Source organism: Dermacentor andersoni, chromosome 6 (assembly GCF_023375885.2).
Source record: "Dermacentor andersoni chromosome 6, qqDerAnde1_hic_scaffold, whole genome shotgun sequence".
Classification (NCBI taxonomy): domain Eukaryota; kingdom Metazoa; phylum Arthropoda; class Arachnida; order Ixodida; family Ixodidae; genus Dermacentor; species Dermacentor andersoni.
This window is the reverse complement of record NC_092819.1, coordinates 148,933,006-149,005,094: the sequence shown is the minus strand read 5'-3', so window position 1 is coordinate 149,005,094 and position 72,089 is coordinate 148,933,006. Positions and strand designations below refer to the sequence as shown.

The 72,089-nt window shown below is 47.9% G+C and overlaps 1 long non-coding RNA gene and 1 pseudogene across 1 annotated transcript; one reads left to right on the top strand and one right to left on the bottom strand.

The window, feature by feature from the left end:
* Nucleotides 1-33,987: 33,987 nt before the first annotated feature.
* Nucleotides 33,988-41,047, top strand: LOC129382771 (uncharacterized). Its single transcript, XR_008610825.1, has 3 exons — nt 33,988-34,222; nt 37,111-37,197; nt 40,948-41,047. It is a non-coding gene; the product is annotated as an uncharacterized lncRNA (long non-coding RNA).
* Nucleotides 41,048-59,255: 18,208 nt separating this feature from the next.
* LOC140219116 (uncharacterized) lies at nt 59,256-63,145 on the bottom strand (annotated as a pseudogene).
* Nucleotides 63,146-72,089: the final 8,944 nt, after the last annotated feature.

The window sequence follows — 72,089 nt, the reverse complement described above, 5'->3', positions numbered from 1 at the left end:
CCTGGCCATTGTGGAATAGCTGGAAACGAACAGGCTGACGCGGAAGCAAAAAAGGCGCACACTGACGGAACCATTATAAGAATTCATTTTTCCCGGTATGACATTAACACCTTGCTCCATTCCACCATTAAAACTTCTACGGCGCGACATTGGGACAACCCCGAACATCGACAAGAACGCCTATATAGACTTGACGCGGGATTACAATTCCGGCTTCCACTTCGGTTGCGGAGAAGGCAGGAAACACTCATTCATCGATTACGGCTGGGTGTGGCATACACCCACCGATACCTTCACAAGATTGGACAAGCACGGGACCCTGAATGTAGCGTCTGTCACACTCTCGAGACAATAGCTCACGTACTTTGCGTGTGCCCTCAATATGCGGCCGAACGAAGAAAACTCAAATCTACTGTTGACAGCTTGGACTCCCGCCCCTTTTCAGAAGAAAAGCTTTTGGGCGCGTGGAGGAGTGTTGACTGTGCCCAACGTGCCATAAAGGCACTTTTGAACTTTTTAACTGAGACTGGTTTAGACGATCGCCTCTAGAAGCTGTGAGACGTGTAGTCAGTGCGAAATGTGTTTGCGCAATAACTTTTTGTGGCAAGATTACTTTTTGTATGCACAAGATTACTCTTACGTGTATTGCGTCTCCAGTGCGCATCCGCATATTGGACAACGTGTATATAGTATCTCATTGTACCATATCATAATCACCCGCCACCTACCTTTCCCTGTATTTCCCACTTCCCCATTCCCCAGTGAGGAGTAGCAGGCTAGAGACACGCTCTCCAGGCCGACCTCTCTTCCTTTCTCTTCATTAAAATCTACTCCTCCTCCTCCCCGGTGGAGGTAAAAATCAAGTCAAATATGTAAGGCTTGTGGTGTTTTCTTTATGAAGGTTTGCGAGGTTCTCTTTTATGTATGACGAAGCGAATAGTTCTCCGTTTGTATAACTAAACAACGCTGCATCGAGACATGGTGAGGCAGAAGGTGCTTGAATTTTACTTTTCTGGGCACCCTAAGCTGCGCTGTAGTACCTCGAGAATACTTTAGGCATTCCAATTGGCGCTGTAAAAAATGTTTTATGGTTTCAATTCGAAGTTGTAGTGAACTGATGGGTTTCGCAAAGAATTAACGCGTGTCTCGCCATACCGACAGTCGGTGCCTACCGTTGCGTGAGGGGTGGGCCATATTGTCGATAAGGGCTACTGAGGGCCACCATGAAACATTTCATCGCTTGCAATCGATTGGCTCTCGATCTTAACCACGAAACGTTCTCTCAGGTGATTGCTACTATGGTATTTGTGAATCAACTATGTGAATACTCTACATGACGCGCCGTAGTGTTAGCAGCCATGAGCAATTCGTTTTTTAGAGGCGTTTCAGAGAGGGGTGAAAATAGCAACAAACTTTTTCATAAGAAATGCGCGCCTAACTCTTTCTTTTACGCATTAATAAATGGCCATATTTTACTAGAACTCACCAGAGTAATAAGAATCATGATGACAGTTTCGCTGGGCAGTGTCTTTCGAACACGGATAACATGCTGACGCCAATTACCAAGATTTTTCTTCCATGTAAAATGCAATGTCTCTAATAGCTAAATACTAACGGAATGTTAAGTGCTTAGCGAAGCATCATACACAACTTCGCGTGTTGAATTTGCAGAAATTGTTTTTACGCAAAATCTATGGACGGACACGGCGCACATATGCATTGTAAAACCAGTAGCCCCCTTACCGCTTCATAGCTTGCGATATCCAAGTCGCAAATTTTTATCGACTCTCCCGCTTTAGGAGAAAGAACTGTTGTTCAGGCATGGCAGCAGAAAGAAGCCGAGATATCCTTCAACAAGTACGGCTCCAGCCACCCATACCCCAAGCATACACGAAGGGAACGAGCATATATGGGAACGAGCCCGCGCGGCAGCCGAGCGAGCCGCAGCGAGCGGCGTCCTGGCCGTGACGTCACTCGCGAGAGGGCGCCACTCCAAATTCTCGCCGCTAATAGGAGAAGAAATTACCTGGTATAGGACACAGTCGTTGGCATTACGACGGACTTTTCAATTAAGATTGTTAGGAAGGTTATTTATAAATATAAAAAATAACAAGGGTCCCTGAACAAAGGCTTGTGGCACACCTGTGTTTACATTTACAGTTGAGCACGAAGTGGATTTAAATGAAACAAATTGAGAGCGAGAGTTAAAGGGACACTAAAGGTTACTATTAAGTCAACGTGGACTGTTGAAATACCATCACAGAAACCTCGAAACGCTTGTTTCGTGCCAAGGAGAGACTTATTTTAAGAGAAAATGCGTTCTGAAGCGTCCGCGTACCTCTAGCGCAGTTCAAATCGCCCGCCCTCCGATCGAGGAGTACTGACATCATGGTCTCATAGTGACGTTGCGCCATCGGTGAGTAGAACAGCGTCCGCAGACGGCGCTACGGCTTTTCTGCGCAAAACGCAAACGCGCAGCCAGAAACAGAGCCAAGACAGAGCCGACAGCAGAGCGAAAGCGGGAGTATGGTGGCTAGCGGAAAGAGAAACGAATTACGTCCCACGGCACACGGAGAGTCCGTTTTCGTTAAACTATAGGCTGCGGCGAGCTCGCAGCGTGGTCGGAGTGGTCTGTGAGAAATGACGAGCCTTTTCGCACTCGCAACAGGGCATAAAAAAAGTGCGAATCGACGCAAAACTCGGCCTCGAAACGTGCTTCGCCACAGCCAGGGCGCAATACGACCCAAGCTGGCACGAACCAGATGTCGTTTTCCGCACTGCCACCAGGCGCCGCTACTATACCTCAAACTCCAGCACAAGACGCCCATAAGCTGGTACTTTATTCTATGACGCAAACTTCGACGCACGTCGCAATGGACCCTGACACCGACAGATTGGCTCGCGATGGTGGGCTCAACTTCAGCGATTTGAGCACTGACGAGCGCGACCTGCTGCTGAGGGCTCGCACTGCCGGCGTCGTTGCGTACTACGACGGCGGCCTCGACACCGGCTCTCCGGAGCGGGAAAGCAACGAGGGCTTCCCACGACATCACATGGACGTGGCATTCTCGCTGCTTGTTCCAAATGAAAGTTTCGCGAGCCAACAGAACCCTCACAGCACGACGCGGTAAAGAAACTACTGAAACTCCAAAGTGTGCGCGGCGCAGAGTCGAGCGCGCAGAGTCGAGCGAAAACGAAACCTTTCGAACACCCTTATTACTGAAGGGTAACGTCAAAATGTTATTTTTTCTTAGAATCGAATAGACGTAGACAAGTAGCATCTTTTTCCGTCTTATAATCGAATGAAATGATATTTTTAATACGAGTAGTTGAGTATTAGTAACACAAATTATGAGGAGTGCTTTCGTCATCGGGCTAGTACCGGAATTTCGCTGGGGGGTCTCAAATCGTGTCATGCATTTACCTCAATTTCTCGGTTACTAAAGCTCTGTTCGAGATTACATTGACGCCTTAGACGTTCTAGAACATTGCTCTACCACTTTAACTTGAGTTTTTGGTAACCTTTAGTGTCCCTTTAAGAAAGCTGGCTATCCAGTCGATCAGTCGAGAATTATATAAAATTACATTTAGTTTACTTAGTAGCTTGTTGTGTATAACTGTATCGAACGCTTTGGAAAAATCTGCAAATAATGCATCAATCTGATTGCCATTATCAAGATTTCTAGTAATGTCCCGTGAAAATTCTGCCAGTTGTGCTGTTGTGCTGAAGCCACCGGCGAAATCCATGTTGTATATTAGAGAGAATTTTATTGGATTCTAGGTCGTGTATGATATGCTCGTGTATGATATGTTCTACTAGCTTTCCGGAATTGGAGGTAGGTGATATAGGTCTTTAGTATTTGACCAAACCTCCATCCGAGGCACCATTAAGTCGCTCGTCCTCCACGACCGGCCGGTGAGTTTGCTTGATTATAGCGACAGAAATATCCTTGACGATTATGCAAGAGTACAGTTTATATCAGTTCTTATGCACGAGTCTCGTGCTAGATTCTAAATATTAGTCGCCTGGTATTAACAACGCTGGAAGTTTTGGCATGACGCTGCACGAAAAGAGCATGAACGAACAAGCTACAGCGAGATTGAAGATGAGACAGTTGTAAACGTTCATCATGGCATCACATGAAAAACAATTGCACTTTCTGAAATTAGACATAAGCCTTCTATAAGTAAACGCCCTCGAGTGCGCCCTCCGCATCCTTGTTTCTACACATATTCTCTCTTTTTCGATGGACATACATATTGTTACGTGTGGAAAAACACAGACGACAGAGGCTATTTACAGGCTATTTACACTGGAGCCAGAGAGCCAGGCCGACACTCGCTCGCGCCAAGGGCGCAGACCCATTTCGTCGTTCTCGCGGCGGCTCGTCTCTTGAGTATCTCGCGATAATATCGTAATACTACACCCCCCCCCCCCCCTCCGGCGGCGGAAGTGCTGTCACAGTGTTGTTAAATATCCAAGGCGCATGGAGAGGTGTAGGGCTTGAGTCGGGTGATGTGGAAAATGTCACTGGTTGTCACAGCGGAGGACGTAGTGGGCGTGGCTAGAACGATTTCATAGGTGACATCGGTCACTTGGTGGAGCACGCGATACGGGCCTGTGTAACAGGAAAGCAGTTTTTCACAAAGGCCAGCTTTACGCGATGGAGACCAAAGCTACACGAGGGTGCCGGGCGCAAAATGGACATCACGGTGACGGAGGTCATAGCGTTGCTTCTGTTGGTCTTGAGACACTTGTAGATGAGCACGCGCAAGTTGGCGAGCATGGTTAGCATGGGCGATTGCATCACGGGCATAATTGCTAGTTGAAGATGTGGTGGACGGAAGCACAGTGTCCAGTGCACGGTAGCATCGGTTCTCGGCCATACAAGAGGTAAAACGGGGAAAAGCCAGCATTTTCGAGACGGGAAGAGTTGTATGCAAAGGTAATGTAAGGTAGAGCCAGGTCCCAGTCAGGTAGTCATCTGAAACGTATTTGGATAGCATGTCTGTAAGGGTGTGGTTCAAACGCTCAGTGAGGCCGTTCGTTTGAGGGTGGTAGGAGGTGGTAAATTTATGTTGTATTGAGCAGGCACACAAGATGTCGTCAACGACTTTGGCCAAAAACGTACGGCCACGGTCTGTTAGCAATTGACGCGGGGCACCATGGATCAAAATGATATGTAGGAGGAAGTCCGCAATATCAGTTGCACAGCTGGTCGGAAGAGCGTGGGTTACGACATAGCGAGTCGCGTAGTCCGCCGCGACTGCAACCCACTTGTTTGCTGATGTAGATTCCGGAAATGGGCCGAGAAGGTCTAAGCCGACACGATGGAAGGGCTCGGCAGGGATGTCGAGCGGCTGCAGGTAACCAGCGTGGAGCTGGGAAGGCTTCTTGCATCGTTGGCAAATTTCACAAGCGGCGACGTAACGTCGTACGGAACGGGCAAGGCCCGGCCAGAAAAAACGGTGACGTACACGGTCATACGTCCCAGATATGCTGAGGTGGCCTGCCGTTGGTGCGTCGTGAAGCTCTTCTAGAACGGTGGAGCGGAACTGTTTAAGTATTACAAGTAGGAACTCGGAGCCATCCGGATGAAGGTTACGACGGTACAGAGTACCGTCGCAGAGGACGAAGAGGCGCAGAGTAGCATCGGCCGGAGAGTGTTCCAAACGGTCAATGAGTGCTCTGATGTAGGCGTCACCACATTGCTCTTCGGCGAAATGAAGCACCTCTAATACAGAGAATACACAAGCAGCACTGGGAATGTTGGAGGAGTCGGAGTCGTCAACAGGGTAACGCGACAAGCTGTCAGCGTTTTGGTGCAGGCGGCCAGACTTGTACACCACGGAATATGAAAATTCTTGTAGCCTCAAAGCCCATCGACCAAGCCGGTCTGTAGGATCATTTAGCGATGAGAGCAAGCAGAGAGCATGATCGTCCGTGACTACGGAAAAAGAGCGACCGTAAAGGTAAGGACGGAACTTCGCAACCGCCCAGACAACAGCAAGGCATTCTCGTTCTGTAATGAAATAGTTGCGCTCCGATGGTGCTAGGAGGCGGCTCGCATAAGCAATAACGCGATCTTGGCCACGCTGACGCTGGGGTAAGACGACACCTACGCCATGATCGCTGGCATCTGTACGCACTTTTGTAGGGGCATCAGGGTCGAAGTGGGCGAGAATGGGTGGTGAGGTGAGAAGAGTGACGAGAAGAGAGAAGGCGGCGGCTTCCGAAGTACCCCACGAGAATTTTACGCCTTTCTTCAGAAGATTAGTGCGTTTTCTAGCAATTGCCGCAATATCTCGAACAAAACGACGAAAGTACGAGCATAGCGCTACAAAACTTCGAACGTCTGCGGCTGTCTTCGGAACCGGAAAGTCTCGGGCAGCGCGAGTTTTGTCGGGATCAGGTTGCACTCCGGAAGCGTCAACGATATGGCCCAGAAGAGTAATTTGGCGATGGCCAAATCGACATTTGGACGAGTTAAGCTTCAGCTTCGCCTTTCGAAATACATTAAGTATAGTTGTTAGACGCACAAGGTGAGTGTCGAACGTTGGTGAGAAGACGATGACGTCGTTGAGGTAGCAGATGCATGTGGACCATTTGAAACCTTGGAGCAAGGAGTCCATCATACGGTCGAAGCTGGCAGGGGCGCTGCATAATCCAAACGGCATTACTTTAAATTGGTATAGGCCATCAGGTGTGACGAACGTGGTTTTTTCTTTGTCCATATCGTTAACAGCAATCTGCCAGTATCTAGAGCGAAGATCAATACAATAGAAATAGCTGGAACCGTGCAGACAGTCAAGGGCGTCGTCCATACGTGGGAGCGGGTAGACGTCTTTCTTAGTAATGTTGCTCAGATGACGGTAGTCTACACAGAAGCGCCACGTGCCGTCCTTCTTCTTAGCCAACACCACAGGCGACGCCCAGCGACTCGAAGAAAGCTCAATGATGTTTTCATCAAGCATTTTGATGTCAACTCACTTTGAATTACTCGGCGTTCGGACGCAGAAACTTGGTACGGTCGTCGGTGAATAGGTGTAGCAGCGCCAGTAAGAATCCGATGTTTGACCGTGAGCGTCTGGCCTAAAGGGCGATCGTCGAAGTCGAAAATATCTCGGTAGGACGATAATACTTGGAAACGATCTTCAGTCTGCGAAGAGTACAAGTCCGTCCCAACCATTTTCTTTATGTTGGGATCGGCGCCTGAGGCTGGCGCGGGGGGCCTGCTGAGCTCGCAAGAACCATCGGTCGATAACGCTGCCACGTGATGATCGCCGAGACAATCAACGTTGGCACGGCAAATACTTTGTGGTAGAATTTGCTTTGCCAATCCGAAGTTAGATAGGCTTGCGAGTGCGGTTTACAGTAATAGTAAATATATTGTGAGGCACAGTAACATCAAACTGTATGGAATGTCGGGCAGAGGAGTGACGAGGTACTCGCCATCAGGAAGTGGTGGGGAAGACAACAGTTCAATATAGGCTATTGACTTTGGCGGCAGGCGAAGAAAGCCGGTGTGGCATAAGCGGCACTGGGGTGCATCAGAAAGTCCTCCGAGAATCGGTAACTCAAGGCGAAGGGTACTGGCAGAGCAGCCAATAAGAGCAGAATGCGCGGGGAGAAAATCGAGGCCGAGAATTAGGTCGTGGGGGCAATGAGTAATCACGGTGAAGAGGACAGGAGTGTGGCGGCCGGCGATGTTCACACGTGCCATACACATGCCGATGATAGGCACAGTACCGCCATCCGCAACGCGGACGGCGCGCGCCGACGCTGGGGTGAGGAGCTTGTTCAGGCGTCGTCAGAATGCAGCACTCATAATAGAAAGATGCGCTCCTGTATCGAAGAGTGCCATGACAGGATAGCCGTCAACGTCAACGTCAAGAAGGTTTTGGTTCGTAGGTAACGTGAGCAGAGGATTTGAGGGCAGGGTCGACAACGCAGCTTCACCTCCCGAAGCTGCAGTGCCTAGTTTTGCGGCTGGATCCGGGAGGCGATAGGCGGCGAAGAGAAGCGACGAGGTTGGGGCGAACGAGACTGATGGCGCCGAGGTGAGGGCGAGCAGCTGTAGCGAATGTTCGGAGTAGGAGCATCAGCGGCAGTGTGTTCATGACGGCTAGCATAGGGAACAGAAGGTCCAAAGGTGCGGGAATAAGCGGCGGCGTATGTCCGAGGAGGTGGTGGCCATCGGTTGCAGCAGTGACGAGCGACGTGGCCGATGCGACAGCAGGGGAAACAGATCGGCCGGTCATCAGGGGTACACCATTCGGACGTGTTGCGGCGAGATGTAGCAGAAAAAGGCTGCCGGCGACGAGGAGGGCCGCTAGAGAACTGGAGAACACTGGGTTGAGAAGTTGAACACACGGAGTTCAGACCAATGTTCTCCAACTCCTGTCTGACGACGGCCTGAATCATCGAAATTGTGGTTGCTGGTGGATCGGAAGGCGTCGCTGAGAAAGCTGGCGAACAGGCGGCCTCGAGTTCGCGGGGAACAATACGGGTTACGTCGTCATAGGTGGTCGTCTGACGCGGTCGACCCTCACATGTCGATGTAGCAGCAGTGTTGCGTAGCCGCGTGATTTGGTGTGAGATACGGTGGCTCTTAGCTTGTTCAAGGCGACGGCATTCTTTTATGATGGCGTCGATAGTCGAGGCGTTGCCGAAAACAAGCGAATTGAAAGCGTCGTCGGCGATGCGTTTTAGCACATGCGCCACTTTATCTGCTTTAGACATAGCATCGTCAGCTTTGCGGCATAGACCGAAGACGTCGAGTATATATGAAACGCATGGCTCTGTAGGTGCCTGAACACGAGACGCAAGAGCCTTTCTCGCGGCAACCTTGCGCCCAATGGGATCGCCGAACAGTTCCCGTAGCTTCTTTTTGAAACTGTCCCAACTGGTTATCTCGTCGTGATGCGTTTGGTGCCACACGCGTGGGGTGCCGCCGAGATAAAAGATGACATTGGCGAGCGTAATCGTTGGGGGCCACCTGTTAATAGCACTGGCGTGTTCATACAGCTTGATCCATTCATCAACGTCCTGTCCCTCCAGACCAGAGAACACATCAGGGTCACGATGTGGGAAAACCGTGATGATTGGAGCAGTCGGACAAACCGAAGCCGTTGCAGAGGCGGGCTCGTCACCGGGAGGCGTGGTGACAAGCTCGATGTACAGACCAATTCGGTGTTCCGTGGCGAGGACGGGTATCGCTGACCTCCACCAGAACGTTACGTGTGGAAAGACACAGACGACAGAGGGTATTTACAGGCTTCTACACTGTAGCCAGAGAGTCAGGCCGACTCTCGCTGGCGCCAGGGCACAGACCCACTTCGTCGTTCTCGCGGCGGCGCGTCTCTTGAGTATCTCGCAATAATATCGTAATAATAATATTATTTGTGCATAATTTTCCTAGTAACATAAGTTGTACGTTTAGCTTCATTATATGTTTTCCTTTGTCTATTTTCGCCATTCATTGTGGCCGTTCGTCTTGATAAATCTAGGAACAGTACCATCTTTCGCACACTGAATTCACTCTTTTATAGCTCGACAAAACAAGTTCACGCGTTTTAAAATAAGGAAATCAGTGAAATAAAAAGAAAATACTTCATTCATGTAGTCGACAATGTTTCTTCTTTTTAACAGTTACAGCTTTGACTTAATACGCGAAGAAACAGTTTGGTCTTGCTTACTCGGTTCCACGGCGATGTCAATATACCGTCTATGCCTGGACCAAATGGTGGCGCAGAGGATCCTGGCGTCTCGAACACTGGAAGAAGCTCAAAGGTACGGCTGGATATTTCACGTGGTATGCTTTGAAAAACGTGAAATGATATTTTATAAAACAAATTGCCCTGTCGTTTGGAATTTCTCTTTAGCCTCTCGTAATCTATAGTGTGCACTTACAGTGCTTGCAACAAGCATTGTCCAATTGATGTTTAACTTTATTTCAATGGGGACTTGCTATAAGTCCAATACATAATAACTATCCTATATAACTTATTATACCAAGACTGTTGAAAAAAGAGAGCATCGCAATTGGCCAATTACAACCAAATGGCCAACGTACAACTATCGCCCTATTGCTATATTATCCGTGTTCAGCAAAATTATGGAGAAATGTTTTGAAAAGCGTCTAAGTATCTAACAAAATTTGACATTCTTTGCACCACGCAGTTTGGCTTTCGTGCAGGTTACTATACTAATCTTGCACTTCTTTCATTCACTGATCGAATTAAGCACCACATTGACGAAGGTAAATATGCAGGAGCAGTGTTTATTGACCTCACCAAAGCGTTTGATTCAACTCTTCATAATATTTTAATTACTAAATTGAACGCAATCAGCATTGTAGGACCGGCGCTGGCTTTTGTTCGCGATTATTTAACTAATAGACAACAGGCTGTTAGCATTACTAATCACCTTTCTAACTTCAAATTAATATATAGGGGAGTTCCTCAGGGGTCTATACTAGGCCCATTACTCTTCACTATCTACATTAATGACTTAACTGCTCATCTTTCGCATTGTGAACCTTATCTCTATGCGGACAACACTACGATTCTAACTGCTGACACCTATATTAATAGCCTTACTTCTAAGCTCAATACCGATTTGGAAAACATTATTCGCTGGTGTCGTCGCAACTCTTTAGAAATTAACGCTAGTAAAACAGTCTTCATGCTATTTCACCCCACTTAAAAGAAAGTAATATATATTCCAACCATAGCTATCGATAGTTACCCCATCAAACCTTCTAGTCATTGTCGTTTTTTGGGGGCTGTCCTCGATTCCAACTTAAAGTACACTACCCATATTTCACATCTAAAGCAAAAAATTGGATATGGTATCCGGATTCTTATAAAAGCACGTCCATACTTTAGACTACCAGCCTTGCTTTCTCTTTATCATGCATTCATTCACAGTCACTTTAATTACGGCATTGCGACTTGAGGCAACACATATAGCTCTCATCTTGTTCCTTTACAATACGTCCAGAACCAGGCCATCCGCATTATTACTTTCCAGTCACCCCGATGTAGTGCATCTGCTCTTTTGCAAGAGCATCGCATTCTCACAATTCATAAACTATTTCAATTAAACATGGCAATCCTTGTCTATAATTCCCTTCACTCAAACATTCCCCAAATAATCTTTAACACTGAACAACTTGCTAATCATAATAATACTCGATTTGCATTAGCTAACAGCTTCTTATTACCTGAAATCAGAACTAATTTTGGCAAATTCACTTGTTCGTTGACAGCGATGTCTTACTGGAACTGTATTCCAACGGACATAAAGCTGTCTCCTAGTATAGGCAGCTTTAAAACGCATTTATTCTCATATTTACTTAACTTGTGAATGCTGTAATGTAATTTAACATGCTCTGTTTGCTTCATTATGGGTAAACCATTATATCTCTTTAACATTTCACATTTCACCATTTCCCCAACATTTCATCATATCTGTCCACTTGTTTCCTTGGGTCAGTTATTGTTAGAACACTGCCTCATTGGCTACATTTCACTTCCCATGTTTTGTTTTCTTTTTAAATCTGTACATGATGTAATTCTGTACAGTGTTATGCCATGTTTTCAGTTGACTTGTTTTCTTGCAATAATGCATGTTAACAATTCTACCTCTTTGCTGTATTTGCATTAACCTGAATTGTTTTGTTACTTTTATTTGTTCATAACGCCGTTTTTTGTACTATCATATGTTTCGGTTCTTTTGCTGTCATGCCTAATTATTTGTAGACAACTTTAAAACTTTGCTGCGTTTGCTGTAACCTAACTTGTTTTGATCTTTCTAATTAGAACAGGAGGTCCCCCTACAGTCTTGCGCTTTGGGACCTCCTTCTGTATATCTTGTTACTGTGATTTTATTTTCTTGAGTGAATAAATAAAATTCTTCTTCTTCTTCTTGCGAGACATGTCCAATTACCGCCGCACAAAGCTTCGTGACTGAAGTTTTGGAAATTTGAAACAGACATTGCAAGCAATGTTTTCTTCTTGTGCTCATTTGTGTAGACAAAGCTTTGAAGCCTAAATGTCGTAAAATGTCCTATATTAGTCTAGTTCACAAATTATGCCATAATTCTACGCCTCATGACGAACTACATTTTCACGATTCCATTGCTCCCATCCGTATTGTGCTCATCGCGTCGACCACCATTATGAGATTTTCATCGAATCCTGTAATGCTCACTCATTTTACGTATCATATTGCTCTGCGCGTCTTTATATAGACTGGAACCACCTTTTCGAAGACAATGCAACTAATAAGGGGAATTAACCCTTTCGTCGGACTTTAGCTAGCACTACCGCTTAGGTAATATGTGGTGACATAGGCCAATTTCATAAAGCCACTGCCATTTCCAACCTCTGGACAACCGAATAGGGAATGTCGGGTTGATTCTTATTGTGAAAGGCTGCGGCCGCATAGAACGTGTCGAGCTTACGGATGCATGCAATTGTCGTCACATACAACCAGGGCATCATGGCACACTGGCTGGCTAGGTTCCTGCGATCGCTGCGGATGCCTCACGGATGTGTAGCCAAAATAAAAGCCCGAAGCACTCTTACATATACTTCTGTGAGTAATGTAATTATTCGTAACATCATCGGTACTGAACGTGAGTGAATTTTCGTATTTGTAATGACGATCTCATGTCTATGACTTAGGGAACGGCAAGGCCAAATTTAGTACAAATGAAAATTTCTTAGCATTTCTAAGCTTCGTGCTTGGTATCATTTATTTTATGTGCGAGAAACGTGCGGTAGCGTTTCTACAACTTAGAAAATATGTTTTAGTAGTACTTTAGAAGACTAGAATGATACTGACAATTTAACAAATCTTCAACGTTCCAGCAAATCGAAGCGCTTAGTGCAACTTCTCCCTTTGAAATACTTCTTATCAGAAGAAATTGCATAATATGCGTTTACGCTGCTGACTAACGCTGCCAATTAATGATATAACCATCTTTTGTTACTTACTGCTTTCCACAGAACAACCTGTGCTGGTGCGGTCCTCATCGTTGTGTTCTATTTTGCCGCTTTTTCTCTCGGAGTGGCGATGACCATCTGGTTTCATGGCTGTGACCCTAGCTTAATGGGAGCCATTTCGGGCGTTGACCAGGTGATGCTGGCAGCTAGCCAGCTTCTCATTTACTCCTTTTTTCTCGTGCCAGCACCAAAGTGTCTGTTCTAAGTAAGATGATTACTGAGACAAATCAGTAGAAAATTTAACAAAAATAACATTTGTAATACGTACATTGATGACTCGTATATAGTTGTAAGAATCGTTGCTTGTTAACACAAGAGAATATCATCCATTTATTTAATGTTGCATATCCTGGATTATGCGACATTGTACACGTGTGTGCTACCTTAAGCTTTCGAAGGCGTGCTGCAAAAGCTTTTTTGCATGCTGCAAAGTTGCTGTACGTATGACAATGCGCATACACAATACAGTGATGGCAGGAAGAATCTGTATGATTATCGGGTTGACAATGCTAGCTTGGTGAAAGGCGAAAAACACTGCTATTTATTATATTTATCTGCACTGCCTTGAAGTTATTTCTGTTGCTGTGACTTCCGATTGGATAAGCAATATGGCAACAAAAATTTCCCTTTCCAGGTCTTGCCATACTACGTTAAAACGTACCTCATCAATGTGCCCGGGCTTTCGGGGCTCTTTCTCGCTGGAGTCGTGAGCGCTGCAACAAGGTAGCACAAATGTTTTAGTAATAAGGAACAGGGACAATGTGATATATACCTTAATACACGACTTTATAGATATTACGCGAGTGCTATCGCAATATTACGCAACAAATTAAAACCACGAATTTTTTTCAGCAGACCACTTTTTGAAACGTAAGGCAATGCCCAGTAGTTTCTCTTCGGTGCTACATGATTAAGACAGAAATTATGGTGGACGACAAGTTCGCGGTGAAAGCAACGACGAAAAATATTGCGTGGATTTAGAGAAGGCTCGATACGCCCAAGTTAACAAAAAAATGAATTATAGTCCCAATACAAGTTAATTCAGTACTTGGCTCCGTGTCAAAACCTTAGCTTTGTGAGAGAGAATATTAAGTCTTACATACACGTTCCGTACACAAAGCCATCAGTGGGATGTCGCTGTGGGTGCCTTCTTAAATCGCAAAATCGCACGGTAGGAATTCGTCCATTACACGAGACGCGATATGGAGGCCGCGAAAAAATAAATGAATAAAGTTGTCTGTATATGACATGCACACAACAAAATAGAAACCCTTGGCGTGGAAGGCCAACGACACCTGAAAGCCTACAGATACCATACCCAAACTACGGAAATTAAGTAGTCCCTCCAATAGCTTGGGACATGTGAAAGGAAATTAGGGTTGATTGTTGTTTCATAAAAAAATAGGAGGACGCTTAAGCTTCGCCTTCAAGAGCGGAACGCGATAGCGTTCCCGTCGACCCGCCAAGGGGTGTAAGACAATGCGCTACGGCGCAGCGATCACTTACAAGGCGCCCCGCACCGGACTTGGCACCCACCAATCACGCGGTGAGCGCCGAGCAACGCAGCGTTCGGCGCGGCAACGAAACGTGCCCTTGAGCAAGCGGAACGAACCAAAGGACTCGGTGTCTCGGAGGGAGAAACTATCTACACGAGCCAAACGCCGTGATCGGCACGGACAGCCGGGCCGCGACGCGCCATGAAGGCAGGCGTGATCATGGGGCAGACGCCTCGATGGGATCGTCCTCTATCTAGCTTGGGAGCACCACGCAGACGCATGACTCCTCACCAGTAGCGCGGCACACATCGCAGGGGACGCTTTCCCAGCAGACGCGCTACGGCGCAGCGATCACGTTAGAGGCGTCCCGCATCGGACGCTGCACCGAGGAATCGCGCTGTGAGCGCAAAGCGGAGCCGCGTCGCCTAAGCACGAGGGTTCGAGAGACGCACGCTGGAAGTTGGAAGGGGTGAGAGCGAGAAAACTTATGAAAGGCAAGGATATTGGGGCATGCTCGCACCGGTCCCCGCACGGCCCCAATGCGCTCAAACGAGACGAAGGGGAGTAGCGGGTGAGTGGCGCGCCACCTGTCGGGGCAGCGCCGTACATTGCGAGGAGGGGGTCTTCTGTGTTTGCCGCAAGATGGCTCTGCGTGTGCGCCAAGCGCAGAAGAAATGTAGCGGAAACGTACTTCGCTACTCGTTTAACTGCGACTTCTGTAATTTACATGCTCATAATTACCGATATATACCGCATTATAACTTTCTACGGCACGTTTCTAAGGCAACACCGCATTCACTAGAGGCGCTTTTGTCGCGCTTTGAACCATCGAACTCATGGCTGAGTGGTAGCGTCTCCGTCTCACACTCCGGAGACCCTGGTTTGATTCCCACCCAGCCCATTTTGCAAGTTGTTTTTATTTATGAATTGCCTTCCGCCATTTTTCGCCCACGGCCAACGCCGCCGACGCCGACGACACCAGCTTTTCTGCGACATAAGCTCCTTAACGCTGTCGCGTTGCAATCGCTAGAACACGAAAGTGAAACTTCTCTGCACAGGAGCTGTCACATGTTTGCTTCGCGAACTCATAGGGGCGCTGCAAGCGTTCGTCAAGAGCGGACGTTCGATGCATGGGCTCCGTTGACAATTTTCGATTGCGGCGGATTACAATATTGGACCACCGTACATTTACCATCCACGGGTTCCCTTCAACGCCTGGCATCGCCTGGTACCACCAGTGAACCTGTGAGTGCCATATTCTCGGCGGTAAAGACTGTCTGGCTTCTCAGCACCACGAGAAGAGCGCTAACCCTAACGGCCGAGTGGTTTGGGTGCATCACCGCAGCGGAGACGCAGGTGCGCCCGCGGATGCGCGGCATGGCGTTCGCGCAACGCTGGGTCTAACGACGTTCGCCGGTGAGTGCTCCCGCTTCACTCATGACTACTGCGAATACTATGAATTCCCTAAGAGGCTACGACCCGACGGAGATGGACTTAAGTCATGTACCAACATCCCAGCAGCAGCTGATGCCCCCGCAGGATCTCCCGAAGGAAGACAACAGCCATGGCTGGAACATATGGTCCCGGCGCAACAACGAAAGAGCGGCGCAAGCTAAATCGACAGCTCCCAAGCAAGAGCCGGAGCAGAAAGAACGCCGAGAGCCTCCCGCACCGAGACTTCCGCGTCTACCGAGTTTAAAGAATTTTCCATACAAGGTCATCATCCGACCTAAAACCACGGTGGATCTGCAATATATGGCTCCACGCTCCTTCGATCTCGAATTAGGGATCCAAGCGGCCCTCGACGCACCGCTACAAGAAAAGCCAACCCTGCGCGTTGTTAGCCAGCAGAACATTATAATGATATGTACTCACTGTGAGGAAGATGCGTTCCGCCTCGCCAAGCTTAATAGCCTGCACCTCGACGGCAAGAGTATAACAGTCACCGCCTACGTTGCCTTGCCAGAGGATGTTTGCAGGGGTGTAATACATAATATCAAGCCTGAAGTGGGTGATGACTCTATCTTCCAAGACGTCTCCTCACCCAGCCATACAATCCTGGGAGCGCGCCGTCTGGGCAAGACTACGTCGGCAGTCATCGTCTTCGCCGGCCAGAAAGTTCCATTCACGGTCAACTACGGGTGGTCAGAGCGCCGCTGCTACATCTACCGGAAAACGAGGGCGGCTTGCATCAACTGTGGAATGCGAGGTCACCGAGCAGACGTCTGCCCGAAACCCAAGGGGGCTGCTTGCCAGAACTGTGGAACGCCGAGTCCAGATGAGACGCACGAGTGCGCGCCCGTTTGCGCGCTGTGCAAGGGTCCGCACAAGACTTATTCAAGGGACTGCAAGGAGAAATTCCACAGACCGCTGAACAAGAACGCTAGTGCCACATCATCAAACGCGGCATCAACAACGGAACTTGAAGAAGGTAGGAGCAGGCCGAGGCAGAAGAAGCAGCGTGAACAGCGATGGCGAGGAGCGTCGTCATCAGTCTCCCACTCTCGTTCCACCTCTCGCGGCCGTTCGAGCTCGAGACACCGGGCAACCGGCTCCAACCAGAACGCCAGTCAAGTGGAGGCGGGTAAAGAACAAGGGAAGGAGAACCTCACGAAGACCACCGGGGCGCTGAAGAAGACGTCCTCGGGTCAGCTCTCAGATTCGAAGGTGAGCTTTGCAGAGTGGCCTCCCCTCCCCTCGCACTCCCCGCAGAATAACACGCAGTTGGCAGCACTCAAAAAAGAGATAGAAAGTCTTAAAAAACAAGTCAGCGCTTTAACAATCCAAAACCAAGAGCTTAGGCGAGCCACTACTAATGGAATAACGCCGGTAACTCAGCCGACTCCTCAAAGCCAAACACAGCAGGTGCCTAGCTCCCAACCTGCCTTAGGCGAGGTCTACCAACAAATTATCCAAGAACTCCGATCCTTCAAGGAGGAGTTTCGAGCCTTTCCAATTTACGTGAACGCCCAATTCCAAGAAATTCGAGAGCAGATTGCAAACAACAGACGATACACGGAGACGGCAATTTCTGCACTTCGGAAGGACATGCGGATAAAAGACATAAGTCCAAATTCGCTCGTACAATGCAAGTGGACGAGCCCTCCGATACGGACTCACCATGCCAGCCAAACCTAGAATAAAGATCTGGCAGTGGAACTGCCGGGGCTACAAGAGAAAGCAGGCGGCTCTTCATCTCCTACTATCTCAGGAATCAGACCCACCGGCAGCTATCCTAATTCAAGAACCCCACCTAATACCTATCAAACTCCAAGACTATGTGACTTATCAGCAAGACCAGTTAACTGCCACGTTAGTGCACAAACTATACACTGCCATACTGCACGACCCTTTCGAGCCGGATATTGCGCACTGCTATATTACTATTCTTCCTCTCCAAAGAGGAGCGACAAGCACGCATGTATTGAATGTTTACAGCCCTCCCAAAGACAGGCACGCAAGATTGGGTTCCCTCATAAAGAAATTTCTGAGCTTAGCGGGCCATGCCCCCTGCGTGATTGGGGGTGACTTCAACGCACCGCACCCTTCATGGGGCTACCCGGCGGCGACACCAAAAGGCAGAAAACTGGAAGAAGCGGTGACGCAAGAAGGGCTATCGATCCTCACCGATCCCACTTACCCTACGAGGCTGGGAAACAGTGTTAGTAGAGATACGTGTCCGGACCTGACGTTGACCAAGAACATAAACAGTGCGATTTGGAAGAATACCGAACAGCACCTGGGAAGCGATCACTTCATCCTCTCTCTGGAGATAAGCACAAACGCGTGCAAACGCAAAATAGGTATCGCAAGAATTACGAACTGGGACAGGTGGAGACAGGCCCGGGCATCTACTGCAAACCCTATTACAAACCTAGAGGAATGGGTTAAGGGTGAGGTGCAAGCTTTGAAAGCCTTTACGAAAGAGGTCTGCACGACAGAAGATTGTCCAGCGGTCGATCCGCACCTTCTACATTTATGGGAAGCAAGACACTCATTGACAAAGAGATGGCGAAGACAGCGGCTTAACCGCAAACTCAGGAAAAAAATAGACGAGATAAACAAAAAGGCAGAATCCTACGCCATATCCTTGGCCAGACAGAACTGGAATACGCTCTGCGATGGTATTCAGGGGAAGCTAGGTGTGTCAAAGACTTGGAAGCTCCTGCGTGTCCTAATCGACCCCAGCAGCAGCAAGTCGGCCACTAAAGACAGGCTCACGAAGATTGTACACACCATCCCGGGTACGGACACAGAGTTGATGGAAAAGCTCAAGACCAGGTATCTGTGCACGGACCCAGTAGTGGAACAACCGGAGTATTCCGGGCTGCCGAATGCGAAGCTGGACATCCCACTCACGAAAGAAGAGATCAAAGCAGAAATTGCGGCCATGAGAAAAAATGCAGCTCCAGGTCCAGATCAAATAACAGCAAAGCTCTTATTTAACCTCAGCGATGACACCATCACCTCGCTGGTGGAATGCTTCAACGAGCAGCATTGGGCTACAGGAACGCTACCAATATCCTGGAAGACGGCCGAGGTTCGCTTTATTCCGAAGCCGAACAAACCCCTTAAACTGGATAATCTTAGACCGATATCGCTGACCTCGTGTTTAGGCAAGCTCATAGAGAGGGTCATCAACACGAGACTCAGTAGATACTTAGAAGAGAACAACCTCCTACCTAACACTCAATTCGGCTTTCGCCCTCACCTATCGACCCAGGACGCCCTCTTGTACCTGTACAAGGATCTCCTCGAGACACCCCCCAAGTCACAGACAAGGGCCATCCTGGCACTTGATTTGAAAGGAGCGTTTGACAACGTTCTGCATAAAAATATTCTTCAAAGCCTCGCTGACACCAACTGTGGCGCCAGAACCTACAACTATGTCAAAAACTTCTTATCAGCAAGGCAAGCCACTATAAACTTCGGTGGAATAAAATCAGATCCCATCACTCTAGGCCCGAGAGGAACTCCGCAAGGGGCGGTACTGTCACCCCTTTTGTTCAATTTGGCTATGAAAGATCTCCCAGGCCTTCTCTCCGAAATCCCGGGTATCAAACACACATTGTATGCGGATGATATCACTGTCTGGTGCAACTCGGGGAGTGACGCCGAGATCGAGGAGCGTCTTCAAGCAGCAGCGGACACGGTGGACCAGTACGCCAGGGAAAGAGGCCTCCAGTGTGCGCCGGAAAAGTCCGAGTTGCTCATCCTGAAGAACCCGAGGACACCCCTGGCACAGAACATCACGGTTTATATAGACAACCACTCAGTACCGAAACCCACTGAGATCAAGATCCTAGGGCTGTATATCCCGCAGGGGCGACAGAATACCACCACTATGAAGAAGCTTACAACATCCACCGAGCAAATCCTCCGGATGATGCATCGTATCAGAAATAAGCACCATGGCATGAAGGAAAGGGACGCCATCCGCTTAGTGCAGGCTTTCGTGATTTCTCGGATAATGTACGGGACGGCATTCCTTAACCTCTCCAAGTCGGAAATTGAAAAGTTGGAGACACTGATCCGGAAGGCCTACAAGACGGCACTGGGCCTACCAAACTCCACGCCAACGGCAAAGCTCATGGCTCTAGGAGTACATAATACCCTCAAAGAGATGTGGGAAGCACAATACCTCTCACAACTCAATAGGCTCGCACTCACAAAACCAGGTAGAGATCTGCTAGAAAAGATCCATATTAATCTGCCCTATACGATAGACCAAAGGGAAGAAGTACCACGTGATGTGAGGAGACGCATCAACGTGTACCCCATTCCGCGGAACATGCATCCCGCATATAACATCGAAAGGAGAAAAGCAAGAGGGGAAGCCCTGCAGAAGAAATGGGACGAGCAACCTAACACCCTCTATGTGGACGCCGCAGGGCCAAAGAATGGAGTGATGACTATTGTGGTCTCAACGCCTTCAGGATTGATGGTGAATTGCGCCTCGATCAAAACATCCAACCCCACTCACGCAGAGGAAGCAGCTATTGCATTAGCTATAGCATCTAACCCCAACGCCGATGTGCTCACTGACTCCCAGAACGCCTGTCGCAACTTCAATAACGGATTAATTCACCGGTCAGGGTTGTCATTGCTGACTAAGCATCCACCCAGCCAAGCCTCAGTCATCTGGTTTCCCGGTCACCTGGAACTACCAGGAGGAAACGAAGCCGCTCACAGGCATGCCCGAGCTCTTCTATACCGGGCGTCTCCCCCTGATGACCGTGAAGAATGCTGGGACCTAACTGCTTTAGCAGTGTATGCTGACAACCTCGCACCATACAGAACAGCCAGGAAGGAGTACCCAACACCACATAAATCCCTCAATAAGTTGGAAGAGAACACTCTTAGGAGACTGCAAACTAATACATACCCAACGCCAGCTAAGTTACACCAGTGGTACCCTACACTATACTCCCCGCAATGCCCACACTGTGGACAGGTAGCTAACCTCTACCACATGGTGTGGGCTTGCCAATTTAATCCCATAGTTGACCCCATTCCAAATCCCTCAAAAGAGCAGTGGGAGGCTATTCTGCTCAGCGATGATCCTGACCGTCAGCACTGGCTGGTGGGGAGGGCCAGCGCAGCAGCAATAACCAGTGGGCTACCGGAATAGGCGGCCCACCCACGAGTTCTACGAATATCCTGAAAATAAAGATGTTTTCAATCAATCAATCAATCAATCGCGAACTCATAGTTCTCTGCAGCGAAGTGCGCACGATTTGAGGGCCGGCGATCGTGTTTCGGTTTCGCTTGGCGTGCGGCGTCCTCTTGGCGAGCAGCGCCTAGCTGGCGAATCGCTTCGGCGCCGGTACAGCATTTTGGTCCGACGCCGTAGTGTCTTGGGCAGCCAGTTGAGTTGCGACGCGCTTAACCTCAAAAATGCGAGCGGCAGAGTTCGCAGCAGCCGCCGCGAACGCGCGAACGCGTTCTGCGTCACGCTGGCGTGTCTCTCGCCGGACCAAAGCGAGATGATTCGCCTGTCGACGATGTTGTCTTCCTGCGCCGCTTAGCGCAGCAATTTCTTAGTTACTGTAATCGCAAGCGAAGCAGTAGGCGGCGTTCAAGCACTGCTGGTGAGTGTTAAAGCTGCACTCCGTAGACGACGAGGCACCACATGCCACACACCGAAGCGAAAGACAAACCATGTGCGCAAATTGCCAACACCAGGCTATACCGCCTTGGAGCCTCCGTTGCGCTTTGTAGTAGAGGGACTTTAGCGCTGTGACTACAGAAGCGCTCCCTGTCGGCGCTCGTTAATGTCATGATGCAGTACATCGTTTCACCGCTCCAATCTCCATCTCACTTGTAGCGCCGCCGAATGTACAATGCGTACACAAGTAACATCCTTGTGCAGCGGTATATAGTTCCGGGCGTAACTGGCTCATTACTGCATATACACTAGAGAGCGTGATTTTTGATCGCTACATGATATGGTACAGCGATACATGACATGCTAGGGCGTTTGCGCATGCGCGTCATATACTGACAACTACAGTGGCAGTTACCGCCGGTAATCGTAATAGCCCCCATAACCGTGATCAACTATATATAGCAACGTGACAGCGCTTATACATTGCCTACCACCCGCTTCAATCCGAATTCGCGCTTTTTACTGCCTCTCCGTCCTGTCGGCAAGAAACAAGCGGCGAAATTCGTCATAGCTACGTCTCATCTCAAGCTGAGGTCAAGTCATTAGGTATGTTTTGTCGTAAACATTGAGATGGGCTGTATGATTTCACGCTTCTAGAACTACAGACACGCCACCGAGCCATAAAACTCGTTTGATTTCTATTTGGCAGATGGCACTACAGAATTAGCAGAGGTGATGTGTTGACGATGTGGAACGCTATAAGAGGCTAATCTTTCACTGCATCATTCATTTAGTACCCCGCTCTTGCGTGGTACGTGATAACGGTAGCGAGAAAACGCCAAGTAGACGCCGAGCAGACGCTGTGGTGCAGGATAACATTTGTAAGGGCATTCGCCCATACTGCTTGCTAAGGGAGCTGCAAGGTAATTGCAGGGAAAGCGCACATATAAAGCGAAGCCCTGCTGTGGCATGCATGTAAACGCAGCTTATGGCTACGACGTCAAAACATGTTTTGCGTCAATCCACCAACCATGGCGCATGTAACAGGATGGCAAGCAGGCGCTGAGCAGACGACGCGGTGCGGATGAGCAAATCTCGAGGGGCATTCAGCATTCCTATTGAAAAAGAATTCGTGTAGCTTCTACAGTGTTGCAACCAGCCAGCTATATTACTCCTTGGCGCCAACGTCACATCCATTAGGGACGTCAGGCGTGGGCCCCGGTATAAAGCACTTTCGTGGTAATAAGTGTGAGATCTTAAGGTACATGCAATGAACGCTAGGACATGACAGTGAAAAGCCAGTCAAATTCGCTTATGAACGAAAATAAGGCAAAGCGTCGCTCGTTTGGCGGTCAAGACAAAGTAAAGCTCAAAGAGCGGTGCTGAGATAATCGCAGAGTGAGGTAGAAAAGATTTATGCGGCGAAAAGCACACGTTGTTCTGAGGTAGACATATTCGCATGTTAACGAACGGATCAAGGCTAAATGACAGGTGCAGAAAGTTTGAAGGTACGCTGGAAAAACTTCTTTGCATGTTGCAAAGTTGCTGTACCTACGACAATGCTCTTATACAACACAGGGATAGGAGAAACGATATAATGCATCAAGAAGAGGCTATCCCCTGTCATGTTTCGTAGGTTCGGAAACAAGGATGCGTTTATGTTAATTTATTCAAATAATTTAGCTTTTAGTGCAAGGAATGCGGTCGTCGCACTAGTCATTTGTGTTATATGTTTATAAACTACGTTTAGTGAGATGTGTTACAAATTGTTCTGATGATTCTTTTAGAAAATTAAAAAAATCGCTTAGAATTGATTTCATATTGCAATATGTAATTCAATCGATACTCTCACAACTCGTAATAAAAAAAAATGCTATGTTAGAACAGTTCGTAAGGGCAGGATTCAGCAATTCATGATCTTGTACATGTTATTAGAGAAGGACACTGGCCAGTGAAAAAAAAGCTCTTACAAACAAAAAGATTTGTAAATTTGGCACCTGTCTTGTTTTTTTTCAGCACAGTGTCGTCTACAGTGAACTCCCAAGCTGCTATTCTTTACGTAGATGTGATTGTCCGTCGGTACAAGAACGCCGAAAAACATGTGCAATGGATTACTCGCAGCACAGGTAAAACGCAGGATGTTAGTAGTGAAGATTTTTGCTACCATTGAAACATTGCTCGCTTGAATTCAAAGTTTGAGAAAGGAAGAACAGAGCCTTCTCGTCTAAATGCGTGCATCTTGAGTAATTGATAACATGTCAGTAGTAAAAAAGCACGTTTATCCGACGTATAGTACAAATTCACGTAGCTGAATTTGGTCAAACAATGTGCGCGCTGGCAGTGAGAAAAATTATGTCATGACGCAGTAACTTGACGCGAAAATTAGGAGTAAGTTTAATGACACGGTAACAAAGCGAATGATTTCACAGGACACATTCAGGGCATTGCAGCATTGCTATTGCATTGCTACTGCATTGCGACTGCATTGCAATTGAAAGAAAGTGTGCAAAATCCAACAGGTCTGATTAACGGCCTGTCTTGTACGGAAATATATATATATATATATATATATATATATATATATATATATATATATATATGTATATATATATTGAAAACGGGATTTATTGAAGATCGTCTGAGTAGCTCTGTATGACCAGTCCTAGCTCTGGGCATCATCAGCTCGAGCTAGGGTCTCGCGCCGAAGCGATGGAAGTTCGCAGAGAGCTACATGCATATTCCGCACTACAATTTGCCCCGCTGCGAAGATGAGCCATCCTGGCGACCTAAGGTGATGACACGATGAGGGGGTCGTGTTACGGCTTCAGGTGGCTGACTTGAACACTCTCGCGGACATGGTGGCGCTTATCCAAAGATGGCGACACCAGTTCGACAACGTAGTTCAGAGGCGACGTTCACTCGCCAATCCGGTACGGATTCCGATATTTAGGAGCAAGCTTTGGGCTAAGGCCTGGAGAGTGGAAGGGCAGCCAAAGCCAGGCGTGACAATCCACAGGGAAGGGCTGTGCAGGCTGATAGTTGTGGCGGCGATCTTTTTGGATGCCTTAGGCATCCGACGTGAATGAGCGAGCCGGTTGACGGCATTCTTCAGCATGGCAAGCAGTTTCGGAAAGAGGTATGAATTCAGAAGCATCCGGATGATACGGTAGTACGGTGTCGAGGGTAGAGGATGGTTCACGTCCGTAAAGAAGAAAAAAAAATGGTGAGAAGCCTGCCGTAGCCTGAGCGGCGGTTTTACACGCGTACGTCACAAAAGGTAGGACGTCGCCCCAGTTGGAATGATCAAACGCAACATACATTGTGAGCATGTTACGAAGAGTGCAGTTCAATTGCTCCGTTAGACTATTAGTCTGTTGGTGATACGCCGTAGTGGTGCGGTAAATAGTGCGGCACGCGGCGAGTAGCTCATCAACAACTTCGGACAAGAAGACACGGCATCGCTCGCTGAGCAGTTCTCGCGGTGCGTCGTGCCATAAGATGAAATACCCTAAGATGAACACGGCGACGCCGAGAGCAGCAGCCGAAGCAAGTGCAGCAGTTTCGGCGTATCTTGTTACGTGGTCTACGGTCCCAATTATCCTACGATTTCCGCTAGCAGAGCACGAAACCGGCCCATAAATGTCGATGACAACCCGGTCAAAAGGACGTGCAGGACACGGTAAATGTTGCAGAGGGCCTGTTGTGTGAGGAGATGTCTAACGTCGCTGAGAGGTTTCACACGACCAAATGTATTTGCGGACCTAACAATACATGCCGCGGCAGTAGTACGACTGGCGGAGCCGTCGTAGGTTTTCAGGACGCCCGCACGAGCTTGTTGTGGGTCGGCGTGGAAATACGTGCATAAGTCGGAACGCAAATGTTGAGCTATGACTAGCAGCAATTTGCGACCAACTGGCTGATAGTTTCGGCGGTGCAACATGGCGCCCCATAGCACGAAATAGGTGGCTCGAGGGGATGTAGCCGTTGAAGAAATGAAAGTGTGCAACATGCAACAGGTCTGATTACTGATTAACAGCCTGTCGTATTTGGGATTTTTAAACACACACACACACACACACACACACACACACACACACACACGCACACGCACACACGCACACACGCACGCGCGCACGGACGCGCGCGCGCACACACACACACACACACACACACACACACACACACACACACACACACACACACACACACACGCACACACACACACACACACACACACACACACACACACACACACACACACACACACACACACACACACACACACACACACACACACACACACGCACGCACGCACGCACGCGCACACACTCACTCACTCATATATGTAGCTCTACACAAGTAGTTCTACATGTATGACCAGTCCTAGCTCTGGGCATCAGCAGCTCGACCTCGGGTCTCGCGCCGAAGCGATGGAAGTGCGCACAGCGCTACATGCATATTCCCCACTACAATATATGCATTTGTGACACCTGAGGCTGGAAATGCTGGAGGAAGGGACGACAGATAGCACGCGTGCTTTAGAATAAATGTAGCGCGTCTCAGCCATGGCAAATCTCTTACTTCTGACATTACAGACTCAGACAATACCAACCTCATTAACCTGTCATGACAACGCCGAAGCCTCTGCTCACCGTGCGGCAGCGCAAAGATCTGCCAGAAGACGTTCCCGTTGTTCCGTCCTGATGATATTAATTCGTTCGGCAATCCCAAAGCTGCCATTAACTGTTGTGACTTCGGCGTGAGGGCGAGAGACATATTCTTGGAGCACGCAAAGAGGAGATGAAAAGCCTTATACAATATGTACAGAAATAGCATAATCAGCGTACAAGTGCCGCTAAGAGCGCAGCAGACAAACGGGGCGGGTGGCGGCGACTCTCTCTTCTAACCGGTTCTAACCGGTCGGTTCTGCCTTAAGTACCCTCGCCTTCCTGTTGACAGCAGGACGAGGTGGGACGCGTGCTCAAATCACCCGTGTTGCATCCCTTCTCGTCACAGGAGAAGATTTGAAGCTTGGTGACCATTCACCGTTTCACTTTGAGTACAGAACTTTTGAGTCATTAGTGCTGAGTCCGTCACCCGTCTTGCATATAGGGCTGGGCACCAGCAGAGTGCGGGAAAGCCCAAGTAACCACGATGAATGCTCGCCGAAATATGTGTGGCACAACAGTCCCAAAACGACCATGCGCACTCTTTGACTGCTCCCCACGAGGTATAGCGCCCGCCTAGACGGCGACGGGGCTCGACACCGACAGTGATGCGCAAACAAAGACGCTAACTTGGAGGCGACAACCGCCCCTCCCTCCGTGGAAGCGGTAACGACCTCGACGGCCACTCTAGCGACCCTCACAGGCTGACTGTCACAGATATCAAGGAAGCAGTGTCGACGACTTCGTGGAAAGAACGTGAACGCCAGTTTATAGATTGCCTAGTCTTTTCTTCGTAGGCATGTTCAAAGGCTAGATATCGGAGGCGGAGTCCAGTAAGGTGGTACGAGCATTGGTGAGATTTTGCGAAGAGTTCGCCCATTATGACTTAATGAGACGCGGTCACCAGGTTCCCTTATCTAGTTATCAAGGGAAAACGACTGTTTTGAAACCGGGTACACTTGGAGCTTATCTGTGTGCTCAGACATGTAGTAAGCTCAGACATTTAAAGTGCTCCTGCATGGAGTGTGCTCCCATATGCAGAGCCAGTTGTGCAAATATGTAAAATCAACCCGTTTCTCATTTCCTTCAACCTCCCGAATTCATCTCCTCACCAATAGGCAACTCTCGGCGATAGATATGGACGACAGCGTGGTTCCGCTTAGCCAGCTTAGTGTGACACCCCGGTATAGCGCAGGCTAGCTAACATGCTTTAGGCGCCCCGACGGCGTAGGCAAGCAACCTTCTGTAAGACGCCGCAGCCCGGACCATGAACTGAGACCTAGATCACAACACCATCGATAAGTGGCTCCGTCTTTTCGAGATGAAGGCGGCCGAAGCAACATGGACCCAGTGCAATCAGGTCAGTCGCTTCAACCAGTACATCGAAGGGAAAGCGTTCAGGTGGTACCCAACAACGGCAACAACGAGCCGGCAACAATGAATCATGTGACTACACCAAGCGCGGCATACTGGACCGCTTTGCGACAGCCCATGGAGTTGGCTTTCGGCTATTCATTCACTACCGGCTGAAAGGAGGCCAGACCATAAAAGAGTAATGTGACGAGAGTAGACGGTTCGGTGCCTTGGCCGACTCTATATAGTGCCACATCATGTCTGGGTTGTCGGACAGTGTTCCTCCCGATGTGGAACTAGTGCTTGCCGGACTATTTTTCACTTCACCATCAGAGTGGCTGGCCGCTGCCCAGAAGGTCGAAAGTTCCATAAAACGAATGAGATGACTTTCTGTTACTGGAACTATAAGTACAATGCCAAGGGATCCACATATCTTCAGTTGACCGCAGCACTCAACCTTGGCATCTAGCCCGCGTGCTTCGCGAAACGAATATAAACACTGCTGTGCTGCTGCTTTCCCCCGACAGTTTCATTGGCACAGTAGACATCCGCGCCGGGGCAACTTATGCGCTCTTGAGACAACGTCGTCAAATGGGGACGAGCGTTCCATAGTTTCACTAACGCACTTTAAAGCTCTCATGGACGGCAGATCAGTCATCGCATCTCTCAGTACAGGAGCTACAATTATTCGTATCAGTGAGGCTGTGTGCAGACAACTATTATTTCAGTTGATTTGAGACTACAAAATCACAGTTGAATAAGTTATATCGACTATTAGAACTTTGGGTCACGTAATGATGCATTTACAAATTGGAACCAAAGAAACTTGATGTGCACGTGTTGCACTTCATGAGAACGCAGTTGAACCTTGGCCCTAAACTGCGCCTCTTACTTCAATCGTTCTGCAAACTTGTGAATTAAGAGAGTTGCACAAGGGCGTGAGATGTTAAACGTACCAGTTCAGAACCACCAGGAAAGCACCAAAATTAGCAAACAACATGAAATAGAAGAATTAGGACGGGCGCAATGTGCTATGCTCGAATGCGTTCTGCGTAAATATGAAGGTACCTTCTCCAAATAGAAGGCTGATATTGAGTGCATTTCTACTGAACAACAAATGATTGCACTTACCAATGCTGTTCCACTCTATCGAGCGCCATACAGACGTCCGCATGTAGACAAAGGCTAACAATTTGATGCCATTGCTAACAAAGGTGTTGTGGGCCATTCGTTGTCCCCGTATCCCGCCCCGGTCATTCTAGCAAAAACGAACGTGAGGGACGTGTTTTTTTATGTGTTGACCATTCGCGAGCTGAACTCAGTAACGGTGCCTGATTACTAACTGATTCCATGTATTGTTGATGTCCATGACCACTAGGGAAATGCAAAAATTTTTACTAGGCTGAATGCAACATCCGGATGCTGACGTGACCGAATGCATCCTGATGACATTAAGAAAGCCGCATTTGTCCCTACTAACGGCTGTTATGAATGACTGGTGATGACAATCGGGTTAAAGGACGCTTCTGCTACATTTTAAAGAGCTATGAAGTCAGCAATAGCGAAGCATCAGCCTACTAATGAAGTCCAATACTTTGACTACGTTGTATTATACTCATCGACATGTGACGACCATCTGCGACACCTCGAAGGACTGCTGAATGTTTTAAAGGCCCATAATATGAAATTCAAAAGCGAACGTTGCCAGTTTGCAAAGTCCGGCATCGAGCATTGGAGTCACAAATTTCAAGGAACTGTGACACCTGAGGAAAGCAACGTTGTTGCATACTCGATTTCCCAGTAAGCAAACCAGAGAAAGCTCTCGAGTGCTTTCTCAGCACCATAAATACTTACCGCCAAGACAATCCTTATTTGAGTAATCGCTCGTACTTCTACAAAATTTACCCGCAAAAACACAACATGGCCAGGACTCAAGTATGCGAACAAAGCTTTCGGGAACTTACGAAGCGCATAACTGAAGAACGAATGCTTCACATATATGACGCTTCAAGACCGTGCATTATATGGGATGATCATTTGCTGAAGCAGCCAGAAGACTAATGAAATGAGCGTTTCTGTGGTCTATTATTCCCGTAATATACTAAAGCACGAGATACGCCTTAGTTGCGATCGTAGAAGCACTCGATAAATTGCATTGTTATCTTCATGGGAAACCGTTCACTCTTGCAACGGATGATTCTGCGCTTCAGTGGCTGAAGAATGTAAATAATCTTCAAGGTCGTGTCCTGAGGTGGTTGTTCAAGTTGTCAATGTACGAGGTGCACCTCAAACACCAGAAGGGCATAAGCAACGTTGAAGCTGATGCACTCCTAGGGCTCCTCTATTTGAGCTGTTCTCATCCACCGAACTTCAGGACTGTTACAACCAGCGCCCCAAAGGAACGTACCTGTTATAAAATGACATGGTCTTCCTCAAAAATAAATGATTAGGGAAACATGCGTGCCCTATAAATGGCGCCCAACAACTCCTACGAACGCTCTTCAACATTTCGGGCATGTCGGCTTGAAGAGTACATGGTCGTTCCGGTCTCCATGATACTGTTGGCCTAATACAATAACCGACGTTTCCAGCTACACTCGACATTGTTACATATGCCAGAAATGAAAGAAGACAAATGAAAAAAAAGTATGCATCACTTGATTCACTCTCTCCACCTGAAGAGCCTTTGAACTCCTTGCCATGAATAGTGTTGGTTGATATTTTTTGGATATACTTCACATAAATATTTCTTCCCGTGGTTATTGACCATGCCTCGCTATGCATGGGCGTTTGCTCACAAAAATTAAAACTGCAACGTGTATATTTTGTTCTTAAAAAGCACTTTTGTTGCCATGAAACCACGAAGGTTCCTTTCAGATTGCAAAACAGTGTTCACAGCAGGAAAATCGAAACAGTTGCCATAATCCCATCATCCACAATGGAATGGTATTGCCGAGCGGACAAATGAAACCATAGTCACCAGACTTATGTGCAAGATTAATAATGAACCATTGAAACCTTGGACTAAGCTGCTCTCTAGGTTCATCAATGAATACAACAGAACTGCCCACGAAGTTATTAGTTACACTGTTTCCTACCCGGTGTACGGAATTTCATCTTATCCGGCCACTTGAAGCAACGAGGTGAAACGGTTGAAAAATCAAGGGAGACTGCGGTTAAGAACTTGTTCACCTGCCACAGTAAGAACAAAGTTACTCATGATAGCAACTTCCTGCTGTATGATTTCGAAGTCCGTGACACAGTACTTTATAAGACACCAAGGCGTTCCAACAGCGGCAAGTTCAGTTGAAGCCATGGAAGGATCTTACAAGACTCTACGCAAGGTCTTACCCGTGAACTATGAGAGGAAGCGCTCAGTGTCACCCTAGGCAGAGACTGTGATATTGTTCATGTCAGCTAATCGCAGCGTTATTTTGCACGTCCCTGGCTGAGATTTTCTCAAGAGAAGAGGTAAACACGCGATCATTGAATGCAATGGCTCGAGAAGCGGACAACGAAGTGCGCGTGTTTCAGAAAAAAGAAAAAGAAGTACGGCGCCTCAGCCACGGCAGGTTTCTTGCATCCTGCATTATATATATGTGAAGAACTGATGCCGACCAAAACGTCGAAATGAAATGTTTGTTTTTTCTCTTCTACGTGCGCCGGCATTTCTTTCAATTTAAGAAGGAAGCCCTAAACCGTTTTTTATCGCAGACGAGAAATGCATTTGAAAATAAATATACTATTTCAGAAATGTTTTGCCTCAAAGAGTTCTTCACGCGTTCGGCAGAAGCGGAATTACTCGTAACCAAACACACCGTTAGCGCTGCTTCCGCTCGTTCTTCAATGATGTGCACTGCGAAAGGCTACGGTAGAGTGGGTTTTGCGCACAACTCTCCGCCTACTGAACTTCACCGCGGCGCGCAGTTCAAATCTGATTTTGGGTGGTCACGTAGGCGCCAGTATTTCGGATTGCGGCACCTACTACGCGCCAGACGCGGTTGTCCTCAGCGAGCCGCTGTGCGTTGAACCAGTGAACTCGTCGCGGCCGTCCGCGGTGGCCGCGGTACCTAAGCTACGTGGCGCACGTAGAAGGTACACGGAACTGTAGCGTTTGCTTTCTGCACGACAGAACAAAAAGAGTGAACGGTCGCGCTCATATGCATCCTGTACGGCTGTGCTACGAGCTGCGGACTGGATTTTTCCTGCACCAGCCTGACCGACGTATAGCAGCCAATTCGGACTTGTGCATTCTGAAGTTCACTACGAAGCCAAGACGTGTAACCAGTAGCGGCCAGGAGTGAGCAGGTGCTCGCAAGCGTGAGTGTAGTCTGACCTTAAGTTTCGTGTAGTTCGGAGCTAGTTTAATGGTCAAAATTATTTAAATTAGCGAGACCCGACACCTACGACGCCCATAAGCAGGGTGGTCAAAGTTTAATTTAGGCGCGGGTTGCCGCAGCCGAGCGGGAGCAGTACCTAATTATTATGAAAAGTGGAAAGCAGATTTTTGCTTATTTTGAGCCTGTTTATTAAACTGTGTTAATAAATACACACAGTAACAGTAGGAACAAGCACATTGACCCTAACGCCTTTCTTGATTGATGTCAGCTATATGCCAATAGCAGCCGCGTGTGGGAATCCGCTGTATTACGAAACGAAGCATCCATAAAAGAGTGAGGAGCAGGTGAAGAGGGCGTTTGAGAAAAAGGTGACTTTCCGGTCCGCTTGCGAAATTCATACGCCGAGCGCTACAGAATTTGGCTGGCATATTCACAGTAGCGTATGCTATGCGAAGAGTGTGCGTCAGCAAAGCCCGAGAGGAGGTGAGGAGGTTCCAGTCCCTTTTAAACATGGGATCCGAAGTACTGCGTTGATATATATATATATATATATAGCAGCAGAAAAGAGGTTATCCTCTTTTCTGCCCTACCTTATATTGGCCGTCATACCAAATTATCGTCATTTCTCTCCATTTCTTAATGTTAAATTCCAAATTCGAGCCGTATGTTTGTACACTGTCGAGTTACTTTTCACTTTTATTGCCCCCCTTACTCAATGCCCTGTCAAGGTGCCTGCAAGGTATTTTCAATAAATAAATAAATAAATAAATAAATAAATAAATAAATAAATAAATAAATAAATAAACAATACTTAGTGGGAAATTTTACATCTGTATGCAATAAATTCGTCTGTAAGAAATTATGTTAACTTGAAACAGGGTTTAGTGATCGAATGTTTTATATGTAAAGGGAGTCTTATGAAGGTCTGGGTAGTCTTGCGGCAGCTAGATTGGTGTGTACACATATGCACACTGATTCTCGCTTGTGCAAGGCTCCACCCAGACCAAGTGCACGAGCGAGAAAAATGATAAGATCCAGAACAGCGAATCCTGCAGCCGAACGGGACTGTAAAGTTCTTTTGTATTTTCAGCACTGGCATTGGGGATTTTGATGACAGTGTGCAGTATGCTCTGTGCACACATGGGCTCTATGACAAAGGTAAGGAAGGGGTGGTGCACTCTTGTATATTTAAGACTGCGGAATGGTGGTCAATAAAGATATCGCATAATAGATAGCGTTCATGGGGTACACAGGCGTGTTGATCATGACCTAAGGTACACTGTGCTCAAAGAAAACACGGGACAAAAATGTCATGGGATGTCGCCATCATTGTTTAAGAAAAGCTGAATGCCTGTTGAAATATTTCGTAGTAATTAGATGACGACGAGGAACGTGCGGTTCACTGATTAAAAGACTGAACCAGGTCGTGTCTGTTCCATGTTTTCTGGCAACCAGCTAAAGAGGACGTCTAATCGGATTTCAAATTTTGCTTCTTTATCGCAATAAATTTCTTTAGAACGCGGCCTTATTTAATATTTTTTTTTCTAACAATGTCTTCTCTTTGAAAATTGTCTGCTTGCAGAACAATGCCGGTGCTCTACCATCGGTTCTGATTTACAAGGTACGATTTTTCTTTAAAAAGTATTGTCTATCCTTATGTATGCTGTGCAAGTAGTCCACGTCAGCTGACCTTTTCCTCTTATTGCCCATTATATGGGCACTCTATGAAACGTTTGCGATCAGCTTCGCCATCGGGGTCCCCGTGAAGTTCCGTATAAAGTGCAATTGCGATAACATCGCGGCCGCACGGCGTGTAATTTAGGTGCGAGCGAAAGCTTGCGAGGGTGAGCCGAGAAGGATGGTGGCTTGATGCGGCGGTGTCTTCTCGCGCTCGCGAAGGTGGAAGGCGCGAAGGTGGAAGGTGGAAGGGTAGAGTGAGCGCCGATTTCTCACGCTCTCAAGGACAGCGACATGAGCACGCGCTAGTAAGTGGGCGGTTTAGCGCGCATCTTCTACTCCAGCTGCGGCGGCTGTGTGCGGCAGCGCGCGTCCTAGCTTTGAGGCAATCTGTGCTTGGTTCGAAGGCTAGCCAACCGGAGATGGCTGATGGCTTCATGTGCACTGTGTTCTCGCGCGCCTACTTCGCTGAAGCGAGAGGCTGCACGAAGGGGAGACGTTCGCCGCTGCTGGCGCTTTTCATCACGCTAGCGTTCTGACGGTGAGAGTACGCCATCATCGATTGAGGTATATGTTCGTGTTTGCCTTTGCGCGCGTGACAACATGCTCGTTAATTTAGTTGGTAAGCGAGCGTTTACAGCAGGTTATGAAGCTGATGAAATGACTAACCTTACTTCGTATAGGTGTCTAATAATTTGCTATTGCAATCAATGCTTCGCCCGGTCGGGTGAAATTGTGACTTTCTTTATACATGCAGCAAGTTGTCTGTTTTCTTTTATTTCCGCTGCTAAAGTACAGTTCGTTGCTCGGGATGCTGAACATGGTCGTTGTGTTCTTATGACGAGGTAGAGTAAAAAGGACTGCTCGACAAAACCGGTGCACGAGATGATTAGCTAGCCTTCACGAAGTGCTGATCAAGAATTTTTACTGGCCCTATGCGTGAATAAACAATAGGCTCGCGCTTGCACTTCAATGTTTATCCTGAACCCCCACTGTAGACTTTGTTTAACAACCGTTTAACCAACCATGTTCAGTGGTTTGGTTGATTGAATTTTAACCCAAAAGTGTTTTAATCCGTGCTCCACAGAAAATCGGTGCGGTTCACGTGCGTTCCGCAGTCATCATCACGCAAATTACCTGGCATGTTTACGAGATGGCGGCACTCTGCCGTTTTGTTTCGGAGAATGGTACGACACAGAGGTGGGAGGGAGGGATTGCCCGCGAAATGGGGGGTATCGCTAGGAGCGATTGAAAAGGAAAGGAAAACGGTGTTCCCACCGGTCACGCGCTTTTTTGTCGCACGCCCAGAGATGCCGCTCGCCGAACGCGCGCTTGCTTACCTTTGAAAAACTGCTTAGGTGCGTGCGCGCGCAATGCCGCCACAGCTTTAAGAAGAACACCGCAGTTTCGCCACATACGCGTTCACTGCCACGTCGGTTGTGCTTACGGCGACTAGAAGCCTCCTGGGTTCTGTTTACGCTGCGCTGCAGTACATGGCTCGCGTGCTTGCTGTCGCTGCGACTGCTTTGACCTTCGAGCGAAACTGTGAATAACAGAAGAATGTGCGTACTTGGGAACTTGTGTTTACGAACATAAGAATGTGCCTACTTACGAACTTGTATTTACGAATAACATAAGAATGCGCCTACTTACAAACTTGTATTTACGGCTAAGAAACCTGCCACGTATCCTTAGAATACACGTTTCACTTTTGCGTTAGGCCCGATTCCTTTGAAAAAAAATTAACCAACTAAAAAAAAAAGTCACAGGCCTGCTGCACACGCAGCACATTCGCAGCGTAAGCTAGAGGATCAGCTCCATAGGAGCTCCATTTTCGGCACCACGCACTGGAGGGTTTTCGCGGCGAAGTATCTTCGCATCGTTTTCACGAGAACGATCTGCAATGTCCGCCCGGCGTCGACGGCGAGCTGCGGTTTGTCCTGCTCTATGCACAGCGGTCTGCTGAGCCCGAGATTGCCCGGTTGCAGCTGCGCGCGTAGCTCCATGATTCGCTTCTTCAGGTTCGTGTCTTGCGAGGAGGCGCCACAACGTGCACCGAAGAGTGAACACAGATACCCAGACTACGTGGTGCACATGTCACGTCCTTCGACCCGTGGCGCAGTACGCTGCTGTGGATGATGTGATGACAATGGTGCCATCCCCTTCGAAACGGCATGGGGAGAAATAGTCACTTAGCCTATTATATCCAAGGTCAGCTAGATGCTGCAGGCAGCGGCTATGTGCAACGCTACAGGTCGCGACACCTTGTGGAATATAACGGAACGCAATGCAAAATTTGTACGCATCGACCCTACGCGGGGCGCATGTCAAATGGCACAATACGACGGTAATGGTGATGCTGCTAATTTAATGGCAGTCCCGTTGAAACGAGACGGTGAAAAACGGTCACCTAGCCTACTTTAAATAATCTGGTATGTCTTACATCTTTTTCTTTACATCAATATTTGTAGATATCCATTATCTTCTTTTCCTTCCTCAAGACTTTTCTATCTACCTCGTACCGCTAACTGTGCAACTGCTACATCAAGAGCCTCCTGGTGTAATAATATGCAACTGCGCTGCAAAGGGCGAACGTATAGTCACGGTGCGGCGCGAATATCATATTGCAAGGCAAGTGGCACGATACGATGCTAATGATGATGATGATTTATTGGCATCCGCTTTGAAACGTGGCGCTGACATAGTCACCTAGCCAGGTTGATTTGTGTACAATCTTGTATACGTTTCCCTAAACTTCTCTTTCTTCCTCAAACATCCTTTAACGGCCTTGTACCGCTACATGTGCATCTGCTACATGGCGTTCTACCTGGTGTAACAATAATGTGCAAGCGCAGCGCGAAACGTGCATGTATCGAGGCTACGCAGCGCTATGTCCTATGTCAACTCGCGCTCTTGGACGTGTTTGTAGGGCATGTTTTTCCGCTGTATGCGAGCGATTGCTGACGTGGCTCAGTGGTTGAGGTGGTAGAGTAGCTGCCTCTCACGTAGCGGATCCCAGGTTCGATCCCGGCGGCAACTGGGTCCCTTTTTTCTCATTCCCGGCGATAGCTGTTACGGACACCGGCGGCGGGGACGGTCACCATCGTCACCCCAAATATCTGTTGGAATGAGCCCAAAGCAGTTTACGCTGTAGAAAAGAAACGTGTTACGTATCTCAAGAGTGGTGACCATGGCGTACAGTGTGGCGTTTCATGGCGCCATGCCTTAATTTGACACATTCCGGTTGCATAACCTTCTGGCTGTGAATTTGCATTTTTCACCAATTCCTTCGTTAGCGCTGTCAGATTTCATTGCATTTCATAGCCTCGTGACCTGTTATATTTCTCGACGCGCTTTGAGGGCATTCCTGTACATTATTAGTTACACTTTTATACGAGGACAGGGTGATAAACGTTATGTAAATGATGATATTATTTTTCTTACTTTCTTTGCAGTCCCTTACTATGGTGTACAATGGCATGACTGCACCTTTTGTCGGTTTATGCCTATTGGGCGTCCTATTCCCGTTCGTTCGTGCAAAGGTACGTGCAATAGAAGCATGATCTGCGCAAATAATCATTCAGTTCAGTTTGTTTAGGGTGATGAATGACATATTGAGGAGTACCTGTAGTGAGACTAAATTGAACAGAAATATTGTGAAACAGCTAAGCTCAGAGTGCCCATGGTATTACTACGATGGAGATTCACGAATAAGTCGTAGGAAATACAGGATAGCGCTGCCTTTAGAGTGAATGCATAATGCGATCAGGCGTTACGAGAACAGAACCGTTTGGATCATGTTTGTTCGTTTGTAGCGCTTTGGCATGCAGATTCAACGACGCGACTTCCGCGATCTTAAAACTATTCGTAATTTCGAAAGGGCATCCATTACCACATAATTAAATTCTCATTAAGAATTCTTGGACATTGCATTTGTAGGATCAGATACAATGATCCACAAAAGAGAATCAGAAAGTCGTAAGTTATTCAGAGCCTCTTGGAGTTAACCAGTAATGTACACTGTCTATAATGTCTCGCCCTGTCATTTTATAAACATAAGCCTACATATTGACAACCTGCATGTAGTGACGGTGAAGAACAGAGTAGCAAAACTGTGAGTGACGAATCTAACTTTTCCATTGCGCGAACCTGTGCCCACAAACGCAAGTGACACTCGAATCAGAACAACAGCGGCGAGCACAGTCGGCGATCCTCGTAATCTGAGCTGCGGGTCAAGTGTGTCGGCTTTTATGCATGACCAGTCGAAGGTTACAAATGAATCCCGGGTGCCCCCTTTTCTTCCAGAAAGTATTACATAATTTGTGTCGCGCATAGTCAGATTACACACGGTTCGGTGACAACAGACAACGGATGAAACCAGCGAAAACAATAAAGAAAGTTCAGATGCGGAAAGGCGCGTATTGCGCCGGGCGATAACGTTTAACAATTGAGAGCCGGTAAAAAGCGCTCACCAGAGACAGATAAAATGTACACCTGTCAGAATGCTTAAACCGCGTATGTCAGGTCAGGTATTGGGGAAGTTTCAAGCTATACTCTAAAATACATCTTAGCTAGGGACATTCTGCCCTTTTGCAACACCTGACACTATAGAGGCAGCAAATCCTGGTGTTTGCACATCGTTAGCTTACGTAACCTTATTGCGGCACTCCGGGCGTCTAAAATAGCATTTCAAGGTTGTTGTGGTACAGTGAAGCCTCGCCTTATTTTCGCGAAAAACTCTTGCAGCTTGTGTTTAGGTGCTCCAATTTTACTTTTTTGCTATACAAAGGAGCAACTCGAACTCTAATTTTAAACAGCTACGATAAACGAGTGCTTTGCAGCATACACAGCCGCACATCTGTTAAAGAGGCTTCTAGCTGACTACGAGTGTGTTTCGACTTGAAAATTAGATTTAAACTATTGATTTTATTTTATTTCCCGCGCTAACTTGTGTCTTCAGAGTTGTGGCGGCTCGAGCAGTATCACCTCTAATAATTATGAGCTTTCTCATGTATTCAATACTTTAACTAATGTCTACCTTGCGAAATTCCGTGGGAATGTCGCACGTTTGCTACGAAAGTACATATTAAATATATATCCTGGTTCGTGGTAGAATAATATAACAGACCCAAATATACCGATTGATAGTTGCAACAGCACGCTCTACATAAGACAGATCTGCCCGCTTTGTAGTGATAATTCGTTAAAATATGCTCGAAAGCCCTGTTGAGCTTGCTTAACTGTAGCCAAATAAACATCGAAATCAAGTGCATTCATTTTGTTGTCAGAAATTAAACGTGAAATTGTGCGTATGCATAGGGTGCCGGGGTGGCAACAACCGCTATGGTTGTGTATCAACTGTTACACATCGCAAGCATATTACGGAGTGGAAGAAACCTTCCCAGAATGGAGACGTCCCTGGACTACTGTTTCCATAACGGCAGTGGCATTTCTTCGCCATTAAACACTACCTCCGATATTCCACAGGAAGAGTAAGTTTATTTTTGGGTTAATTAGTTTTTATTAAATAAAGAATCATTCGAGCTCGATTCATCGCATACAACATCGCGAACGCTTCACCGTGAGCAGTCCGCAGGAATTATAGGGGGAAAGCCAAACGAGCTTTATTTCATTGGAGGGAAGAAATGCAGCAGGCTTCAGCGATTCCTCCGCCTTTGAAGTCGTTTACTGTGACAGCTGTTGACTCGTAGCGGTAAACGCCATCTTCGTAAGAACATCTTTGCGATGCACTCGAAGTTGTTCGGATCCGATAAACTACTGCTTGTAGTGGCCTCCGTAAAGACGCTCGGGTGTTTCCGCTCTCAGAGACTGCGCGGTGCACAAAACCTCGCACAAATGACTAAGCACGAAAGTTGCGGAATAGAACAGTGCGTAGTTAGCGACTCCCAGCTGCACAATGCTGTAAGGTCACTCCGGAGTGCTACTTTTTCTTTTCAGCCGGTTTTTCAAGCGAAGCTTTATTTGCCTACCATCCCATGGTTTGGCATTCGTCATTTGGTCAGTCGGTCGATCGAATCGTTGGGTTGTCACCGAGTGGATTCAAGCTTACTTAAAAAAAGGGGAAAAAAGCACGTTCGATGGCCTGATTGGAACCAGCGGAGCAGTCAGAAGCTGAAACCAATTAGGTCACAGGCGCTTTCTTTCTTTTTCTTTCGTGGTATTTATTACAAAAATAAAACACAAGTGCGTAAGTTATTTACATAGCGTCCAAAACAGCCATTGCCGCGCGTACTAGCACACATATAACAATTCACAGTACATGCAATTATTGCTTTAAATAAATATCTAAAAGGGAGGCAACAGGACACATTCGTCGACAATCGGTACCAGTCCTGTCGGAAGTCTCTTTGCTCAAAGATGTCTTTCATTTGTGAAGTCATCTGAATGAAATGTGACTGCGAAGACACCATCGATTCGGCACGTATGCACGATTGATTCTCTCTTGCCAACGCCAACTAGCTCGGTGAGATGGTCGCCACAGGTTGATGATGATGAAGAGTTCTTACTACCGGTCCGCGTGTTGAGTATGCTGATGATTTCCATACTACGGCATATACTAACTACGGGGGATTGCCCAAGAATCGGCTGGTGCATGTTGTTCCACCAACTCGTGCTGTGATATGAACGCTGCGTTTTGATAATGATTATGATTTCCATACTATGGCACATACTCGCAACGAGGGATTGGCCAAAAGGTAGGTGGTGCACATCGTGCTTTGCCAACCAGCTCGTTGATATGATGGCCGTGCGTTGATGATCATTATAATTTTCATACTACGACACATGCCGACAATGGGCGAGCCACTTGCCACTGCGACTGAGGAACGAAGTGGGCGAAATAATGGCCTTGCATTAACCGCTTCGAGAAAGCTTTCGATTCGCATAGATTTCAGCGTGTGCGTTGGATGTGCATGACATTTTTCTGCATCTCTTTCTATTTTTGCTAAATTACGCTCCGGGTACTTATCTGCAGAAATGCACACTTTTCGCAAAATACACTGCAAAACAATTTTAGTTATGGCCTCCCACGTGAAGAGAGAGAGAGAACTCATAAGGGAAAGGCAGGGGAAGTGAAAGCGTGCTAAATTCTTGCCAGGTGGATATATTCATTTAACTTCCAGTCCACGCTGGCCTAAATCTTTTCGTAAATAGAACAAAATTGTTTCGGTGTAGAAGATATTGCCCATACAATGGGACGCTGATAAGGATATTCTGTATTTTTAGGCTTACTGTACGCGTACGAGAAACTCATTTTTCCTATTTCTTTGCAGGCCAAACGACTCGTTTATCCTCTTCCGTGTGTCCTCTCTTTGGAGCAGCTTCTTTACTATTTTCGGTACAGTTTTGCTGGGAGTAATCGTGAGCGCTGTGGCAGGCAAGTATATTATTGCGATAGCAATTATATGGACACTCCTGGCGCATTTCCGCCTTGGTCGCCGCCGTGATGTTCCATATAAATACCAAATGCGATAATATCGTGGTCGCGTGCCGAGAGAGATTCTAGGTTTGGGAGTGGTGAAAGGTTCAGTGATAAGCTGCGCAGTAACTGTCTGTCAGTGGAAGACACCTCAACAGCGCAGCACGGCGGAGAGGGCATATAAAGGTGGGAACGAGCAGCAGCAGAAGCACCAGTAGAAGGAGTGCAGTGGATGCGTAAATGGAGATTAGAGGCGATTGACAAGGCAGGCGTCATCAACGTAGGTCAGCAGAGCACGAAGAAACACCCTGTGAGTGGACTTGCAGCCCAAGGGGTGCATGATGTGTTCGACCGCCGAGCGAGGGAAATTTTGCTCGCGGTAGACCTTTGCGATAGTCGCTCTTGCGAAAGAGGAAGCTGGGCATTCACAAAACAACAGATGTAGCCTTTCCATTGCGCCGCAGTCTCTGCAGACGGGGGAGGGTGCCGGCGCCGGCTGCGGATGGCATGGCATCGCGGGTTCTATATTAAAGGCGATATGTGATGGATACTCAGCGCGCAGAGTGCTGATAGCTTCGTGTTCGCTGTGTTCTGGCCGCTTAGCTCGCGTTGAAGCGAGAGACAGTACGAAGGTGTAGGCGCTCGCTGCTGCTGCTGCGCTTCCTCATGGCAGCGTTTTAACAGCTAGTGTACGCGGTCATCAGCGAGACGTGTTCATGTCGGATTGTGCGTGTATGACACCGCGCTTGTTTAGTGTCCGAATGTTTACAAGTTTAGGCAGCCGATAAAGCTACTACCCTTACTTTGTATAACTGTCTAATAATTTACTATCGCAATTGATGCTTCGCTTTCGGGCGGAACTGCGACATTTAGAGAACCACAGTTTCTTATTAGCGACCCCATAGTGTTTGCAGGTGAATATCCTACCACTTGCCTTATGTACGTAATCAAGGTTGTCTTCAATTTTCAGACTTTAGTTTGCAGTTAAGTGACTTTATATATGACGGAGGGCAACAAAAATGCGTCGCAATTCGGAATAAAGAATTAGTGTCCATTATTGGATTTAAATGTATTTTGAGTGATTTCATGATTCCTCCACGCCAGAACGTGGTCAGACTGTTTTGTTATATAGAGCAGACTTTCTCCTGTATGTCAAAGCAGCCTTTAATATTTTCCAGCTACTTTATGAGTTTGTGTTCACAATATTACATGGTTTTCAGAACCACAAGGCGAGTGGAAGGCAGCATACAGAAATTTGAACAGTGCGCATTCAGCTTCTGCATTTTGTCAATATTCCACCTAGGAGCGGCTCTATAGATACATAAATAAATATCATGACACAGCTTAATACACGCAGTCAATATATTGGCAGGGGCTTAGCTCGGATATGCCAGGATATACGTAGCGAAAGTTAAGGCGTAGCATGGTTATCCTTGGTTAATCTTGATTGCAAAACCAGGTTAGTCTGATTGTCTAGCTATGCTGCGGCGCTTAGCCAGTCATTCGGCGCGCTGTTCGTCTGTTTCCTGGGCGATTTGTTTCCTCTGCATCTCGTTCCGATGTCGATTCCAGGCCTCCTCCTGCTTATCAGAATTGTCGCCGTCCATACTGCCGCCTCAACTGTGGTTGCAGCGCACGCGAGCTCTCCTTTTCAATCCTCCGACAGGTTATCAGGCATGCGACGCAGCTGGCGAAGCGAGTGGAGGCGAGCGCAACGACGAGGAATGCGGTGTGACGTCATACCAAACGGCGGCAGCTGAAAGGCGCGGCGCTGCGCAGCGGCGGAACACCTGTGGCTCGGTGCTACTGGTGGCGCATGCGCTGTAGTGACTAGGGAGCGAGAGATAGAGAGAGAAATGTACGCGGCGAGGCGCGCGTTGTGGCGTCTTGTGCCTCCTTGGAGCACCACCACGGCGAAATCGCAACTTTGCGGCCAGTAAAGCTTTCGCTCTAAAAAACATCAATAGTATGGCGTGCTCCCATAATTTGGAGCCATTATGTAGTTTTCTTAAGAAAACAGGGAATAAACATCGGCACTTTGTCAATCACAAGTGACGATGCAGCGAGCAAAAACGGAGTGAAGCGACCGTTTAAAACGTAAAGTACGAAGGAAGAATTCAAGAAGTTCGAAGGAGACCTTGGATGCGGTAGTAGTGAAAAGGACGATCTTGCATAGTTCCGAAGGCTCGCTGGGATTCATGCGTTGCACGGGCACGGGCGCGAACATGCAAAAATATAAAGCGCATAGAACAAATTTGGAGGGCGCTTCAACTACGCCTTTAAGGGTGGAGTGCGATCGCATCTAAAGATTACTGACTGACTGCTTCCACGCTTCCCCGCAGCCGAAGATTGCATAACCGTAATGTTTACAGGAAACGCTGGCGGCGAACGCTATGCACGAAGGTGAGTTTGCTTTACGGTAGAAACGCGGCCTCTTGCTTGGGTCGATGCCGGAGGTAGTGCACAGCCGCGCTAAAGAAATGAAATCATTTTCAGTTTCTTTTATTGTTTCCCATTTTTGAGTTTCAGTGTTAGAAGACTTAACATAAGATGCATGGGCTGTCGTGGTTTCGTTTCATGACATTTGTTTATGGGCTGTCATTGTCGAAATTCCGAGGAATAATTTGGTCAAGCAATTAAGAAAAAGTATGAGTAACTTTAGTGATAGAATGGTGTGACAGTATAACTTGCATATGCCATATACCACATACCATATATAAAGGCGTGGCATATACACATACTTAAACATGTACGGGAATTTTCGCTCACGGGGCCGTTAAAGCTGTCACGTTAAAATATTACATCCTGTATTCGCTAGCATTGATTGGCGCTCACGTGTTGGCGTTACGCGTGTACCCGGTGCGTCACGGTGTTCACAAAAAGGAAGTCTACAAATCTTGTTGAGTGGATGTCATTTGCAACGATGCGCAGTCATTTAGAATGAGTAGTACAGCCCACATGGTAAACTCACCAGCCATATCTAATCTAGGACCTGCGCAACACTGCAAAACTGCGCTTTGTCGTTGGCGATTGGAAATGGCACTTATGTGGGACCAGTATGATGCCGAAATTATTGCTTCAATTCCGACAGTCAAGCAGGATCGTCGCGCTTCTATGCCTCCCGCACAAAATAATTTAGTGCGGTCACACTGCTTCGCTTTCACGTTCTCATTTTTGCGGCATGTTGTCTTTACAACCACCAAACCTTCCCGCATGCATTTACCTAATACAATGATATTGGGCTGCTGAATCGGGCGATTCTTCATATCGCTCCGCGATATTCAATGTGAAGCAGTCGCGGCGACGAGCAACAATGTATTTTTGGCGCTCCCTTCAAATGAAATTTTCGGTAAGCAGAACCCAAGAGGGACGCAGCCTTGAAGCTGATTATTTGATGCAGGAATAATTGGAATTTTCTCCGACTGATTCTTCTTTTAATTTTGGCAGGCGAATTCAAAACCAGAGAAGACCTATCTCCGTTGTGCTGGGATTATGCGGTGAGATTTTGGGAAAAGTCAACATTGTTATCGCGTCAGAAATCGGCAAAGGTAAGAATGTTGGAAGAACGTCATCCATCAGGGTAAATCTAAGACTTCTCCATTTTTCTTCTTTTTTTACAGGAAAGTAAGGCAGCATATTTGGGCACTGCTACACTGAACTTCGAAATAGATGACGCAGCGTTGCTTTCGCAAAATGAACAGACATCTGCATAAGTAAAAGCGAAAAATAAAATGTGGCACTCACAAAAGCGGCACAAAGGGCAACGAACAAAGGGAAGCAACCCAACACATCAGCAGGCTGTGCCGCAAATGCACTGCGTATGTGCCGTTCTTCGAGAAACCTCCCGCGGCCGCGGCGGACGCATTTTTATGGGCGTGAAATACACAAAAAAATGCCCCGGTTTTGCGCACTGGGGGCACGTTAAAGATGGACCAGGCTTACAAATCACACAGTTAATCCGCAATCCCCAACTATGGCGTGCCTCATAATCAAATTGTGGTTTAGGCACGTAAAACCCTAGAGCTCAATAAACCTGCCGCCAACTTGGGTAATTCAGTATGTGCCAGCGCGTGTGCTGCAAGGGTGAGCCACGCTTCTATTTTCGGAAACCAGGTGGAGCTTCTCGGCAGTGCCACCAGATGGCGCTGCGGGCCCGGATAGAAGCACGACCGAGGAGCGCGGTTGCCGCATGACGCCTTTCTAAGCCTTCGCGCGCACCGGCACGCCATGAATTTCGGAGGCCACGCGCAGGCTCCGCGTCGGCGGCGCAAGCAGGCGTCGGGTGTTCTTAAGGAAGCGTTACAATACAATACTCGCTACAATACACGCCTCAAGCATTACTCGTCTCGACGGTGGCAATACGTTGTGCCATTATATTGATTCAAAGCTAATGCATCACCTACGGCAGTCATCGTGAGACGAGTATTGCTGCAATTTTTTATGCAAATGAACTACAAATTTATAGCCGAAAACTTATTTCTGAACTCTTCTAAAATGTTTAAATTATGCAGTTGCAGCAGGCAAGTGGAAATAATATCGCTGTGCAAATTATGCTAACAACGCAGCATACTAAGCCATATTCGCAGAAACGATGTCAGCAGTTATATAGGTTGTTCTACATAGAAAATAAAAGTTAGGACAATTACAAATTGCCATGATTGACATGAAACCTGATTCGAATTAAAACAATGGGTGAGCGACCGACATTACAGGATGTAGTAGTGTAAAGTAGTGTACCACTACGCAGGTGGACTAATATAATTATGTAGAATACATTTTTCTTCTCTGCCGTGATGTACTCAGGTTGAACCACGACGTTCACCCGTCACTTTCAGCGAAGAACGCCGATACCCCGGCAGTTCTTTCCTGCGTGCAAAAACGCACCCAAACACGTGATTACTTGGACTCTGCAATGCTACTCTGGCCAATGTTTCTCTACCTGTGGTCGGTACATCAATAATTTGCGTTCATAGACGAGTGGCGCAACGCCACGACCATCTTGTTGTGATCTATGCTAGGAGTCGGCTTATGCTAATATTTACCGGTCATGCTTTGTTTGATGCTGCATCATCTGTTTTTTTCACGGTTATAGATAAATATTTCATTCACAGGGCACCTAAATCGGCAGCATCACTATGCTCAATTTACGAGCACTGGCCATCCACACCTTGTCGCTGAATTCATGAGAAGCCTTCGCTGCGCTTATAATTCGCATGCTAATGAGAATTTAATTTGTTGTGAGTGAAATCAAAATACGCCGTCACGTGAGCAGTTCCACGTTTCTCTGCCGCATACCCCATCGCGGTTTTACAGCAGTGGTTTCTCACATGTCTGTCTGTCTGTCTGTCTGTCTGTCTGTCTGTCTGTCTGTCTGTCTGTCTGTCTGTCTGTCTGTCTGTCTGTCTGTCTGTCTGTCTGTCTGTCTGTCTGTCTGTCTGTCTGTCGGTCCGTCCGTCCGTCCGTCCGTCCGTCCGTCTTTCTGTCTGTCTGTCTGTCTGTCTGTCTGTCTGTCTGTCTGTCTGTCTGTCTGTCTGTCTGTCTGTCTGTCTGTCTGTCTGTCTGTCTGTCTGTCTGTCTGTCTGTCTGTCTGTCTGTCCGTCCGTCCGTCCGTCCGTCCGTCCGTCCGTCCGTCCGTCCGTCCGTCTGTCTGTCTGTCTGTCTGTCTGTCTGTCTGTCTGTCTGTCTGTCTGTCTGTCTGTCTGTCTGTCTGTCTGTCTGTCTGTCTGTCTGTCTGTCTGTCTGTCTGTCTGTCTGTCTGTCTGTCTGTCTGTCTGTCTGTCTAACTAACCAACCAATTCGCCGCTTACCTGCGTCACTGGATAGGCCATGGTGGAATTGTTAAATTAGCGCATTGGTCTCCTGTGCCGAGATAATAGTGTTTGAAACCAACCATCGGATCAACTAGAGTCACTGAGTATGTGCCAATGCGTAGCTGTGCATACGCGTCGCTTTTCAGCAAGGCTCTTTCACGCCTACTTGGGTCACTGTAGATGCGAGACTGGGTTTATCTCGCGAAACCAGCCGTTCACAGAGAACGCGACAATGGTTCTGGTGCTCTCGTTAGAGCCATGTCCAACTTCGATGATTCATGGCAAATAGTTTAACACTGCCAGGACGGGTTTCGGCAATTTGCAAGCGGACGTCCGTGTGGGAGACGGGGTCCTTGACCTTTACTTTTATCTTTGTTCGAGCTCAGTGATATGCGTGTGTTTTGTGCCAAGCCAACACCCAGCTCCTTATAGGAACATGGTTGCATCCGGATTGGCCGAAACCTTCATATGAGCTCTCTCCCTCTCCCTCTCGCTATATGTATGTTGTAGGAATGGCGCGGTCCCCCAGTCCACGTAAGCAGGCCCCAGTTCTTACCGGCCGCGCCCAAGAGCGCCCCGCCGAGCCTCGGACCGCCGCTCGCGCCCACGAGTCGCTTTGTGCTCCTCTTTTTTCGGCTGCTAGCTCCGATGCCCGAGTTGCCGATGCCGGAGATGTCCGTTTAATCTGACGTTCGTCGATTGTCCCGTTTCACCGATATATTGTTTCTTGCAGAAGGAACATGCAAGCAAATAAATCACATCCGAACTTGTACAAGTCAAGCTAGATTTGAATTCGTGTGTATAACTCTTTGCGGAGCTTTAAATTTTAATGTCACTTTGAAGGTGCCTGTAGGTTTTGCACCAGGGGCGACAACATGCTTTTCTTACGGAGGAATGATGTTGGCTGACTGTTGCGCGTACTAACATGCCTTTAATGTTCTTGTATCGACGACAGGTTGCCCTTGGCACATCCAGGAACGGTTTTCTCAGACGCTCGTTACTTGATAATATTGGTTGGTATTTTCGTAGAATGTTGTTCATGTTTGGAAGTGCAATAGAATATTTTGCTGTAAAGGCTGGCGATCTGTGACACTCTCGTGTAGGCTGTTTCTTCACTGATTCCGACCGTCTCTCCAATCCTGACGCGATATTGTATAAGCTCTATCTAGAGCAACTTCTGAAGAGTTTCTTTCTGCTAGTGTTGTTTTCATTTTGGGTGGTGGATATAATCGTGGTCTTCTCTGCAGATTCTTCGTATTCGTTTCGCTTGTCCGACAAACATTCCTTGCTCGCAGTGTCGCGGGTGATGACCGTTGTAGTCTAAATATTGCTGGCCACCCGTAGGCTTCCGGCAAAGTGTCGTTCACAGTTTTTCGTTTTCTATGTACACCGTCGTGTCGAGGAAGTTTATCTAATTAGGAGACCGGTGAGCAGTAAATTTAATACTCGGACGTTAGCGATTGAAATCACTAATTAAGTCGTCGGTTAACCGCTTGTGTCATGTTCCCATAATATAGATATGTCGTCAATGTAACGAAGATAGGTGTGGGGTTTCAAAGCGTGAGATTTTAACAGATCTGCTTCAAGCTGTCCCTTGAATATGTTCGCATACGCGGGAGGGAATGGTGTTCCCATGCTAGTGGCAAAAGTTTGCAGGCAGTCAATAAAATCGAATTCGAAATAGTTAGCGTGGAACTAAGATAAGGGCGGCAGGTAAACTTCAGGAGTGGGCGCTTGGGGATTGATTGCGAGGGATTTACAAACGGCTTCGATTCCTTCACTCATGGGTATGTAGTGTAAAGGGTAGAAACATCCAAAGTAACTAGAATAGCACAGTCAGAAAGAATTTAGTTGGGGATGATGCCTGATGATGCCTGATGATGATCATTATGACCAAGCTGCAAAATCTGCAGGCACCTTCAGAGTGACATTAAAATTAAAAGCACCGCAAATAGTTATACACACGAAGTCAAATCTTGCTTCATGTACAAGTTCGGATGTGATTTATATGCTTTAATGTTCCTTCGACATGAAACAAAATATCGGTGAAACGGGACAATCAATGAACGTCAGAATAAACAGACATCGCACGGACACAGCTAAAAAGCTTCCCAAAGCCGTCGCAGAGCATTTCAACCAACCAGGTCATAATAACTTAAATTCTACATCTTACAGTCAAACTTCCGTTCTGAATGAGAAAGAAAATAGAGAGAATCATACCTTTTCCATAAGTTCCACACATTGCAACCAATAGGCGTAAACGTTACAAAGGGAACTTTAGAACCTATTCGCTATGCTAAATTTCAAGCTAGAGGCAAGAACAATTAGTTTGGTTGCTTAGTGGTCTTTTTCCTCTCTCTTTCCGTTTTTTTCCTTTTATTTATTTATTTATTTATTTATTCCATTTCAGTATTTCTATGTTTTTTTCACGAGCACCAGTTTCTGCCACTCCTTCTATTATCTATTTCAGAGACACGATAGCCTACGACCACCAGCGAAACAAGTGTTGAGGGCTGCTGTGCACGCCGTCGAAACGCCGGCTGACAAACGGCCGTTGACACGTGATTGACAGAAGGGCGTGTCCCTGGCCTTGTGCACAGCACTTCTTTATTCTCAATTCATCGCTCTGGCCGATAACACTGCTTCATTCGTTGCCGCACCCACCCGCCTTACACCCTCTCCCCCGTTAGAAGAACCCCATCTATATATATTGGGGCGGACGAGGAAAGCATATGTCAAAACGTCTGCTCCTGCTTTCACCTTGTTCTCGTTTTCCTCATCGGCTTGAATTACATTACTCCAGGTATATTTCGACAGTTATTTGCAATGGGATGACGACGTCAATAATATTCAAGTAAAACTAAGTCGGATAACTGGAATATTGAGCCGTATCCGGTACCTTGTCCCCAACTCAGTGAGGTTATTGATGTACAAATCACTCTTTAGTTCTTATCTTAAGAACTGCTATTTGGTTTGAGGAACAACTACAGAAAGAAACTTAACGAAATTACTGAGAATACAGAAGAAAATACTGAGGCTGATAGACAACGCTATAATTGTAGCACCTAGCGAGCCACAATTTGAAAAAAATATAGGATAATCAAAGTGAATGACCTATATCAATGCAGACTACTAAGAGAGTACTGTCTTTGGCTATGGTGTTAGGCTGCTGAGCACGAGGTCGCGGGATCGAATCCCGGCCACGGCGGCCTCATTTCGATGGGGGCGAAATGCGAAAACACCCGTGTACTTAGATGTAGGTGCACGTTAAAGAACCCCAGGTGGTCGAAATTTCCGGAGTCTCCCACTACGGCGTGCCTCATAATCAGAAAGTGGTTTTGGCACGTAAAAAAAAAAAGAGTACTGTCTTAGCTGCAAGTGCTCAAACTTTTTGTTCATGGAGATGGCGAATCTTTGCTTAAAGGTAAAGGCCTACGAAACAATAAATACAGAAATGGGGAAGGTTCCTTACTTTCGTACTAACTATGGCTTTCAGAGGCTTCGATGAACTCTTCCGCGAGTTCTAAATAATTACGCAAGCAAAGGTATAGATGTGTCTCATTTAAGTGTCGCAGAATCAGCGGATCTTATTTTGTATAAACTATGTAGCAGTTTAGTTAAGTGCAGCAGATTGCTGCCGTTTTCTTCGTTGTATAAGCTATGTGTAAACTATGTTTTCAGTTTTTCTTTATGTCTTGATCTTCAACTAAAACAATGTGTCACTTTAAAAAAAAGGAAGAAGTGCTGTGATTTTTTGACCTCCTTCAGCTGCTGCCATTGTTCACAAAGGGGGAGGAGGATCCCTCAAGCCCTCATTTGAACAGCTTTTCCCTCAGCTTCCTGTTACAGTGTACTATGACGAAGCAAATCAATCAATCAATCAATCAATCAATCAATCAATCAATCAATCAATCAATCAATCAATCGATCGATTTCCATCTCCCGCCTTCCCCTTGTTTTCCCTGGATTTCGCTCCACCTAGCATTTCCTCCACCACAATCATGTGGTTTACCACCGCTATTGTTGAAATCAGCTGTCGATTTCTAGTACATAGTAGATTTATAATCCGCGAAGATGGACACCAGCCAATTAATACGTCAAAACAAGCGGAACAAAGGTGCTTTGCGTGTTTTACGCATTGCTGTCGCCATGTGCGATGGCGATGCGCCGTTGATGCATAATGCACAGCACAGGAGGAATTGGCCATATCCATGAAAATGCTCTTTAGATTTGAGTTGACGGTATTTTGCATTGTTACAGTGTTAACATATATGAGTACGAAACAGGCTTTTATTCATCAGAGACCTTTACTACTAATGTGCCTCGATAGAGAGTGAGCGATACAGCTGAGGTTTATTGACCATTTGTCGACTACATATCGAATACTGAATTTCGTATTATTTTGATTCAATGAAACCGGCCACATTTGTAAAATTTGTGCGATTTGTGAGATCCTGTGCTACTTTACACAAGCTTTACAGCGTGGCAAGCTGGGGCAGTAGACGACACATCTGTCTCAGTTGCCATCTTAACACGCACCTTTTGTACCTTGCACTTTTATCTTTCGGCAAGCCTCAACATTTTCAATGCAACAATTAGGATATCGTGCATTTTTGGATAGAACATCCATAGTCATCGTTGCTTCAGTCATTCCTCCGTCGTCATACCTTCGTTCTTATGCGTGGGATGCGCGTGTTCGAGCACCATAAATTCATGCCGAGTAAGGCGTTTCCAGTTGAATGTGTGTCCGGCTTCTTCGTCTGCTTTATGTGCACATGTGCATACTCACTAAAGAAAACCGTGCTTTCAACGCCAATGAAAGCTTCACTTACACAGATTCTCAGAGCGTGTGAAATACTCAGAATGTTTTCTTTATAAATGTAGCTCTTAATGTCCCGCAAGCACTTGTCAGCCTAAGTCAGTGCGTAGAGGAAGCACGATGTTAGACTAATATGCAACTATATGAACAAACGCCGTTTTCTTGTCTGGACATGTAGAAAAGCATGCGCTGACCAGCTAGAGGGTCGGTCAACAAAGTAGCGCCTTCTACCTAGTATAAAAGCGGCATAAGGAAGTGGTTCGCTGTGCAGTGAAGCTGCATTGATAGCATGGTAATGTTCACAATGCCATATGAAATGCAGTGGAATGCCAATATAGTGCCTAATTTAGAACCTAGAAAAATGTACTCAACGATGAGAATTTGAAAGAAGGAGGATTGCCGGTCAACATTAAGACATTTTCAAGCCAGCTCTGTTCACTCCTGCAGCGAGCTCTGCAATTGAACTATAGTTGTAACTATATTGTATCGAAATAGCTTGACATATACACGTAAATGCCGATCGAGTATCGTATTGCAAGAAATTATTGTTTGTCTTGTGCCTGTATCTCAAATACTTGCTGGATCAGTATCTTGTATGTGTATCACTCTGCAAATTATAGGTCACTTTGCTATGCACTGTATGGCAAGCTATATCTATATCACAGTGGCAGTCCTTTATAAAAGCGGAAAGAGAATTTTAGCCGCGCTGGGTACAGCACTCCGTGGAGTGCAGCTGGGCAGTGAAAGTGAGCGGGCCGGGGGGCCTAGTCACCTACTATTTCTGGCTTTCTTCCTCTCCATTCAAGCTTTCACCTTCCGAAGTGCTTCTAGTGCCACTGACCCTAGTGTAAATAATACGTCGGCAACGATAGCTTTACGCGAGCAGATAAGTAGAATATGAAAGGTCATTACAACTTTAAGAACATGTGTATACACCATCCCTCACAAAAACTGTCGCTACCAGCGTTGTTGCTGCTGTACACCTGTCCGGTGATCCCCCAGCTATCACAAAAACAATGCCTGCTTCCATGCCGATTCGCCAAGACCAACGTCTGAAAGACGCTCCAAAATATCCGTTCACTCCTTTTAGAAAGGGATAAACGGTTGTGTATCGTCGATAATGTCCGGCGGATATGACTGTTTCAAGCAGTTCTAGAATCCTGCCCTAAAGAGGTTAGAAAAATACTCTCTTGAAAGGGGATTCTGTAAGACCATCACAAGCTATGAAACATACTGGTGCGGGAAGAAAGCAGGCCCACGAGTGTAAAATAACGTATATCTACAAATGGTGGATATGGCGTTCAGGCAACTGCCAGACTTCGTCTTTCTCTAGTCCCATTGAACTTCTTCCTTTACTTCACCGTAACATCACCCTCCCGGCGGGGTAGCTCCGTCCCGGTGAAATTTATACCACCGCTACTAGATACTTTTCAGTTGTAAAACTCCGCCTAGGAGCGGCGCGAGAACGTGACCCTCTGCCGTCTCCACTCGCGAGGTGGTGCTGCCGCCACGGTTGGCCCGGTTGGCTGCGGAAGCTTCCCAAGGCAGCAGCGCGCTGCCGACTCAATGCCAGGTTCTTTTTTTCTTTTGCTGGTCTCCGTGGCGCTAAATATTCGAAGATATCCTTTTTTAGAGAGGAAGATGACGCCGAGTAGGTCGGACGCGCTCCGATCGGCTCCTGCTTTTTCTCGATCTCTTGGAGGTTTATGAAGTGGTGGCCCGTGAACTTTGCGTGCATTATTTCAGTGAAGTTCTACCGAACACGTGGATACCAGTTTTTTGGAGGTGGGTGGGGTTTCTGAACATTTATCGCCGATCTTGTGCCGACCACGCCGGACTGAGTGCTAACCCTAACGCTAAACGCAACGGCGCCGATCTCGACGAGACGCTGGGCTGCTGCCGCTGGCCTGCGTTAGCCTGTAGGCGCTAGTTCACCGCTTTTTGTGCGATGGAGAGTGAAGACGATGGGGACGATTTAGCCCCCGAAGGTTTTGGGAAAGATTCTGGCTGGATAACGGTCGCCAAACGGCGCGTTTACAAGAACGCTTCCGGGCGTCTTGGCGCAAACTCGTCCGCGGCCCACCCTGACGGCCAGGATGCGCTGCCGGACCGAAACAGATATAAAGAAGCTAAAAGCAAGATTATCCGGGGCAGCAAGATGCCACCACTACCAAAGGACGAAATGAAGATTGTGGTCAGACCCAGAGGCGGACTGAGTATTACCAAGGCAGGCCCAACAGTGGTCGCAGAAGCCATATGGGCTGCAACGGGTATCAGTACGACGGAAAGAGAATGGGACACTATGTGCCCCAATCCGATGCAAAATGTGATGGTGATCAGCACATCTAGTCACGAACACGCGGTTCGTTACGCCGCTGTGGAGAACATTACAGTCGCCGGGAAGCAGCATGAGGTGAGCGCGTATGTTGCTGCGCCGCACGCCACTTGCAAGGGGGTAATTCGGCGTATCGCAATCGAGGACGGAACTGAGGTCATTGACAGCAAGATCGTCAACCGGAGAAATCCACTCGCGCTCGGTGCAAAAAGAATCAAGAATACTGGAACTGTGGTGGTGTTATTCGAGGGATATAAGGTCCCAAATTACGTTGCGTATGGGGGCACTCTGATCAGGTGCACGCTTTACCACAAACAGATGGATGTTTGTTACACCTGCGGACGCCTTGGACACCGCTCCGATGTCTGCCCGTCACCAGAGGAAGTGGTATGCAGGGGTTGTGGAGCAACCAATCCCGATGAACAACGCAGCTGCGATCCAAAATGCAAGTTATGCGGCGAGGCCCACCTCACCGCGGCTAAGGAATGCAAGAAACGCTTCCAGACGCCGTACGAAGTTCGACGCAGAAGAGGAGAACGCGCTCGCAACGCTGAGCGGAAGGAAAGAAGCAAGCCATCACCACCCTTCAAGGATGAGCAACACTTTCCAGCTATCTCCGTTGAAAGGCACCCACGCTCTCAAGAATCGGACTCATCGGCCCCATCCGGCACCCGAGGCCGTTCCCAATCCAGAGGGCGATCCAGATCGCGGGGGCGCTCCATATCCCGGGGGCGCTCCAGATCCAGAGGACGGACAGCGTCTAGAGGGATGAGAATACGCATCAATTCCGGAAGCCGCATTAGGCCCGACAGCCGCACCAGGTCCAGTTCCAGAACCAGAGGGCACCAGACAAGACCGGTTCCTGGATCGTCGAGACCAACCACCTGGGCTGACATTATCCGTGGAGGACAAGCAGAGGTGAGGTCGGGGGCATCCTCAGAGCATGCGACAGAAAACGCGCGCAAAATAGCACAACTTGAACGCGAGAATGCGAATATGAGGGAGGTTATTAAAAAGCTTACGTCCGAAATCGCGGAGATCAAACACGCGAGAGGAACGCGTCCTCCGCCTGCGTCCGCTCCGTTGGAAACACCCCAACCTATGGAGGTTCCTACAGCGGAGAGCGAACAAGATGAGGCGAGACCCTCTAAAAAACGAGCAGTGGCTTGTGAGCAGGATAGTCTTCCGGGACGCGCAAGGTCAGAAATTCGCGAAATGTTTTCAGCGCTAAGTGACAGCGTAAGGCAACTGGCGGAGAAGGTCTCCTAGATACAAAGCGAGATGGCCTTTCAAGCTGAAAGTATGAACAAACGTGTGTCCAAAATAGAATCGTTCCTAGAGAACGTAATGTTGCCAACCCCTGGTCCTAGCGTCAATGTCGTACCACATACTACCATTGGGTCCCCTATAACTGGGGACAATTCATCCGCAGAATATGGGGACAAAAGTAGACAGCAACAAGATGGCGGGCTCAAATGAATCTTTTCGCATTTGGCAATGGAACTGCAGGGGCTTTCTTAGGAAGAAAGCGCCTCTGCAGTAGTACATTCGCAGCAATTCCGAAAAACCACATGTAATCCTTATTCAAGAAACCCTATCTGCTGAAGTCAATTTTTCGGGATATCAGTCGATTCTTGGTCAAACTGGGAGGAGAGGTGTATGCACCCTTGTAAATCGTAAGCTCACATATATCACTCACGACCTGGGGATGGCCACCTGTAAGGCAGAGCATGTGATGATATAAATCATACCAGGCCGATTGAGACGCCAGAGTGTTTTCATTCTTAACGTGTATAGTAGCCCCAATGACCTTCGCCAGCGTTTCAAAGCGCTTCTAAGGAAGGCAATCAACCTCGCCGGGACTAGTCCTTTGGTGATAGCCGGGGACTTCAATGCCCCGCACTACGCGTGGGGCTACATGTACAACACGGTCAAGGGAAAGGAGTTATGGCAGAATGCTACAGACTTGGACCCAACGCTCGTCACTGATAAGTCTTTTCCGACCAGAATGGGAACATCTTCGTGCAGGGACTCGACTCCGGATTTAACGTTCGTCAAGAATTTGTCAAAGGCGCAATGGACTAACACTGCTGTTGATCTTGGCAGCGATCATTATATCCTCGCTACACACTTTCCAACAGCACCTAAGAGGCCGAAGGAGTTCTTCTTCACGGATTGGGACAAGTTCCGCAAGATAAGGAATGAGCGCCAACCTCCAACCACCAAACTGAGCCTTGAACAGTGGATGGACCAGATCAGGGAAGATATCAAGAGTAACACTCACAAAATATGCACGGACCTTCCCGTGGAAAAGATGGATAGTCGCCTAGCCCATCTACTAGAGGCTAAGCAGTCACTCCTCAATCGATGGAAGGGCCAACGGCTAAATCGCAGACTACGCAAAAAGATTGCTGAACTCAATAGAACCACAGAGGAGTACTGCCACACCCTCTCAAAGCAACAATGGGACGAGGTGTGCAACTCAGTTGATGGTCAAATGCGGAATGGTCGAAACTGGAATCTTTTAAAGCATCTTCTGGACGACACCAACACAAGGTCCAACCAGCAGCATGTGATGGCAAAGCTTCTGCATACAGCCACACGAACCAAGACCACGGAGGAAGTCCTGCAGAGCCTGGTGGAGAAGTACCTCCCCGTTGGTCCCCGGCAAGGGACATCGGTCGCCTACGCAGACTACCTTGGGCCACCCAACTCCGAGCTGGATGCAGACATCAGCACGGAAGAGGTTAGGAGGGCGCTGCATGAGCTTAATAGCAAGTCTGCTCCTGGTCCCGACGGCATCACAAACAGGACCCTCCGTAACCTGGACGATCACTCGATAGAATACCTGACAGAAGTCATCAACGAGACATGGAAGGAAGGCAAGGTCCCGGAAGCATGGAAGCGGGCACTTACAGTACTGATCCCCAAACCTGGCAAATCATCAAGCCTGGACAACTTACGACCAATATCGCTCACATCCTGCGTAGGCAAGGTCGCGGAACATGTCATACTCAACAGGCTCACGAGGTTCATCGAACACAAGGAACTCTACCCCCACACGATGATTGGCTTCAGGGCAGGTCTGTCCACACAGGACGCCATGAAGCTCATCAAGAGTCAGATAATCGACAATGACACGCGGGACACTCGGGCCATCCTTGGACTAGATTTGGAGAAGGCTTTCGATAAGATAGCCCATCAATTTATACTGCAATCGATATCCGAGCTTGGTCTGGGCGTAAGATCCTATGATTACGTCAGGTCATTTTTGCACCGAAGAAGAGCGACTCTCCGCGCAGGAGACATGATCGCGGAAGAGGTGGAGCTTGGAACAAGGGGCACTCCACAGGGCTCGGTGATCTCACCCACTTTGTTTAACCTGACCATGATCGGCCTTTCCAGAACACTCACGAGTCGAGGGCATCAGGCATACCATCTATGCGGATGACATTACAATTTGGTGTGTTGGAGGAAGTGACGGACAGGTTGAGAGTGCGTTACAGGAGGCCATCGAGGTCACGGAGGGCTATCTTCGACCCACGGGATTAAACTGTTCGGCTAAGAAGTCAGAGCTTTTACTCTACCGCCCCTTAAGAAGAGGTCGTAAGCCCATGGGCTGGAGACCACTGTCTGACAGCACCATTTGTCTTCGCACGGGCAAGGGAGACAATATTCCTAGGGTCGACGCAATAAGAATACTCGGCATGGTGGTCGAATCTACTGGCTCTAACGCGCAAACAATAATCAAGCTCACGACCAAGACGGACAACGCAGTACGTCTCACCCGAAGGGTGGCTAACCGCCATCATGGCCTTAAAGAGGACAATCTGCTACGGTTGATTAACGCCTTTGTGCTTTGCCACTTTGCCTACGTGGCGGCTATGCACAGATGGCAAAGAGCAGAGAGGAACAAACTCAACACGTTGCTCAGGAAAATAACTAAGCGAGCCCTGGGTATACCGATCTTCACCAGCACCAATCGCCTCCTCCAGCTAGGTGTGCATAACACTCTGGAGGAGATTGCAGAGGCTCAGGAAAGAGCGCAACTTGCCAGACTCTCCACGACCGCCGCCGGTAGGAGGATATTACAAGAGCTCGGCTACCCACCATCTGCAGAAGCACCAAGAAAATGCCAGTTACCACGGGACATACGAGATTTGATCTCCGTATCGCCGATACCAAGAAATGTACACCCTGAATATAACAAGGGTAGAAGGAAAGCAAGAGCTTCAACCATACTCAAACAGATCCAGACAGAGGGGCGTAGAGCCTGCTTTGTTGATGCGGCCGCATATCGGAAGGGGTGCTCCTTTTCTGCAGTAGTGGTGGATTCCAAACAGCGACTCACGAACTGTGCATCTGTACGAACCGGAGATCCGGCGATAGCCGAGCAGGTGGCCATTGCCTTGGCGATGCTTGATGACAGCAGCGACGTCATCTACAGTGACTCACGGTCGGCCATTAGGGCATTTCAGTGTGGAGTGATCCCAGAACAGGCTTTTGGGCTGCTTCGTAAGGCAGGTCCGGATAGAATCAAGTATCACTCGCTTACTTGGTTCCCAGCCCACGTTGGGCACATGGCGGGTGTCCCCACGAACCTCAATGAGACGGCCCACGCTGCCGCGCGCGCACTGACTGATCGCGCTGGCGCTGTAACGGCCGAAGAGAGAGTTATGCATGGTAGGGACGCGCCGGCCACTTATAATGAACTTCTTAAACACTTCTATCTCTCGCGGCGACAATACCCTCCTCCTCACCCCAAGCTCACTAGGCCTCAGGCACTGACATTCAGACTGTTGCAGACAGAAACCTATCCCAACCTGTTCACGTTACATGCGATATATCCGGAGATTTACACTGATGACGCGTGCCCTGCTTGCGGGGATAGATCAACACTTTCGCACATGCTCTGGGGATGTATCTCTATAGCAAACCCTGACCTCAGCTCAGCTAGGTGGGAGGCGGCCCTCCGCAACCCACTCCTGGCTGAGCAACGTTGGGCTGTCCAGCAGGCCCACGATGCGGCTGGCAGGCTAGGCCTGTCGGTCCCGACGTGGGAGCGGCCCGCGACTTGCTAATACGCGTTCTGCAGGACTGTAAAATAAAAGTTACTCAATCAATCAATCAATCAATCAATCAATCAATCAATCAATCAATCAATCAATCAATCAATCAATCAATCAATCAATCAATCAATCAATCAATCAATCAATCAATCCTTTTTAAATTGTGCACTCTGTAAAAAGCAGCTAATAGGTGAATGAAGAAGTCAGTGAGGCTTTTCGTTTGTGGCATGTTTTATGTGCACATGAAAAAAAAAAAAGAAGGAGCGGTACAACGCCGGATTGATGAATCTAAGCGTGCTGCATCGATATTCACAAAAGACGCGCTTTCTTGGTTGCTACAGATACCTTGTGGCTGCTTTCTAGTTGACAGTTTATATCCCTGGAGTAAAAGTGCATCCGCATAACAATGAAGAAATTCAGTACTTCGCACGTGAACGCGAACATATGCTCTGTACAACCAAGAAGAGGGAGGCAGCACCCCTCTAGGTCATCTAAAACTTTCCAAAATATCTCTCCGCAAAGGCCTGCCTCATCCAGGGAAGCTGACACACTTTTGTTAGCAGTCTTCATAAAGCCCAGTATCTTTGGTGTCGGGTGCTTTAAGGAACCTTGCTTGAAACTTCTGTACTCAGTTAAGTAACTGTCGCAACCAACTGCTGGGATTTCAGAGCTTATGTCCGCTATACATAGATCACATGGTGCGCCCTTTCTGACCTTATTATATGACATATCCACACAGATAATAAACAACATTGTCCTCTATGTTTCCTCGAGCATAGGTGTGCTCATTGCAAGCACATTCTGGTGAACTGCTTGGCTCCAGGCAACTTATCAACGTCGCCTCAATGGCACTGCGAAGACTACTTTGCTTTGACTTGCAGGCTTCTCTGGTCTGCTTGAATGTGTCGTTGACGCCGACGAGCACAGGGCTTGGCACACCTTCCACACTCCCACGTAGCGCTGCTTTAACAGGTGTATACAGGCTTAGAAGGCGGAATATCTGCGTGAAGTTGATTATAGTTGGATGGGACTCATCTCCACCGAAGGAACGCACCAGTCCAAAGTGTCGCTGAAAAAAACAGAGTGAGTGAATTTTCTAGCAAATAGGGCAATGTGAATGCAGTCACAACAAATGTGAACAGTGTGCCTTACCTCCAGTGGATCTTGATTTAACTTGGCTGTCAAAACATAGAGCGCACCCTGACGCAGCAGATCATCAACAATATCTAAAGTGGACATCAGAGTTACTCGCAGCGACTCTGTCGTTTGTTGTGATGCAAAAAGCTTCAGATTTTTTTGGATTGCATTCTGCTCTGTCAAGTTTAGCAGTTCCAAAAAGTCTTTGATGACCTGAAATGAATAGCGTAACAACTTTATAGCCCTTAGGAAATGCACACAAAGTTCAAAGGCTGTGGTCTGGTACACTATTTCGTCGTAGAATGCTCGCAAGTTTTTAATAACACAAAGAAAAAAGAGAAGTAAAAACAAAGTGATAGTTAGGAAGGGTGCTGCACCCTCCCTAGCTATCACTCTGCCTATTTCTCGTGGTTTTCCTTGTTTCATTGCTGTTCACTGGCATTGTATGACGGAATAATGTAATAACTCGCCCAACAAACCACCCACATGACGCATTACCTGTATTTCCTTCGAGTGGCGCCTGACTCCTCTGGCTGGCAGCTTTGTGTTCAGTGCATCAAACAAGTCATTCAGCATCATGGTAAAAGTCTCTGTGCCTTCCGAGTCTTCCATGCCTGCTGCCTTGGCTTCTCGGTACACTCTAATACCAATGGCCGTTCCACGGCTAAACAGCTGTTAAGAAATAACATCTCAGTTAGTCTTATGAAAGGAAGCAATGGTATTTATCGACCCATTTATATGAAAAATGCATGTTCTAAGTGGTAAAGACCTGTGTAGCTAGTCGGACGCTCTGCTTACGAAGATTGTCAGGGGCAACATGGGCTTTTGTCAGCTTTGGGACTACTCGCACGTATTTATCCTTTTCTGCTTCATAGAGTGCACTGTAATGTTTAAAGTTGATTTGATGATGACCGGCCTGAAAGAAAACAAACAAAACGTTAAAACTCAAAACAATGACTACGGTGTTGTTTCTTACCATTCCATAGTTGTGCTTTTGTAGATGATTCCTGATGCACTTCATGATATGGGGAACATCACAGACGAAGTATATCTTTTGGGAGAGATCCCAAGGGTTCTCAATATAGTGACGTGCGGAATGTAACTTTCCAGACAGCTTAAAATGACTCCACATTGACTTATTGTTGCCGGCCCCGTCACTGATTACAGCAAGCACCGAGGCATTGTTCTTGCGCAGCTCAAGGATGGCGCTCAATACAAGCTCCGAAAGGATATCCTTCCAGGTGCTGCTCCTCTTGTTGCGAAGCTTGCTATCGGCTGCACCCAGCCCTCGAAGAGCGGCACGAACATGAGAACTAGTGCATGATCTGCGAGTTGACTTGGGTTTTCGGCTTTCAGGTCACCGTAGTCAACAAAACCATCCATTGTGCAGGAAGCTTTTTTAAATGCAACAGCCTGCTTCAGTTTGATTTCATCAAGCAGTAACACACCATACTGTTTAAGCTGATCCTTGTCGTGGAAGTGTAGCCTAATATTCCTCAAGGCAACTTCATTGAAGCCGAACCTGCAAGGGATGCCACTGATTATTTGTTGCAAGCGTGCCTTGGAAGGAAGCGGCAACAGTTCCATGTCCGAAATTAGGGTGTATGCTTTTGGACTTGATATCCGTAACAAAAGGCAGGTCATTAGCCACTCGTTGTCATACCGCCGCCCTCGATGCCATCAAAGCTGTCTTAAACAAGAGCTGCTGCTTTGCTGGGAGAACGTGGAGAGCACTGTCGATCTTCGCTTCAGTGATATTGCGAAGGGAGTTCTTCACGACCGCAAGCCCATGTTTCAGTTTTTCTCTTCTAAGTGTTGCCCGTATTGCTTTGCGACGCAATAGTTTCAAACAGATGCTTCTTTGCCTTGGTTTTCGGTGCTGGCGCTTTTTCATACGGTCCATGAAGAGCTTACTTAGCATCTTACATTCTGGGCAGGTGGTGTTTAAGCTTATGACAGTACATGTCTTCCGTCTCCACGTCTCGCCGCCTTTCGTGGCAACCGTTGATGACTCGATTTCTGGATACAGCTTGGCGGGGATACCTTCGCACGGTTTCATTTGGTCTGTGTAGCTGAGCAGATATTTCAAGTCACGAAGTGAAATCCTTTGGACGGACGCGTTTGTGGCATAGATGGTTGACGGTACAAGTAGGCCGTTCGCCCTAACAGTTAGCTCAAGCTCGCTTGATATTGTTACGGCTTTTTCAATGCGAGGAATAGCGTTTTCCAGTACAAGTTTGAACAGCACAACCGTATCATCGACTGCTTCCGTCGACCAGCCTTCCACGCGTTCGCCCGCTTTAGCGGTGGTCGAAAGCTCGTCGAAGAGCGATGCAGGGCTTTCGATGGCAACCGCGTCGTCCGTGGAGCGCACTCGTTCACTATGGTCAGAATCATTGGGCACTGCGTTTTTTTCGCCTCCATTTTGTTTCTTGCGGCGCTTAACTTCACGAGCTGGTCTCACAGTGGGTAGCTTGCGCTTCTTTGAGGGCTTTGATAAATATTTCGGGCAATTTGGAAAGAGACATGGTACAGCGTCTTCCTTTAACGCCCACTTATCACGTGGTATGGCGACCACTTCACCATTTATGTTGTGCACGAAATCTTTAACGATGTCTTCTGGCTGGAAGTGTACGTCACACACCACACAAGAGCTGGAAAGTTCTTTGTAGAGCCTCGGAATCGCACGCTGCCATTCGCGAAGGCGGGATGAGTCTTCGGCGGCCTGAAAAAATGTTTCTTCTCGTTTGAAGATTGCACTGAGTCGTACCCACTCCTGCAGCCTGTCACAAAACACCGAGGCATGCTTGCTCACAAGGCGAGCAGCATATTCCTGGAACACAAATAAGAAACACGCGCAAAACGTGGCACGCTGCTGCACTCGTCGGTGTCTCTGTCCGCTCGCACAAACGTTCGCACCACCCGCCTTCGGGCCGACAGTGTCGCGCGCGCCGCCCCGCGGGCGCGACAGAAAGGGGTCAGGTGCCGCGGCGGAGTTTGGCAACTGAAAAGAATCTAGTAACGTTGAGTTATACAGCCTCACTTAGTGGGGGGACATAGGGCTTGAGCCTGGTGACGTGAACAACATCGCTGGTTACGTTGGGAGGCACTGAAGGCTGACCGACTGGGGCGATCTCGTATGTCACGTCGGACAGTTGGCGTAAGATCTGGTACGGACCAGAAAAACGGGAAAGTAGTTTTTCCGACAAGCCGACGCGACGTGAAGGCGTCCAGAGAAGGACAAGGGAACCAGGTGAAAAATGGTGGTCTCGGTGCTGAAGGTCGTAGCGTCGCTTTTGAGAAGCTTGCGAGACTTTGAGGCGATGACGGGCGACATCTCGGGCCTGGGCGGCTAAGTCAATAACATTGCGAGCGTAACCAGTGCTGGGTGATTGTACTGCGGAAGGTAGCAACGTGTTAAAAGGCAAGGTGGGGTCGCGGCCATACAAAAGGAAAAATGGTGAAAATCCGGCAGTGTCGTGACGGGACGAGTTGTATGCGAAAGTGATGTATGGTAAAGCGACGTCCCAGTCGCGGTGATCGTCGGAAACGTACATGGCGCGCATTTCAGTGAGTGTGCGTTTGAGTCGCTCGGTGAGGCCGTTCGTTTGAGGGTGGTGCGCGGTAGCAATCTGGTGTTCTGTAGAACAGGAGCGGAGCAGATCATCGACGACCTTCGATAGAAAGTAGCGGCCGCGATCGGTCAGCAACTGGCGAGGGGCGCCGTGGTGCAGGATGACGTCTTTTAGTAAGAAATCGGCGACATCTGTAGAGCATCTGGTTGGCAGCGCTCGTGTGATGGCATATCTCGTGGCATAATTGGTTGCTACAGCAATCCATTTGTTTCCTTTGATGGAAATTGGAAACGGGCCAAGGAGGTCGAGGCCCACACGAAAGAAGGGCTCTGTAGGTATATCAATTGGTTGGAGCAAACCAGCGGGCGGCATAGCAGGCGTCTTCCGGCGCTGACACAGGTCGCAAGAAGCGACATAACGGCGCACAGAGCGATAAATTCCGGGCCAGAAGAAGCGGCGCCGCAGGTGGTCGTAAGTATATAGCCCAGATGTCCAGCAGTAGGAGCGTCATGAAGTTGCTGGAGCATGGCGAGACGAAGGTGCTTGGGGACGACTAGGAGGAGCTCCGGGCCGTCAGGACGAACGCTGCGACGGTATAAAGTTCCATCGCGCAAGGTGAACATCCGAAGGGACGGGTCATTGGGCGAGGAGCTTAGGCGTTCCGTAAGTGTTCGAAGAACAGGATCCTTGCGCTACTTGTCGCCAATATGGAGGAAGCCGGAGGGGGATAGAACACTGATGTCCGAGTCTGCATCGGTATCGTCCGGTTGATCCACGGGATTGCGGGACAGGCAGTCAGCGTCTTTATGCGGGCACCCTGACTTATATATAACAGAATATGTATATTCATGTAGGCGCAATGCCCAACGTGCGAGTCGTCCAGTTGGGTCCTTGAAAGAGGAGAGCCAGCAGAGGGCGTGATGATCGGTTACAACGCAGAAGCTCCGACCTGAAAGGTACGGTCGAAATTTCGCGACCGCCCATACGAGCGCGAGACATTCTCTCTCAGTAATGGAGTTATTTCGCTCGGGCGTGGAAAGAAGGCGGCTAGCGTAAGCGATGACACGGTCTTGGCCTCGTTGACGCTGAGCGAGGACAGCGCCGATGCCATGACCACACGCGTCAGTTCGTACTTCAGTGAGCGCAGAAGGGTCAAAGTGTGAGAGAATCGGGGAAGTTGTAAGCCGCTCAATCAGGGTAGAGAAGGCTTTCTCCTGTAGTGGTCCCCAAGAGAAAGAGGCATCTTTCTTAAGAAGGTCAGTGAGAGGGTGAGCGATGTCGGCAACATTTTTCACAAATCGCCGGAAATAAGAGCATAAGCCCAGAAAACTAAGGACATCGTTCGTTGAACAAGGTACAGGAACATTTCGCACGGCGTGAACTTTCTGTGTATCAGGTTGGACCCCGGCGGTGTTTACGAGATGGCCAAGCATGTTAATTTCACGGCGACCGAAATGGCAGTTGGAGGAGTTTAGCTGAAGGCCAGCCCTGCGATACACGGAGAGTGTGGTTGTGAGGCGCCGCAGGTGGCTCTCAAAGTTCGGCGAAAACACAATCACATCGTCGAGGTAACACAGGCATGTAGACCACTTGAAGCCGCGCAAGAGAGAGTCCATCATGCGCTCGAATGTAGCTGGCGCATTGCATAATCCAAAGGGCATGACTTTCAATTGGTACAGACCGTCCGGTGTGACGAAGGCGGTTTTCTCGCGGTCCATCTCATCGACGCTAATCTGCCAATAGCCGGAGCGGAGGTCAATTGATGAAAAGTATTGGGATCCGTGAAGGCAGTCAAGAGCGTCATCAATGCGAGGCAGGGGATAAACATCCTTCTTTGTTATCTTGTTGAGGTGACGGTAGTCAACGCAGAAGCGCCACGAGTTGTCTTTTTTCTTTACTAAGACAACCGGTGATGCCCACGGGCTACTGGAAGGTTCAATCATGTCCTTGTCCATCATCCTGTCTACCTCTTTCGGTATGATGGCGCTTTCTGTTGCGGAGACACGATATGGCCGCCTATGAATGGGGCTGGCGTCACCGGTATTGATGCGATGCATGACAACAGATGTCTGGCCAAGTGGACGGTCGTCCAAATCAAAGATGTCCCGATAAGATGACAGGAGGTGACGAAGAGCTGTTGTTTGCTCGGAAGGAAGGTCGGGGGCGATCATCTTAGAAACATCGTCCGCAGGCGTCGAGTACGAAGGAGTGGGTGACAAAGGTCCGTTCGTTCTGAGGAAGGATTCAGAGGTCAAAAAAGAAATCTCAAATTATTCCAAAGGAGTGATATGCGCTATGGCGATACCGTGTGGCAGCACATGTGACGAAAATCCAAAATTGAGGATGGGCACGCCAGCGCAGTTTTCGCGGATGCGGATTAAGGTGCTCGGTAGGGCAATATTACGCGACAAAACCACGTCAGTAAGCGGCGACACGACGAACTCGCCATCAGGTACAGGAGGACAGGGCGTCAGGAGGACATTTGTAGCCGCCTGTGGAGACAGCCTTGCAAATTCAGCAGAACATAAGCGGTGTGAAGCACAAGTGGTTGCGTCGGCAGGAAGCGGCAGATCCAACTGTACAACAACTGCGGAGCAGTCAATTTGGGCAGAGTGTTTCGAAAGGAAGTCGAGGCCGAGAATTAGGTCGTGTGGACAGTGTTCAAGGACGATAAATAGAACAACGGTATAATGGCCCCCAATGGTAACAGATGCTGTGCACATTCCGAGGACAGGTGACGTACTCCCATCGGCGACTCGCACAGTGCACGGTACGGCGGGGGTCAGAACCTTTTTGAGCCTTCGGCGGAGAGCAGCGCTCATAAGTGAAAGCTGCGCTCCTGTATCGTCGAGAGATCTAACAGGAACGCCATCAACTTCAACGTCCAGTAGGTTTCCACATGTAGGCAGGGTCAACAGAGGATTTGTGGGCCGGGTTGGAGTTGCAGCTTCACCTCCGGGAGCTGCACCGCCTAGTTTCCCGAAGCGAAGCGACCGGTTGCAGAAGGGGACGAAGAGCGATGAACGAGAGGCGAACGGGACCTACGACCTTGCGGAGATGGGGAGCGGCTGGATCTTGGTGAAGCACTGGCGGCGTTGATGTTCCTAGTCGGCGTATAGGGCGAGAAAGTACGAATGTCTGGTACTTGGCGGTAGTGACTCGGAGATGACCACCGAGGAAGCGACGATTAGTGGTTGCGGCAATGACGGGCGATGTGGCTAATACCGGAACAATTAAAACAGATGGGTTTATCATCCACTGTGCGCCATTCAGCTGGGTTGCGACGGAGTGGTGGAAAGCTTTGCGTCTGGGAGCGAGCGGTCGGAGAAATTTGGTAGGTGTTTGTATGGCGGGCCGAGCAGAGAGATGGAATGCCCAAACTTGCTATTTCCTCCCGAACGACCGCTTGTATAAGGAAGATAGCGGGTACGCTTTCCCGACAGTCTGAACGAACTGGAGCGGGGGCCATGACCTCAAGCTCACGGAGAACGATGCGCGTTATTTCTTCGGTCCTGTGGGCTGAACGAACCGCGGCGGGTATTCGCAAGAAGATGTCGCGGCGGTATTGTGTAATCGATCGAAAGTTTGAGTGACTCGGCGGCCCTTCGCTTGTTCGAAGCGCCGGCACTCCTTTATAATTGCATCCACAGTGGCACAATCCTTACAGATCAAGAAATTGAAGGCATCGTCTGCAATACCTTTCAATATATGACCAATCTTGTCTGCCTCGGTCATGTTGTCATCAGCCTTGCGACAGAGGGCCAACACATCCTGTATGCACACGACATAGGATTCCGTGGACGTCTGAGCGGGGCACACAAGTTCTTTTTTTCTGCCAGCTGACGACCGACAGGTCTGCCAAACAGGTCTCGCGTTTTTTCTTTGCAGACATCTCAGCTCGTTAGGTCAGCTTCATGTGTGTCATACCATTGCTTCGCAGATAAAATATCACGTTTGCTAGCATCATTGTAGGATCCCACCTGTTGTCGCACACTCGCTCGTAACTCGTAAGCCAGTCCTCGACGTCGGCGTTGTCCGTGCCACAAAATGTTCCCGGGTCGCGCGGATGAGTGAGGATGACCGTTGGCGCGGGCTGCCGAGGAGTTGTCGCTTGTGTCGGTTGATTTGCCATTGTGGCGGCAGGTAGATGACGTCCGCTACGAAGTTCCGTGGTTGTACCCCGCATCTTCCACCAAAATGCTGCGGGAAGAAAGCAGGCCCACGAGTGTAAAATAACGCATATCTACAAATGGTGGATATGGCGTTCAGGCAACTGCCAGACTTCGTCTTTCTCTAGTCCCATTCAACTTCTTCCTTCACTTCACCGTAACAATACGAATGGAATCCTTCTACGATGCGGATTTTGATAACCGTTTTCTTTTCTGTTAGTTTCTCTCCTTCCCTCCTGTCTTTCTTTCCTTACCCTCTTCCTTGCGGCGTTTCGACAGCCGGCGGCCTGCAGATTGGCGCTATACACGAAGCACATAGAGCAACAAGTTTTTTGTTATCATAAAATGTATGAGTACTAGACAGAAAGGGTAGCGATACGCGTTTGTTGGTACATCTTGTACGTGAAGATCAGTAACTACTTAAATTAATCACAAGTGCACGTGATCAGTTGGATATTACGTGCTGTCTGAACGTACAGAAAGCCAGATAATCACCATAAACAGCCGCTTTCAATAAAGCACTCGCAAACCATCTTTCAAATTTAGTGAGCGGTATCAAAACAATGTCCTCCCCAATGAAATAAAATGCACATATAGTTCCCAATTTACATTGTGTAACAACTTCAATAAATTAATTGATATACGCAAATATAGATTCTCTAAAGGAAAACTACACACATGTTGATTGTAGGAATAAGTTGATATTTTGAACAGAAGAATAATGTTGCACAGAACCATTTTAAAGCAGGTGCTAAGATGAGCAAGAAAGACCACATAAACTAAGTGCCATTAATGTGCCATTAACACATGAATAAGTTTCAAAAGATAAAAATAATTAGAACACTACACGTCTTCTGCAAAAGACCAAGCAACTTGCCTTCACTTTGGTGGGGAAACGCAAGTGACGGCTTATACAACATTTGAAGAGTAATTAAAAGGAAATAACTAGAAAGGGAATCGGACAGAGCTGCAGACACGGCGAAGTCAAGACGGCAGGCAGACCTCGTCTCTTCCATAGCACGGTTCAGTTTCCTTATCAACATGCAACAACTAGCCCAGGTCAGCACACTGAAACAATAGCTGATAAAATTAATATAAAGCTTATTTACAACTAAAATTCGAAGAAATTGCGTGTTTTAGTACAAAAAGCTAGACATGATGCATCACACCTATATAATCACACAGCTGAAAAAAGAAAGCAAGAGACTCAACACGCAAAACCTTTCTCATCTTAATGACGGCTAGCAGTCCCATATTCACGGAACATGTTACTGAAAAACAACGCACAATGGCAGTTTTGTCAGTCACTTGAGGCACGGTCCCTAGAAGTTGAATATCTGCCAACTTGGGTATTTTTTTCCACTGTAGTCTTCCGTGAATGCAGATAGTTATTTGAACATCAAAGAAGAAATACACTGCGCCCCCCCCCCCCCCCCGCCTCATCGAGCCACCGGTTCAACGAATTAAACAATGCAAACCACATTGGGAAGTGTTGTTAAGAAAGCTCACTGCACACCCGTCCTGCTCTTAATGGAGCAAAGCGCAAGATAATGTGGCTCGGAAAACACTGTCAGTTCCCATATATATATATATATATATTTCGTCATTTTGTTTTCCTTTCCAATGGGCCTTTGTGCTGCCTCTCGTCACGAATCAGAACCAATGCGCCCAATTTTCTACTTGTCTCAACACATTACGATGTTAAACGAAAACTCATTTGGATCAACTGGGTCATGTGCAGCAGATGCACTTATTGCCTTATGCCCCGACTTTGCAATACAGCAGCTCAAACACAAGGTAAACAGGGAAGATCGCGGCATGCTCAAATGTTTTGGGGCTGCTTGTGTTTGATGAAACAAGATACGACCCTTGCTGTAAGGCAGTGCTGGCCAAGTAGAGAACCGACACTCACGGAAAGCAGCGAGCATCTCATTTGTGCTTCACCAGCTTTTGTTTAACACACACACTCAGACTAAAGAGAAACCGTGCACGTAAGATTGAACCTGTGTGAGAAGCAGGCCGTCTGTGAACGAATCAACTCAAAGCATGATGACGCGAGAAAGTGTTGACTGCCACATAGGGAGTAACTTGCTTTTGTTGATTTCGGCGACGACAGTCATAAATGAGTCATGCAGTTAGGCGCTGATAACTACAGCCATTTGTAGACTTTCCTTGTTGTACAGTGGCCTAGATTGCATTTACCGCCAGGTAATTGTAATCATACCCACGTGCGGCGCGGTTGGCAGCACCTCGGCGCGTCTGTAGTCAAACCCGCATGGACTCATTTCCTATGGGGTTTTCTCTGCATTTCATGTATAGCGGTGTACGCCGCGCTTTCTTCGAATGATCCTTCACAAGAGCGTCGACGGGAGAATCCCCAGGCTATGCGAAGAAGATTGCAGCTCGTCTCCTCCTTCCGCGCGAAACGGGAACGCGCAACAGCGGCAAAGCGGGGGAATACAATTGCTCACGCACTATTCTGTCACTTGAATGGCATTTTTCGCCCTCAATATTTTTTTTTTATAGAGAGACCGCGTTGGCCCCATGATCCTGTCCATGTAATAAGGGAATAATTTGGCAGTTCTAGATTTTACCCATGCACAGATCCTAGGATATTAGCGTGTTGTGCGCAGGCTTGGAAGCGAATGGCGGACACAGAGCCCGATACAAGCGTGGCAGCCAGCAATAGCGGACGGCCGGCACAGCCGAGAGATGTGCCCACTGAAGGTTTTGCCACCGTCCATTTTTCTCCTCGAGTTTTACTTTGAGGCGCCCAACACGCGGAAAGTGATGCAGAGATAACGCACAAGAAGAAACCGGCTACAAGCACAATGTGTTAAGAGAGAGAGAGAGAGAGAGAGAAGTGGTTCTTGTGGGGAAGGAGGAAAGGCTAGCACTATTTTCTGCAACCCATGCGGGAGCACGGCTCAGCGCCAGCAGGGCAGGGAGATGGGATTAAAAGAGAGAGAGGGTAGGAGGGAGTAAGGTAGAGGTTCGTCCTAACAGCATCAGAGCAGCCCGACAGGGAGGGCCCAGTGGTTTCGACCGGAGGAGTAGGCTGGAGTTAGATCGTATAGGAGGTGGCCCTGTAGAAGCGAAGTAGTGGCGAATCAGGAAGCCCGAGGTGGTGGGATGGCCATTAGGCCATCCGTCTTTGTAGAAATTTCCTATAGTCTCGCCGAGAGCCCCGACGAGTCGAGGTACTCGACGATACTTAGGAAGGCTGGTAGCTGATTACGACAGGGGAAGAGGATATCTTCCTGTCGTGAACATGGGAGCCCCAGCTGGCGGAACTTGCAGAAACAATGCAGAAGCTTCAACACATTCAACCTCCTTCCCTTGAGTGGTAATCCAAGATTAATTTTAGACAGCTTTCACAAACCTCAATACTTCAACAGATTGAATCTCCTTCCCTTGACTTGTAATCCTCAGGATTACCAGTCAAGGGAACGGCACAAGATTAATTTTAGACAGCTTTCGAAAACCTCGATGTTTAAGCAATTAAAGAAACGTGCGCAGACGTAAACATGCTTCTTGAACAATATGGGAGATTCCAATTAAAATAAAGGTGCCTTCATTGCGGAACTTGCAGCCAGAAACACCCGCTATACCCTGCCCCTCTCTGCTTCCTCCCGTGCGCCGTCTTTCATGCCCCGCTGCGCTCCGCGCTCCCTCTCATTCTTCGTTGTGCTCATTTGCTCGGTGACGCCAACGCTCAACACAGGAACGGGTGCCTAAAAGCTGCGCTCTGAAGGGCATGGCGAAAGCATGAGAAGAAAAAAAAAAGCGTAGGGCCGTGCAAGACGGGCTCTGCGGCGACGATCGCTATACGAGATGGCGCTGGAGTAGCGTACCGATGTCTGTCCACCATTGCCATGCGGAGAACGCGTCCACCTATACCATATATGAAAACAAAGGGCTTCATGAGCGGATTTATGTTTGCGGCGGCTGCCGTGAATCGCGCCCATGCGTCACCCGCGCGGTGCCTCTCGTAATCTTCCAATTATCGAGGTAGTTGCGCCACATTTGGCTTCGTTTTCAATGTGTCGCACGACACAGACTGTCCACGCCACCGATTATAT